The 60948-nt window shown below is 29.9% G+C and overlaps 1 protein-coding gene, 1 long non-coding RNA gene and 2 pseudogenes across 2 annotated transcripts; 3 read left to right on the top strand and 1 right to left on the bottom strand.

Annotated features, from left to right (window-relative positions):
* Positions 1–5220: 5220 nt before the first annotated feature.
* On the bottom strand, positions 5221–6975 carry LOC127249284 (cytosolic sulfotransferase 12-like; annotated as a pseudogene).
* A 3835-nt stretch (positions 6976–10810) lies between these two features.
* Positions 10811–11602, top strand: LOC127249050 (uncharacterized protein At5g39865-like; annotated as a pseudogene).
* A 6927-nt stretch (positions 11603–18529) lies between these two features.
* LOC127249385 (uncharacterized) lies at positions 18530–19437 on the top strand. The gene is made up of 3 exons (XR_007838306.1): positions 18530–18606; positions 18962–19117; positions 19308–19437. It is a non-coding gene; the product is annotated as an uncharacterized LOC127249385 (long non-coding RNA).
* Positions 19438–29265: 9828 nt separating this feature from the next.
* Positions 29266–31223, top strand: LOC127249238 (cytosolic sulfotransferase 12-like). The gene is made up of 2 exons (XM_051271953.1): positions 29266–30048; positions 30715–31223. The coding sequence occupies exons 1-2, from the start codon at positions 29333–29335 to the stop codon at positions 30992–30994; spliced, it is 996 nt and encodes a 331-aa protein (XP_051127910.1). The 5' UTR covers positions 29266–29332; the 3' UTR covers positions 30995–31223.
* The last annotated feature ends 29725 nt before the right edge of the window (positions 31224–60948 follow it).

The raw sequence follows: 60948 nt of genomic DNA, 5'->3' as shown, positions 1-60948 counted from the left end.
TAATGTTACATTAGCAATATTTTTGATTTAAAAATAAAAGTATAGCAACTTACTATTTATTATAATCAATAAGTTCTAAACACATCCAAAATATATTTATAATTTTTATATATTTTTTTAATTAATATTGTTCATAATAAACTAAATTGTTATTTTAGGATTATATTATTTTAGTTATACTATATATTTTATTCCAAGTATTAAAGGTAAATCATAATTTTTAAATGATATTGTATTTTATAGATTTGTAAAATGATTTTTTAATTTATTTTAAATGATAATATTTTTTTTAAATTATTTTTTATTTATTTAATTATTATTATTTCTCTAAAAATTTATTATTCTTAAACTTATTAAAATATTTAATAATAAACATAAAATTAATAAAAAAATTATAATAATGTATTTTGAAATAATAACAAACTTTCGTTGTTATGTGTGTAGCAAGGTCTTCCCGCTAATAATAATAATAATAAAACCTATTTCTGATATTTAGGGAGTAATATAAAGTTATTAACACCCATGTGGCATGTCTGAAAGCACACGTGTTTGATAAGGCGCCTCTCGACAAATACGTGAAAAAATTATTTTTTTAATATATATACTTTTAAATAAATTTATGTTTTCATTTATTTATTTTTTTTTAAAAATAAATTTTTATTACTATTATTTTTAAATAAATTTTCACGTATGCGTCAAGTGCCGTCTATCAGACAAACACGTGTGTTCCCGTGTACTACACGGGTACCATGTGTCTATCTCTAGCACCAGAGGACCAATTTTTGTCAAAAAACTCATATATATAATACTATTTTTATACATGATCCAATTACGAGACTAAAATGACTAGAAAAGAAAGTTATAATATTAAAAAATGTTTTCCCAAGAATATTTATTTGACATAGTTCATTCGTTTCAACTGAAAGTATAATTTTAAGCATTTTCGTCAATTCTACTAAAAAAATATGAATTTTTAATTATAATTAAAGTAATCACACACTATACTAAACACTATTAACTTTTACATAAATTATAAACATATCATTACATATATAATTAATTTATATATAATACTATGGGAAGAAAAATGTCAAAACTATTATATATATTTACACTATTAATAAAATATTATTATAGCTTAATATATTATAAAAACTCAAATAAATACTTTGACTAGGATTGAGAAAGTAATATTTAAAAAAAAAATAAAAATGACAAATAATAAATTAAAGATGTATATGTATGCGATCTTCGTCTACTTATAACGTTTGCATATTCTTATTTTTATCATTTCAATTTAACGGTTCATATTTTTCTTTTAGTAAGTTTAGATTTTACCATTAACTACTAATATTTTTTTACCCTCATTTTATTATATACTTATATCTAAAAGTAAGAGCAATTTTATTTTTACACTATTACATCTCCTTACTACTATTAAAATAAATAATATTTTTTAATCTATATACAAAAAATAAATGTAAACTTTATAGGTAGACGGATTTAGTAGTTATATATTTGTTAGTTAAAATTAAGCTAATTATATAAGCCAAAAGATAAAAAAAATACCTATAAACCTGAATATATATAGTGAAAAGACGAAGTGGGTGTGGCGTAGAGAAAATTATTGGAGTGCAAATTTAAGTTTCATATCGAAAAATTATATTACCCATATTTTATAAGTTTTTTATATAACTTCGTTAGTACGAGATATTTTCTCGGAAGTTCAAAACAATAATTTGTGCAAATTCAAACAATATCATACTATTGTTAATTGACTCCGTCCTAACAACTCGTATCAAAGCCTGAAACAGTTATGGTTAGACGTAGTGAAATACATTGGAATGAAAACCCATAGATTACATAGTCCTTAATATCAGATATTAAAAAATTTATAAGTACAAACACCTTATAAATCCTACACATAAATTCATTAGATAAATATTGAAAAGTAATTTAATTTAAGAATATATAATATTATACATGCAACACATAAATTATATTTCATCCCTCACAATTCTAAATACGATTTTTATCATTTCTATTTGTTTCATTCAAATAATGAGTAATTATCTAGGTTGTATCATAGAAGACTGAATTTTTGTCCGAATTTGCTCCTCAACTAAATTAGCAGGCATACGAAAAAATCTTTTCACCTCGACTCTCACCGTAGCGGTGGATACGACATTGATATGCTCGTTGGAAGATGGTGGATCATCTAGACCTCCATTTTCGCCTCTTTCTGTGCCTGCACCGGAATTCACTTTTCAAGATGGAATTGGAGAAGTTTTAGAATTTTGATTCAATAAATGCATGAAAACATGAGCCGCTTGATAGTTTCATCAGGCGTGCAAATTTTTTGTTGTTGAAAAACTTCTATTGGGAGCCTACAAAGATGTTTGGCTGGACGGATGAATTAAAAATAGGTTCCCAGGCCAATTTAAGCGAGTTTTGGATGAGCTCTCGTATATACTATTTTTGTCATTCAAATTTATTTATATTTTTTAGAGTAAATTATATAGCATCCTCTTGTATTTTAGTAAAAATGTATAAAATACATGTATTTTATAATGTAAAATTTGCACGAAACGTCTCCTCCTTGTCAAAAACTGATATTTAGTTTTAAATAAAGACCTAAATTACGCAGGTTTTATACAAATAAAAAACGCAAAATATCTTAAATAATTTTTATTTTCATAAAAATAAATAAATAAATAATTTATTAATCCTCCATTTTATAGTTTTTTGAGACAAATTATTGTCTGATTTTTATAAAAATTATAAAAATAAATGAATGACCAATTATTTATTTATTTATTTTATTAAAATAAATTATTCAAGATATTTTACGTTTTTTATTTGTATATAACATACTTAATTTAGGTTTTTATTTCGAATCAAACATCAGTTTTGGAGAAAAGGGTTAAGAGGGTTTCACGCAATAAATAAAACACAAGTGGGTGTTATATAATTTATTCTTTTTTTACTATCATCTAAATTTATTCTCGTTTTTTTTCGTAAAAAATATTATTTTTTCTACTTTCTTTTTTTTTTAACCCTAAAAAGTAAATATTTTTATTTTTTATTTTTTCTTAAAAATCTTATCGGATCAAATGAGCATACAATTAGATGATAAAAAGACTAATTTTTTTGTGATTAATTGAAAAGACAAAAATAAGAGAACAATAAAAACATGAAAAAAAAAAAAAGAGTGAATATTTATGATTATTATAAACTTATACACCAGTAGTGAATAAGATTGATATAAAGATACAATTGATTGATCTACTATATTATTTTCTATATTCAGTTTTAAAGATAATTTATATTCAGTTTTAAAGAAAATTTTAGAGCAGTTTTATTCATAAGTTTTCTATCCGTCATATCCGTGTGTGTATATATTTATTCTTATTTAAAAATGTGTCTTTTACTAATGCACCAAATGAGATTTTTTTTGGCCTTTTAGCCCTTCCACTTCAATTTTATTGTCTTTTCACAAATTTAAATATATATATATATATATATCTGGAAAATTATAAAAAAACATCCTTTATATATACATATTTATTATTTTTTATATTAATTTATTTTTTTTTTTACAAAATATATTCTACATGTTTACAAAAGTCGTCAGTCATGACCTCCAACCGCGCTAGAACAACCGTCATATGAACATGACGTGCGGCTAGAGAACATAAATGACGACTTTTACAAATATGTAGAACGGGGATGATCACGGTGCATGCTCATTTTTCACATCAGCACGCGTTATATATACAAACAGCACACATTAATATTACATGTAACACATGTTGTGTATAATAAATGTATGTACTGTTTTTATAATAATAACAACTGTGTTGTATACAAGTAGGTCATATGCTACAATCAACTGTTGTGTGTGATGTATGAGACTATAGGATTTGTTGTTAGTTCATGTGATTTATTTATACTATATTAACATATACAATGTGTTGTCTGTAATAATATGGTGTGTTGTCTGTAGTAATATTTTGTGCTGTTGAGACTATAACATATATTTTTTGTTCATGTTTGTGTTATATTAATATATATAGTGTGTTGTTTATAGTAATATTATGTATTGTTTAATATCATACAATGGTGACAATATTTGTAATAAGTCAGACAACATATCATGAATAAATAAACATCACAAAGTAATACTTCCTCTATCTTCTAAAAATGTGCCAAGTTTTGATTTTTTATTTTATCGTAAAATTATGATCATTTTTTTATCTAATAAAAAATTATACCACTTTTCATATTTTTTGGAAAAATTGTAAAAAATTAACTTTTTACGAAATTGTGCCAAATTCTCTAGATTTCCAAATTGCGTCAAACTTTTTCATGGTTTTATAAACTCTACGTTTACTCAACCGTTCTTATTTAACAGTTTTTGACTTAGGCTATCTCCAACCCATCAACTTCATTTATCCAGTTTTAACTCAAATATGCAGTTGTTACAGTAATTTTACTCTATCATAACTCTATTTTTCATTATTATTCTTCAAATATTCAATTTTTTCTGTTATTTTAAACAACTTTTTTTTAATAATTAAAAATAATTTTTTTAAAAAAAAATTAGAAAAATAAAAAATAAATTCACAAGTTAAAATTAAAAAAAATTTAAAATAAACAAAAAAGAAAGAAAGCGCTATAGCAACACAAAAAAATGGCGAGGGATTTGGCGTCCGTTGGAGGCAACCGACGCCAAATCCACCAAACCAGCACCATTAATAGCGCTGGGTTGGAGATGCTCTTACACGCGCCAAAACTGCAAATGAGTTTCAAAATATTTAATTTCTAAACCCTAAGATTATATTTAGTCTCAAAGAGTAAAAAGTATTTAAAACAAAAAAAAAAACAACTATTTTTAATATATTTATTATTTATTGATGCTAAATATAAGAAGAATAAGTATATTTGTAATTTTAATAGTTTAGAAATAAATATTCTAAAATGCATTCACAGTTTAAGCGTGTACATGTCAAATACCGTTAAATAAGAACGACCGAGGGAGTTAGACACAAAATTTCTGAAATCATAGCCGAGGGGGTTAGACACAAAATTTCTGAAATCACGAGAGAGTTTGACACAATTTTAAAAGAATGAAGATTCCACAAAATTTTATAAAATCACATGAGAATTTTGTACACTTTTACTAAAAAATAACAAAAAGTATAATCAAAACCCCATATATAAAAACTCGTGCTGAAAATTTTTGAATAAATTTAAGAGACAAAGAGTCCGTACATAACAATACATATTACAATTGATTTCATAATATGTATCTTAATACAATACATATATAAAATAAAATAGGCTAACGACGCATACTAACAATCTATACAACTTGTGTTGTATTAATTCAAATACTTGCTGTCAGCACTTTATTTATTTTTATGGTGATTAAGGTTAATGGTAATTAACCCTAATTATAGCACCTTAACCATTCTCGTTATAAATACATTTAATTAATTCCTTCATCAACATGGAATTTCGTTTTAATATTAACCCCTGAATCCTTAAACTTGACTTCTATTATCTTCTCCATATCTTCAGCCATTGTCGATGAAAGATAATTGCTCCAATCGCCAACTTTACCCTCTCTAAAGTATGTCGATATTTTAAATCTCCCACGGAGGTATCCTTCTTTGTTTGCCCCGACATTTTTTAGAGTCTCGAAACTACATAGCTTCGAGATTTCTTCAATCATGCCTTGTTTTTCTTCCTCACCAGTAATGGGACATCTACAATTCAAGATTAATTATGTTTAAATCAAAATGAACTTAATTCTAAATTTGATTAAGCATAAAAAGTAAAAATATATATATATATATATATTGCAATATTCCCTAAGGGCATCTGCTCCAACCCAGCGCAGCACCATTGATGGCGTTGTACTGTAGCAACGCCGAAGAGTAGACAACTCAAGCCAAATCAATTAAGCTATTGCCATTAATTTTAAATTTTTTATTATAATTTTTAAATTTATTTTTTATTTTTCTAAATTTAAAAAGAAAATTATTTTAAATTATAAAAATAAAAATTTATTAAAAAATAATATAAAAAATTGAATATTTGAAGAATAATATTAAAAAATAGACTTATGGTTAATGTAAAATTACTGTAGCAAATAGATAAATAAATTTGATGGATAGGAGATGCCTTAAGTATTGCATACCCCAGAAATTCAGCAATCTTCTTGACATGCTCCAGTGGATCTTCCTTCATCTCCTCGTAGTGTAAGAACAGCACCTTCCCCGGATTCTCCAAATGCTCCTTCCAATATCCGAGAATGTGATCCCAAAACGGTCCGTACACATCAATCCCCTGACAAAGCCTCGTCGACAGCGAGCGGCGGCGGCGCCTCCTCCTTCACCAACCGGTTCGCGAGCAAGATATGGCGAAGCGAAACGAACCGGTCGAGAGGGTTCCTGCAAATATAAATAATTCTGCAGTTATCTGATTCTCGGACAGAATCGGGAAGCATCACGTGCGGCGCGTGCGTGTAGAAGACTCTGGGGCTTGGGATTTCGTCGAGGTTAGGGTTGTCTTCGTTCCAGTTGAGATTTCGAACGATCTCTTGTGGGTGGGCAGTGAGGAGTGGACTCTGCTCCGGCGGGATAAGACCGCGTTTGGCTATGGAAAATGCTAAGGCAGCCAGCCATGTTGTCCCTGACTTGGGAAGTGACGTCAGTATTACGTCACCGTCTTTGGCTCCGAAGTTGGTCCGGGCCGACAGTATCGATGGGAGTGCGGATTCGGGATACCATATGCCTTCGTGTTTGACGAGGCTCTGGCCGTCCCAGTTTCTCTGTCGGTCGACCAAATCATCGGCGGTGGTTATGGAGGATAGAGTTTTGGGATTTTGTGTTTTCTCCATTTCTGGATACTGTAAGATTATGATTTATGAGTGCCTTAGCGGTGAATTTAGGGCTTATTTAAAGGGAATTCAATAATACCCCCCTCCGTATATTTTGTATATCGGTGAATATAATTAGTAGGTAATCAAGTATTAATAAAAATAATTATAGATTAATATTAAAAAATTAAATAATTTAATTAAAATTATAAAAATTATAAAATTTAAAATATAATTAAAATGGATAATCAAATATTCAAAAAAAAAAAAATTATGTAGAAGATATAAAAATAAAAAATAGAAATAATTACGAGGACGAAGGGAGTATTTGTTGGACATTTATTTATTTTTTATTTTTCATTGTAAATTGATTAAAATTGAGATGGGATGCAACATCTTTGACGTGACACATTATAATTTGTAAATAATTATTTTATTGAATTAATATGCAACATAGTGTGATAATGGATACTCCCACCCTCCCCAAGCTAAATTGTTTTTTTAGTCCATGATATTATTTATTATTTTAGTACTTAAAATGAATCATGGTCGAAAATAATTTTGTAAATAAAAAAAAAAGTAAATTTCAATTAAATGTTTATCCCAAGAAATGAATTAGAAGGGGATTAAGAATTTGATTATTGATTAAGATAATTTCGCTGATCAATTAATAAAGTGATTATAGTTCGTTAAATATGATCATGATGCTCAATTTTTCTTATCATGTTGGTGGTGTATTCTAATTTTATGAGAGTAGGTTTAGTAACCCGTATGTGAGAGTATTTATAGTTAAAAAACCGTCCATCAGGATTTTTCTGTCACTTCTCACGTATATTTTGAATGTGATAGACTTAATGAGAAACTTGGGCCACAATTTAAGGTTAGTTTATCTATATAAGATAATTAAAAAATAATCAAAATTTAAAAATAATTAATTAATTAATTAAACTAACATCCTCCCACTTGGCCCACTCAAACCATCACAACATAACGAGAAATCTTACATACGAATCATGGCGGTAGGTCTTCTGTAAACGAATATTATTTTCCATGTATCACGATATGTCAAGCATCTCAAACTAAATTAACAACTTAATGAATAAATCTTATATTTATTTCGGGTTAAACTTAAGCAAGTTTTCTCAATAATAAACAAATATGTGCACAATAACGCGAAAAAACATCAAACTGAATAAGAGTCTCAAATAACAATGTGCACAAATAAACTACATTGTGGAATCAAGTCCCATACTTGCTACCTGATCCCTCAAATTCTTTAGTGGTATGCCTTTAGTCAAGGAATCAGCAAGCATCAACTCTGTACTAACGTGTTCAATGACCACTTTATTTTCCTTGACACGTTATCTTAAGGTTAAAAACTTGATGTTGATGTGTTTACTTCGACTTCTACTCTTATTGCTTTTAGCCATAAGCACCACAACAGAGTTGTCACAGTACAACTTGATTGGTCTAGAAATAGAGTTAACGACTTTAAGCTCGGATATGAAACTCTTCAACCATACACCATGCGAGCTAGTCTCGAAACATGAAACAAAGTTAGACTGCTTTGCACTTCTCCAAGAGATAGCTCCACCAGCCAACATGAACACATAACCCGATGTGGATTTCCGAGTGTCAATGCAGCTAGCGTAGTCCGGAGCGGAGTAGCCAATCACTTCCAAGACATCAGTTTGTCTATACATGAGCATGCAATCCTTCATACCTTGAATGTACCTCATTTAACATCCCTTTATCATTAGTTGTAAGCAAAATATCATCCACGTACAACACAAGGAAGCAAATACGACTCCCACTAACCTTCTGGTATATACAGTGATCCATGACGTTTTCTTCAAAGCCGAATGAAGAGATAACATCATGAAATTTCTAATACTATTGGCGGAAGGCTAGCTTCAATCCATATATGGATTTATTAAGCTTACAGACTAAATTTTCTCACATTCCTCCATCAATAGTCTCTCATCCTCTTGAACACACATGGTCATCAATTCATTGATGGACCATTTATCTTTATGTGTGTTGTAGGATAATGTCCCGCATCCGCATTATGTGCTCGCGCACACCCCCCACACCCGTGAATCTCATGGTGGAGAACTGAATGACTGGCATAATCAATATCCATCTAGCCTAAATGAAGGAGTATTCTTTCCTTCCAGATTTCGTAATTATCACCAGTCAATTCGGGGACATCACACTTAATGTCAGAGAAATTCATAGGATTAAACGCTCCAAAATTAAATACACATGCTCATCAATAAACGAGACAAGTAAATTACATGGTCTACCAATCTAAACATGTTAAGACATGAATCTAAAGACATAAGATTTGCCTGTGGGCTAAAATTTTACTCAATTAGATTCAAACAAAACCTAACAATAAAACTATCAAATTATGTTCCTTTTCTTAAGTCCTGTGGGTGTATTAAGAAATACAATTTGAAATTTTATCCTAATTACTCATATAAATATAACAAGACTCCTGTCGGTAGATCTCTATCATATTGTACATGATAATTACAATTGATGTCTATTAATGTGATTTCAAATAAATCATGAACAAATGTTTAATTAATCGAGGATGCTGTGGCTATTCCCCAATAAATAAAATTTAAAATAAATCACAAACATCATGAACATAATCTGAAGTACACATGTCTATAAGCTATTGAGTCCTCCGTATGTGAATTTATAAAATAAATTAACAATCTTATTACAAGTTATCGAGCAGCATCAACAATTGTCTTTGGACAAATTACTGACTCGCCAGTGATAAATTTGTTTTGACAATCAAAAGTAGACAATAAAGTAGTATGTCGAACAATACTCCATCTTTGGACAAATCTATTGTTCACACACAAGTAACCAAATTATCATCACCAATTCAATGTCATTAAACATGCATGTAATTACTTAATCGCTGACTTGCCTTTGGGTCAATCAACAACCTTATAAATTACATACACAACCTTCTAACATATAAAATAAACCGATCTACGCCGCAGAGGCTGCTTTGGCAACATTACTGTTTCAAACAATTCATAAAATACATTATATTCTTTATTGCTAATTAAATTCACCTTAAAATAAACTATGTATGTCCAATACATATGAAAGCTATAACAACAACAATCAATTTATTGACTCATCAAAATAATCAAATAGTCCAGAAAATACCAAATGCAGCGGAATAACACAGGCAAAAATATATCACCCAAAGAGACTATAAATTTAATATAATGCTATATTTATAATCGAATTTGCATAAATGCATAATGTCGAAAACACATGCTATATTCCAAATTTAATTGGACCTTCAAACAGATCATAATGAATCTACAATTCTGATATTCACAAAATAAGCCAGGAATAAATAAATAGATTGTGCACATATTAAATCTAATTGCAGATACATTAACATACACACATTAATTAATAAATTCTGCAATCATCAAACGGATGCATATATATAAATTAAACGTCAATCTCAACTCAAATGATTGATTAAATAATAAATTAATCTAATCATAATGCCAAAATCAGTGCAGAAATTAAAAAATATTCATTGATTCCAATATAAATAAATAAAATTAAGCAAACGTCCAAAATGCTATTTTATGGGGGTATTCGCAATATCCGTCCCTATATTTAACCGTATTTTCAATTTGTGTCCCTATAACATTAATTTCGTAAAAAATGTCCCTCTTTTTTGCTAATCTGCGCAAAATCTAGTCTAAACGGTAATTAGAAGAATATTAAGGGTAATTGAAGAACGCGGTTGACGGAGTAGGCACGTGCCACCCACGTGACCGTGCATTAGATCGAACCGGTTTGGTTCTTCGGTTCGAACCACTCCATATCTTCTCCACACCGATCTCATTCCTCCATTTATCAGTCCAGTCGCCGATGGGCTGCGTTTCCTCCGCTCTGCTTAACCAGGATGACGACTTCTCCCAAATCGGCGCCTCCGCCGCTTTCAGCCACCACATTGTGTCCCTCACCTCCACCACTTATGGCCTGTTGACCCTCGACGCGCCGGAAACTGAAGCGCCGGCGAAGACAGTCCTCCCGCCGCCGTAGACCACTCTCGGCTCCCTCTTCCCCAGCCCACTTTCCGAGCCCCGGTCGCTCCGGCAGCAGCCATGCTTCGAGACCATCAATTCTTGGGACCTTATGTCCGGACTCGATTCCAACCATATTCCCAGCTTCCGATTCGCCCTTTCCAAGATTTCAAATAATCCTCCCGTCGCTGGCGGCAACGACGAGAATCTGAGCCCCAACGTCGGAAACCGGCAGCCGCCGCCATCGTCTTTCGCCAAGGATCTGAACTGGTTCCTGGAGGGATTCGAGCCGATCTGCCCGCCAAACGGGGAGAACAAAGTGGTACTGTACACCACCAATCTTCAAGGGGTCCGGAAGACCTTTGAGGACTGCAACGCCGTCCGATTTGCGATTCAGGGATTGGGGATTCCGGTGTGCGAGAGGGACATCTCCATGGACAGAGGGTTCAGGGAGGAACTGAGGGAGCCGATGAAGGGAAAGAACGGCGGCGAATCGGTGGTGCCTCCGAGGCTGTTCATTAAAGGGAGGTACGTTAGTGGCGCGGAGGAGGTAATGAAGACCGACTGGATTGAGATCCGTGTGGAGAAGATATGGAGTGGTTCGAACCGAACCGAGTTCGAACCGAACCAGGATTGAACCGAACCGGTTCGATGGAGAGCCGGACCTAATGAGAACTGGTTCGGTCTAATGCACGGTCACGTGGGTGGCACGTGCTTAGTCCGTCAACGGCGTTCTTCAATTACCCTTAATATTCTTCTAATTATCGTTTAGACTAGATTTTGTGCAGATTAGCAAAAAAATAGGGACATTTTTTACAAAATTAATGTTATAGGGACACAAATTGAAAAGACGGTTAAATATAAGGACGAAAATTGCGAATACTCCCTATTTTATGTAAATTGCACCTATATTTCCACTGGTTGCATCCATTCATTGAACCAATAAAATAAAATAAAAAAATTATAATATTGAGTATCAATCAAATAACTATGTATTAAACTTCAATTGATTGAGAAAAAAATATATATATATATATATTACACCCAACTGCATAAGTCAATTTTTCTGTGTCAACATTACAAATATGGCATACTGATTCCATAAATCATTAAAATAATGATTAAGTAGACAAACAACTCATGTCACACATACATATATAAATTCAGTTCTTATATAAATATGAGCAGGATGGCAAAATTGTAATTCAGTTCTTAAACAAACAAACAAACTCACTTATTTGTACGTTTGATTTCAGATTGACGTTCTTTCTCATTGCACATTAAATTCAGTTCCACTGATTATTTAATAATAATAATAATAATAATAATAATAAATAGTAAACACATTTGTGGATTTCATGATTCATAATGAATCAGATAAAATTGATCCTTCGAACACCAAATTCGTGCACGAATAAAAAAAAAAAGAAGAAGATCAATTTGTTCTTAAGGTTCGAATCAATCGAACCGATTTCAAGGTAATTAATTGCGCATACAAGATGACATGTATATGAAGCGCACAAAAAAAGACATTACAGAAGAATTTGAACACATACGAAGAAATTTAGAAATTTAATATTTTACATAAATTAATTTCAAAATAAAATTCAAAATTTTCCTAAAGAACAGAATGAAATTTTCTCAAACGTAGGATTGGATCTTGATCAACAAGAAATATAGCAAAGCAATTGTTGAAAATAAAAAATCAAAATATATCCAAATAAGAAATTAAAGCGAAATTTGATCAAGAATTTGACGAAAAGAAAATTCAAAATAAAGCAGAGGCAAAAACAAGGTCTGATACCAAATGTAAGAAAATAATTAAATCAAATATTAGCGGAAGCGAATATGTTAATTAACAAACCTACAGCCATTGCTAAAAATTAAATTTGTTCTTGAGATCTTCTTCTTTAAGCAAATAGTAGATTGAAACCGTGGAAGATGGTGTTGCCAAACCTTGATGTTGCCAAACTTTGGAACCCGGGGAAGATATTGCTAGATCATGTAACCCTAGGATGATGTTGCCAAACCCTGGCTCTCAAACAACGATGTATTCTAATTTTCTGAGAGTAGATTTAGTAACCGTGTGTAAGAGTATTTATTATTAAAAAAAAACCATCCATCACAATTTGAATGTGATAGTCCATAGTGGCCACAATTTAAGGTTAATTTAATTATATAAGATAATTAACAAATAATCAAAATTTAAATATGATTAATTAATTAATTAAACTAACATATATATATATATATATATATATTCCCTTGTCTATTTCTTGGGTGGTTTTATTTAATGTTCAATGTTTGGGAAACTAGCTGAGAGGTTCAAATATAACAATTGGTATCAGAGTTTGGTGTAGCTTGATATAATACGGTGCATGTCCAAATATCCTAAATTTAATAATATGTTGATTGTTCCAGAGGATGCGGGGATGAGAAACACCATTAGAGTGTCGTTTTTCTAGCCCCAGTTAATGTCATAAAATTATATGAATTAGGCGATCAAGGTCAAGGAAATCATGGAAGCCGAAGGAGTTTGAGATGCTATTGATGTGACACCTCAGCCCACAAGCCACGTAAAACCAAGCGTATCAGGATTGCAGATTGGCCCCAAAGGTCAACAAACGCGCTTCTGTCCTCACTCACGCGCACCCTGAGAGGCTTCCTAGGGGGTCACTCATTATCAAATTACTCTAAAGCAAGCATGCTTAATTCTAGAGTTCTTTCAATAGGACTCCCGAAAAGAAATGTGCACATTGTTGATATGAGTAGTCTAATCAATCCATTTAACCTCTAACAACTTTGGATGGCCTAATACCGGCTCATCCACTAACGGGAGTTGGCCAAGCAACGGCTCAACTTTGGAGGTATCACAATTGAACCAATGGAAGGGAAGACGATAGATACGAAAAAGGGAAAGGCAACAATGGTGCTCCTTTTCCGAATGCTCCTGTAGGACCTACTAATGAAAATTGCACCAAAGAAGACTGCAAGGGAGGTTTGAGACAACTTGAAAACTAGGTTCATTAGAGCAGATTGTTACAAAAACAGTGCATCTACAGACACTAAGAAATGAGTTCAAGACAATGTGTATAGGGGGAGAAACCCTAGAAGAATACACGGAAAATTTGAGCGGATGGCTGCAAAGTATTCCAGCCTCTAGGAGACTAAGGACGATGCAACACAGGTAAAGAAGGGAATGAGCAGGGGTTGAGCAATTTGTGACTTGGGGAATATTTTGTTTGAAGAAGCAGTTAGACGCTTGAAGGTGTACGAGGAACGTGCACAAATATGAAAACCCATTAGGCTTCATTACGAAAAAATAAAAATAAAAACATATTTGTAATAAAAGTTAAGGACGGCTGGCGTTAGCTATGTGAATTTTAGGAATAAAATTTAATTACAATTTCGTCTCTAATGTCAATAGTAACTGAAAAAATAAATTTAAAAACAAAAAAAAATTATTACAAAAATATTACTTTCTTATAGTACTTGGAGATAGTTAGTTGCTCCTTACCGAAGCACAGTGAATGGAGCGAGAAAGAAAATTCAAAGAAATTGTGACCGGTGTGGACGCATTTGGAGCAACGACCATAATAGAGGTGATAACAAGGAAGCCACAAAGGGAAGAGACAATAGAAATGACCGAAAAACCATATCATAATAGAGGTGATAACAAGAGCCACATTAAGTATTTTAAATGCAGAAAAATGAAAAACAATACATATGTATGCAAGAGTAAACCATACGAGGCAAAAAAGAACCTAACACTTTTGGAGGAAAAGACCAACTTGCTTGATGAAGAGCCTACATTATTGTTGTCCAAGAATAGAGACGATACTTGTTTAAAGTCGTATCAGGATTAAGGGGTCAAGTCTTTGTAGACTAAATATCCTGCATATGTTCAGTTATATTTTAAATATTTTCTTGCTATCTAAGTTTAGGTTTATTTTTTTCTATTATTAGATATAAAAAAAAAAAAAAAAAATTATCTACTCTTGTGTTCCTTATAAATACTTGAGTTTTGCAGCGGATTTGTATGAATTTTCAATAGAGAATAATACACAGTTTTCTTCCCTCTTTTACACCACTGTTCCATCGTCCTTTCCTCTTCAATTGTTAGGTGTGCTTCATTTACTGATTGTCCTTTCATGGCTTATATTTTAATAAACAAACACACAACCATGTGATTGTGTATGCCATCACATACATTTGACCCACCCTATTTCTCTCTAAATTTATCATTCTACTGCCTCTCATATGTATATATATATATACACACACTTTGTCCTCTTATGATCTCTCCATCAACCGTTTCCAAGGTGTGTGAGTGGGATTTGAATAGTAAAAATTTTGAATTTAAATAGTTGTATAATGTGATATAAATAGGTGTTGATGTGATGTTTTGAATGTGAAATTGATTTTTAGTATAATATAAAAATGAAAAATAGGTATTTGATTTGATATTTTTTGAAAAAAAAAATGGAATGAATAGTGAATTTAAAATCCAATGGCCCAAACAAACACACTCTTTTCGAATGATTGAAATATTTTTAAAAATCCAAATATTAATAAATATACTTTTGAGAATATTATTTGAGACCTACTTGTTTAAAAAGTAAATATAAAAATTTATGTATCTTATATGGTACCATGTCTGAAGGTTGGTAGCAACCTTAATACATAAATTTCTAGTAATTGACTCTTGTGCTGAATTTGAAGATTGATAGAAAAATTAATACATTGAGCCTATCCCAATCAGTCAAACAAACCCTTCTATTCAATCCCAATCGGCACAGGGGATCTCTCTATCCCAATCGGTCATAAAAACTCTTCATGAAATGTACCATTTTCTCTTCATAAAAAAACTTGAAACATTATTGATCTAGATCCAAAAAATAAAATAATATAAAATGTAGAAAGATATCCAACAAGTTCTGTTTGGAATCCAGACTCGCCATCCGCGTTGAGTTTGCCACTCGTACTCTTCAGGTTATTTTTTAAGCACATCTTTCTTTTGGTTTTTGCTATGTATTGCTGTAAAAAATTACCTCCAATGGTCAAATCGGAGAAGCCTATAATAATTAATTCATTTTTAGGGTTCCTCAGTTTCCTCAAAAAAGTATCCGACTATCTTGCAATGTTCGTATAATTAACATAGAAAGAGCGCGATAATTTGGATTGATAATGTAAAGAAAGTGCTAAAAAGTTGTATGGAGACATGGTGGGTGAGTGTGGGGAGGAGAAATATTCATTGTTTTCCCGATTGCATGATTGCTTTGCAAGCTGTAGACTTGTGTGTATTTCTTTTCAGCACGATATGTTTTTATTAGATGACTTACCAATGAAGTAGATGATAAATATCCTGAGTATGATATGTTTTGCACTATGTGAGATTTGAGCCTAATTGAGCATTCGTTTTAAATACTATATATTTTTTCTTGTGTGCGATAGTTGTTTTAAACTTAATTTTCTAGAACTTGCGTAGAGATTCATATTGAATTTGTTTCTTAGGAATCTGTGCAATTAATATGATAAGGACACGTTAGGGTAAACCGCTTGGCCTAACAAATCTCCTACCTATAAATTAATCAATTAGTGAGTCCATTTGAGTTCGAATGTCCTATTTTTTTTGTTAAATGAGTCGCATATTAACTTATGACATTTTTTTTCTAAAACCAATATATATATTTAAACCTATAGTCAAAGAAAAATGTTTCGAGCTCATGTCATTTTAAAGACTCGAAAGGAATGGTAAAGTTCAAAGTTGTATTTGTTGTTCTTGAGAGAGAAAAAAAAAGATTTAGAAAAAGCCAAAAAAAAAATGGCATGGAATTTTTTTGCATTGTGGCAAAAATGGACATTTTGATGTTAACTTGTTGGTTGATTTACATGTGCTATAGATTATCCTGCTAAGCATTTCTCTCTATGTAGTTTGCAAGAATAAATATGTAAGTATGCGAGTGGATGAAGGAATAAGTGAAAGACTGAGAAGTTCTATGTTAGTTATCTACCTCGCGATACATAGGGTCTATATACTACAAAATGAACTTACAATATTTTCTTTCTGACTTATTTAGCCGAATAATATCTCATATCCTATCCTAACCCAAAGCACCATTACAACCTTGTTTTGATACTCTTTGATTTTTTTTTTGCATTAGACTTCAAGAATTACGAGGCGTGATCAATGTACAAATTCTATGAGATAATCATTTCTATAATGCGAGTGACTTGTTAATCACTATATATATTTGAGTGTTGAGTGAATACACCTATCCCTAGTGAGATTATGTTGCACTCGGTTTGTTTTAAGTTTCATAGAGCTAATGATAATATGAATTTTTTCATGGATGATTGATTGCTTCAAGTTCTTGTGTAGACATTGCTCGGTTTATGCTTGAGGGCAAACATGGTTTGGATGTGGGGGAATTGATGAAGCATATATTGTCATATATTTTTGTAAATAAATTAAAGATAAAATTAATATTTTGGATAGATTTTTACTAATTTTGGTATAATCTTAATTCGTGGTAGGTTAGACTAACTTAAGATAATCATGTCTATTCTACGAGTCAAAGATTGAGGAAATCATGGGATTGATTGTTTGGGTCAAGAATTGATATTGGTAGGTTACACTCACATTTCATATTTTAAGTTGGAGGATTGAGATGGATGATTTGAGAAGAAGAGTCACCGGAAGATCATCACTATTTTATCGCTTTGTTTATTTTCAAGCGTGAATAGCTAATTTTCTTAATTATAGTCCGATGTAAGATGTAGATTCCAGATTGAATTTGTGAGATTAAGTTTTAATTTGATTTAAATCTTGTTTATTAAATTAGAATTTTTTTTATGTGATTCATGCCCATAATTGTTTTATTAAATCTTTTATCGCGGCCGAAAATTTGGTTTATTTTGTAATTGATTTACTATCACTACAAAAAAAATATATACATTAGCCAAGGATTTTTGTAAGGAATTTTATATCCCTCGAAAATACCGATGAATTTTGTTTTACAAAGAAATTTTGTAAGGGAATTAATTAATTCGTAATTAACGAACATAATTTGCAAGGAATTTAAAAATTCTTTGCTATTAGCGAAGAATTTTGCGAAAGATTTACAATTCCTCACAAAATTACAAATTAGTATTTTTATTAATAAATAATATTTTTTAAATTATTTTTAAAAAGGATCGAAAGTAAAAAAAAATAAATAATTTTCTTAATAAAATTTAGATTAATAAAAAAATAATTATTATAAAAAAATTTATAAAATATAATATAATTTTTTATTAAAAAATACAAATATTTTTAAATAAAAAATTAACATATTTTTATATAACAAATAATACTTATCTTATTATATTAGTATTATCATTTTTTTAATATAAAAAAATAATAATATAAAATAATTTTAATTACAAAAATATTATTAAAATTATTGTTACAAAAAACAACAGCTTCTAATCTAGCCGCCACCCTCACATTCTTCTTCTTCTTCTTCTTCTTCTCCTCTTTGTTTTTGTTTTTGTTTTCATTTTCTCCAATCCAAGGATTTAACGTAAAGGGACTTCTGAAAGCAGAAACTCCTACAGAAGAACCTCAGCCACACATAGACTGTACAAAGAGAGTTACAGGTGATGTGCAAATGCTCGTCAGGGTGTTTTCCTTTTGTAGTGTTTTTGAAATTCTTCTTCTTCTCCTTTTTCATTTTTCTTTGTGTTATGTTTATCTTACTAAAGATTCTCGAGAAAGAAGATTCACACATTCACATATAATTTCTGTCGAAGGAGATGCTGCAATAAAGTCTATTAAGTAGTCGAACAAAATCAAAATGTAAGATATAAAGCGGGGGGTGTTTTAGAAAGTCTCCCTCTGAGTAACTTGGTTGCTTATGACTTGTCCCTTGTGCTATAGAATCAGGCTTGTAATTGATTACAGGTTTTTCTTGCTCTTCTGCTGAATTTTCCTCTTGCTGGTCAATATGATTAGGTTTGGCGTGTGGATGGTCAACAGAAGACTCTTCTTACTGGTTCTGATCAATATAGATTCTACAGTGGCGATAGCTATATATTTCAATATTCATATCCTGGAGACTACAAGGATGAACACCTTATAGGGACATGGCTGGGAAAGCAAAGTGTTGAGGTAAACTCGTGTTTTTATATAAGCCTATATAATAGACTCATAGGTTTTCTCACTTCTGAAAAGTTTTAGGCAATTTTGAAGTTGTAGTAATGAATGATATATGAATATGCTGCCACGAAAAGAAAGGTATATTGCAATTACATCTCGTTTGACGTAAACACTGAATACTAAACTATATCTTCTCATGCAGATTCTAGACATGACGAACGGGTTTATGTACTAAGACAGTTAAAGGCATATAATTTCAAAAGTTAGGAGCTTGTATAAATTTAATCGCAAAAGAAACTTATATGATGCACTGGTTTGTACATAACTATGAGTCATAGGCAAACACTCTAAAGCAATTCGTCTGTGATTATGATATTGTTGTAGTGGTCATGTTCTTTTTTAGTGATAAAAGAGAAAACAGAAGATTTGAAAGTATAAAATATGTGCATTACTCTACATATTCATGACAATCCTTTATCAAGTACTCATAAGAAATCAATGAAATGAGGCCAGGTAAAAAACACAACATTATGTGATTTTGGTTTGGACAGGCCCGTTCCTGACTTTTTTGAGGCCCGGGGCGAAATTGAAATAGTGGGCCCTTAAATATATATTTTTATATTAGTATAATAATAAAAATAATTTTACATATTTTTAATGTAAATGTTAAAATAAAATTAATTTTTATATACTGAAACATCAAAATATGAATAAAATTAATGCGACAGTTTTTAGTATAATATAAAAAATCCAAAAAAATATATGATTTAATATTTTTTAAAGAAATTTTTTTATAAATAGTCAAAATCTTTAAAAGAAATTTTCAAACAAAGTATTATTTAGGGTGTTTTGTTTTGTATTTTGATTTGAAGAAATGTTTTTGATATAATGTATAACAAATTATGTAAATAGTAAAAAAATAATTGGCTCTGTTTACTTTAAAATTTTATTTCTGTTTTTACTATTTTAACTTTATTTTCTCTTCAAAAATATCAAATCAAACACTCAATTTTCATTTATTTTATTATACTAAAATCTAATTTTACATTCAAAAGATCACATCAATATATATTTATATCACATCAATTCCAAATTTTACTATTCAAAATCAAAACCTCTAAAGTAATATATTAGTTTTTTTGAAAAAAGGAATGAAAAATTTTTGGTAAAAAAATAAACTCATTATATAATACACAATTTTTAAAAAATATCACCAAAAAATATAATAGAATATACAAATTTAAATATATAACCATAAAATATAAATATAAATAACACACAAAATATTATTCTCTATCATATCTTCATAATTTTACATAATTTATAACAAAAATATATAAAAATTATAAACACTAAAACATATAAATACATAATTTAAAAATTAAAATAAACATCATTTATTTAAAAAATAATAGGAAATAAATTTTTTATTTAAAAATTAATTTTATTTATTCTTTAAAATATTTAACAACAATAATAATATATATTTATATATTAAGTATATAAAAGTATATATATAATTGGGGGCTCCTATGGCCCCTAGAAAAAATGGGCCCTGGGCAAGGGCCCTATGGCCCTGGCTTAGGGCTGGGCCTGATGAAAGTGTGTCTTTTTCCATTGAAGCTTTTAAATATTACTTATCTGGACTTTGAAAAAGATTCTCTCCAGATCAGCTATGGAGGTTCAGAAGCTGCCCGAGGGAGAAACTTATCGGTTAGAGCGGCGTTCCATGCCTTGGATACGGATCTTAATTTAGCTATATCGATTGTCCATAGCTTCTCCAATATTAGCTCTGCAATTTGGTTAGGAAGTCCATCAATGAGGATGACCATTAGGACAAGCTGCTTTGAATGACCAAGACAAAAATAGGCTCTGATACCATGTTAAAATATTTTGCGAAAATTCTAAAGCTTGAATTATTGATAATCAAAATAAGAGGTCTATATATAGGCAATCTAAATCAGACTTGATAGACTCAAATAAATCTAATGGGTATGAGCAAATTTAAATCAAAATCTAACAAATCTAAAACTAAATATCGAAAATCTCTCGACACCCCCTTTCAAACTCGAGTGGGATCGTAGAAACCAACTTGAGTTTGACAAGAAAGTTAAACAAAAATCAAAAGACGCAAACGCAGATAACAGTTGCTTGGTCCTTCGTCGGCGCCGCCGCTCTCGACTGAGCTCTTATTCTCGCACATAATATTTACTCGTCTGACATCGCCTTTGCCGCTCTCAACTAAGTTCTTGTTCTCAAACGCAAGACATGAATTCTAACGCAAATGCAAGCACTCACGATGGAGTAACAAGACTCTCGATGGAGTCGAAAATAACGGCACTCACAATGGAATAACAAGACTCTCGATGGAGTCGAAAATAACGGCACTCACGATGGAGTAACATGACTCTCGATGGAGTCGTCTACTAAATCTAAAACTGAATATCTAAAAAATATCTCAACAAGTATTGTATAATATATAGGTAATGATATTTGTATAATATATTGTAATTTGTAAGGATATTTGTAATGCGAGATAGATAGTATAATTACTAAAAAATGAATACTTTGTTATGAGACAAACAAAAATGAAAAAATAGATAGTTTATTAAAGGACAAATGGAGTATAAGTTATAAAAATATTTATTATGTTGGATAGGTAATAAAATTATTAAATTAGAAAATAATACCTTTATTTAAAATAAATATAATAAAAAAATAAAGGTAGAATATTTGTTAGTAATGTGATTTGTTTGTTGTTATGTTCACTTTAATATATTACAGTTCAATATTACCTACAAGTTCGATACAATAATATCAATTTAGAGGATAATTAATTCAATCATTCCTCCTAGTATTATTTAATACTCTCTCCTCTCCGTTTCATAGTTTTAATTGGGTTGGATACGAAATTTAATGAATATTAATATTATATTGGTAGTTGGTAAAAGGTATAGATAAAAGATTTTTTTGCCCTTGTGGGTATATTAGTGTAAAAAGTAGTAGCAAATTGTGTAATAAATATGAAAAAGTATGGGTAATTTTATGGTGATATTGTTATTTATGGAAATAAGACTATTGTTTTGGGACAGACAGAAATGATAAATAAGACTATTGTATTGGGACGGATGGAGTATTTCTTAATAAAATGTCTAAATTATCATTTCCTTAAGCGATAAGAATGAATAGTAATATATTTCTCAAAACTAATTTAGGTGTATTTATTTGTGGGATTTTGATTTTGGATTTAGATTTTACATAGTAAAATTTTGAATTGAAATAATTGTTTGATATGATATAAATATTTATTGATGTGATGTTTTGAATATAAATTAAATTTTAGTGTAATATAATATAAAAAATTAAATATTTTATTTGATATTTTGAGAGAAACAAAATTTTAGAACAGTGAAACCAAAACTAATATTGCAAAAATAAACACACCCAAAATTTTAAGATAAACTTAAATATATTGTAGAAATAATTAAAATATTACTCCCCAGTCAGTCAAAATTAGTTACAATTTCTTTATAAATTACATAATAGACGCATCTATGACATACTCAGGTTGCCTAGTGGACGAATCTACGAGAGATTTGCTCCGCATTTTTCCATCATAGTGTCTATCATAATCTCAAGCATGCGTTATTACTTGAAATCTTTTTAATACATTGTTGTGTTAGTCTTGTGATATATTTTAGAGTAGGGTTAGACAACTTGCAAACGCTGAACTTAGTAATTGTTCCCTTACCTTATTCAATAATGTAAATGTTGAGTTAAACCAAATACCCGTTGATATGACTTGTAAATGTTAGTGCCCCTTGGTTCTAATTTTTTCATACTCAGTAGGGCAAGCGAACTTCTGTCTATCGACTACGCTCAAACGAGATGACTTGAAAAAAAAAATCCTTAAATATGATTTAAGACACAATGCAGCGAAGCGGGGAGGATCTATTATTATTAAAGGGGACTGAAAAAGCCTAGGTGCGTGAAAATTAAATATGGTCATGAGCAAACACAATGTTTGTTTGTGACCCATCGTAAAATCTAATGAGCGATACAAAAAATAAAATAAAATTCTTCGCACCCTTCAGCTGAAGGTTCTCTTATTAAAAAATATAGTCCCCGCTAAGCGAGCAATGTAGACTATACCTGGATGACTTCGCTCATGTTAAACCAGCTGACAAGTTTTGAATGTTGAAGGATCAATTGTCTCTACTTGAGATTCATTTTATCCACAACCATGGCACTGATCTTGGGCAATACTTGACTGCCTGGAACGGAATAACTCTTATTTCACACGATTGAGTTTGTTCGAGGACGAACAAAGGTTTAGTGTGAGGAGGTTTGATAACTCCAAATATTAGCATATTCTCTGCCTGAAAAAACTATGTATTACTTGAATTTCGGTGTGAAAACCATCACAATATCTTATTTATGACATACTTTATTGATTTATTCCGCTTGGCATGATCCAAAATTGGTTTGTCGAGATCATTAACGATTTTGGCCTTTTTAAGTGATGATTCTAGTCCAGAAAAGCTAAGTCATGGAAGTTAAGCAACGGCCCTGTCCGCTTAACAAGCGACGGCACTTTCCCCTCATCAAGCGACGCCCTCCTCACTTTAGCCAGCGCCAGCAACCGGACATCCACCGCACCGAAACGAAAATGAATCAACCCTGGAAAATGCCTAAGTGTCCAACTTGCAGCGGTAAAGCCATTTTGTTACCAGCCAACAAGGATAGCTTCGCTTAGCTGTGCTGATGCCCTCCATCCATCTGGGCAAGCGAGGAAGATCTGCACCCCTACATGCCAAAGCAAGCGAAGTGAACGCCCTAGTAGTTATGGCCAGTGCAACTGCTCCAACAAAATAACCGCTGCCAATTGCCTAACTGCTCAACGGTTGAAACAACTTCCCAACTGCTCGCAACTACTGTCTCATCCAGTTATAAATAGGACCATATATCTCTTGTAAAAATATACTTCGATAAGAGTATACACTTGCATTTTATTTTCTCTGCTGCTTTCTTGCCTTTTGAGAGCTCCAACCCTGTAAGGGAGTTCTCAGTAGAAATGACCAGAGGAGTTGAGGTTCTCTCATCCTCTGGCCGCTAACTTACTGCTTCTTAGCTTAAATTTACAGTTTTAGTTTACAGCTTTTGTAGTGTCTCGTTATGTAGATTCTTTGTTATTTTCTTTAGTAAGTAATGAAATATCAATTTTTCTTCATTATCACTTCTTCCCCATTTTCTTAGTTGTACATGTTCGATTAATATAGAATCTTGAGTCGCTGAGAAAGAACAGAGAAAAATCGATTATCTAAGCCTAGTTTCGCGTCGTATTCATTAACAAATCCTGGATAGTTCAACATAGTTAAGTACGCGGAAACCTTGTCGACCTGCTTAATTACTAATCTGAATTCAATTTTGATTAAAGAGAGGTAACAGAAGAGTAAAACTACTAATGAGACAGAAAATAGAATGATTAAAGGGGCATAGACGTTTGTCTATCAGGTCACAAAAATGCCTAGTGACAATAACATTTCTTACTTATAATGTTCTAATTTTGGGCGTCATTGAAGTCTTTTTGAAAATCTCTTAAGGTCAACTATCAGCGGTTTAAGTCATGTATAATTTTTGCTTATATGATTACATTCACATCTTCTATCGCTTTCGTGTTATACATATAATCTCCGCTTATACACCATCATCATTTGCTCATATCATCCATGACAATCTAGCCATTAAGGAACTCACAGATCACATACAACATCTCCTGGGCGCCCTCTATTCAATATATATATATATATATATATCGCGCTCATCTCCTTTGCTCACCTTCGCTCATGAACCACCACCACAGCCTCCATCACTCACTAGCTTCACTTCGCTCACCCCACCGCTCACCTTTACCGCCTTCGTTACCGAGTTGGATGACTCATAAGGTGACTGGGCGTCCCAGGCAGGCAACACGGCCGTATTGATTACCATGCACTTCTAAACACGACCGTGTTCATGCTCGTGCTCTGAACACAACCATGTTCATGCCCATGTTCCTGCTCATGTTTTCAACACAACCATGTTCCGGGTCATGTTCACAATCTTGTTCTCAACACAACCATGTTTTATGCATGTTCACAACCATGTTCAATATAATCATATTGTAGGTCATGTTTATTATTATTTTTATTTATTTGTTAAAATTATTTGATATATATATTTATAATCTAACAAAAATATTTTTTATAATCATTTCATAATATAAAAAATAATCAATTTTTAATATTTTTAAAGAAATAATTGTAAAAAATATAAAAATAATAATATATTAGTATATTATTAAAAGTTTATGGTAAAAAATTTAAAATATTATTTTAAATTAATTATTTCTATAAATTAATTTATTATTCAAAATAAATTTTAAAATATTTAATATAATTTTTTAAAAATATATATAATAATGATTATTAAAAATATATATTAATATATTTTTATTTTTATTTTTTTAATTATTTTTTTAAAATATTAAAAATTAATTATCTTTTATATTATGAAATAATTATAAAAAATATTTTTGTTGAATTATAAATATATATCAAATAATTTTAACAAATAAGTAAAAATAATAATAAACATGACCTACAATATAATTATTTTGATAATGTGGTTGTGAAAATGGCCTAAAATATGGCTGTGTTGAGAACGGGGTCGTGAACATGGCCTGTAACATGGTTATGTTGGAAACATGGGCATGAAAATGGTTGTATTCAGAATACGAGTAGGAACCCGACCGTGTTCAGAAGTGCAGGGTAATCAACACGGCCGTCTTGGCTGCCTGGGACGCCCAGTCACCTTCTAAATCATCTAACACGGCCGTGTTCAGTTCCAGTCAAGTATCTTTGAACATAAATTGATAAATTTTTATTTGAGTGAAACTAAAATTGATAAAAAAAAAATTTGAATTGGACCAAAATTGATAATTATTGTTAGAAATTTTTGGGAAAAATAATGAGATTGCCTTATTGGTCATCAAAATAAGAAGCTTATATATATGCAATACAAAACAAACTTGATATACTCAAATCTAAATAATCTAATCTATGGATAAGATCATATCTAAATATAAATCTACTAAATTTAAAACCGAATATTTAAAATATCTCAACATCCTCCCTCAAACTCAAGTGTTATAGCAGAAACCAATTTGAGTTTGATAAGAAAGTTTAATATAAACGCAAAATAAATAAATAAATAAAAATAACAATTGACTCTCCACCGGAGCAGAAAATGGGATGACTTTCTACCCCGAAGCAAATAAAACGAGATGACTTTCCACCGGAGCCGAAAACGAGATGACTCTCCACCGGAGTTGAAAACAAGATGACTTTCCACCGGAACCGAAAACAAAATGACTCAACCGGAGCCGAAAACGAGATAACTCCACCGGAGCCTAAAATGATATGACTCCACAGGAGCCGAAAATGCATGACTTCACCGGAACCGAAAACGACATGACTCCACCGGAGCCGAAAACGAGATAACTCTCCACCGGAGTCGAAAATGAGATGACTCTCCACCGGAGCCGAAAACGAGATGACTACACCGGAACCAAAAACGATGACTCCACTGGAGCCGAAAACGACATGACTATGACTCCACCGGAGCTGAAAATGAGATGACTCCACCGGAGTCGAAAATGAGATGACTCTACCGGAGCCGAAAACGAGATGACTCCACCGGAGCCGAAAACGACATAACTCCACCATGGATGAAAACGAGATGACTCTCCACCAGAGTCGAATTTGAGATGACTCTCTACCATAATCGAAAACGAGATGACTCCATCGGAGCCGAAAACCACTTGACTCCACCGGAGCCGAAACCACATGACTCCACCAGAGTCGAAAATAAGATGACTCCACCGGAGCCGTAAACCACTTTACTCAACCGGAGCTGAAACCACATGACTCCACTAGAGCCGAAAACGAGATGACTCAACTAGAGCCGAAAAAACGATATGACTCCACCGGAGCCGAAAACCACATGACTCCACCGGAGCCTAAAACGAGATGACTCAACTAGAGCCGAAAAAATGAGATGACTCTCCACATGAGCCGAAGACAGATAGATCGCAACACCAAACAGATCACAAGCAGACAACAGACAAGCAACGGACATATGAAAGATCGTAGACAAAATTTCCGGCAACAAACAAGCAACAAAAGATGACAGATCACACGCAAGCAACAGATAGGCAGTGGACATATGGTAAATAGCGAACAAATCGCAGACAGATTTCAAATTGCAAGCAGGAACAGACAAGTGGCAGATAGCATGATCTCAAAATCACAAAACCTCTGGATACAATCCAGGTTGAATGTACCCGAAGAAACAAGGATTGGTAGGCTATATCTACGGCATGAGCAAAATAGACTCTGATACCATGTTAGAAATTTTGGGGGAAAATAATGAGATTGTCTTATTGGTCATCAAATCTAAATAACATAATCTATGGATAAGATCAAATCTGCATATAAATCTACTAAATCTAAAACTGAATATCTAAAATATCTCAATAATTATGATATTGAATTAGACAAAAAAATAATTTTTGTTCTAAAGAAAAACATAGGGGTGTCAATTCGTGTTTTTGGGTAGTGTTCGTGTCGGGTTGAACCATGGGGATAACAAAAAAACTGTCAACCCGAACCCAAAATCTGACCTGAAACCCTAGACCCGAACACGACACGAATTCTTTCAGGTCGGGTTCAGGTCGACCTGAATTAGTTTCAAGTCACCCGAAACCTGAACAAACCCGATACGAAACAGACCCGAAAATTTTTAAAAAAATTAAATTGACCTAAAAAATATCATTTTTATTTTAATTTTTATAGTATTATTTTATATTTAAAATAATATAAATATTATAAATTAAAATAATAATAATAATAAAAATTTCAGGTCAACCCGAAATACGAAACTCAAAATCTAACCTAATTTTTATATATCAGGTTATCAGGTCAACCCGAAATACGACCCGAACACGACATGAATTTTTTTCGTTTCGGATTCGGATCGACCCGATTTTTTTCCAACCTATTTTTTAATATGAATTGAATTTTTTTGTTTATTAATATTTGTGCAATTTCACCGATTTGTGTTTGTGATTGTTTTATTTAATTTTTTATTATGGTTGGATTCTACATTGATTTGGCAATTGAGTGCCAATCTAAATATACGTATCTATAATTGGGTACTTGTTTGATAAAGTGGTAAATAGATTGACCAGCTTGGCCTTGGAATCTCATCTTTTTGTAATTGATTAAGTATTCAAATTGAATTTATTTTTTCCAGTGCTATTTTCAATTGAATATATTATTCTATAGTCGTACATAATTTATTTTTTCGATTAGGGATGTGATTAATGGTCATCCCATTACCACCAACAAGATAAAAAAAATTGAGCATCATGATCATATTTAACTACCTATAACCACTTTATTAATTGATCAGCGAAATTATCTTAATTAATAATCAAATTCTTAATCCCCTTCTAATTCATTTCTTGGGATAAATATTTAATTGAAATTTACTTTTTTTTTTATTTATTTACAGAATTATTTTCGAACATGATTCATTTTAAGTACTAAAATAATAAATAATATCATGGATTAAAAAAACAATTTAGCTGGTGAGGGTGAGGGTATCCATTATCACACTATGTTGCATATTAATTCAATAAAATAATTATTTACAAATTACAATGTGTCAGGTCAAAGATGTTGCATCCCATCTCAATTTTAATCAATTTACAATGAAAAATAAGTAAAAAATAAATAAATGTCCAACTACTACCCTTTAGAAAATTTAATTCCAAAACCCCAACTCCTGAACAAATACTCCCTTCGTCCTCGTAATTTATTTCTATTTTTTATTTTTATATCTTCTACATAATTTGTCTTTTGTTTTTTTGGATATTTGATTATCCATTTTAATTATATTTTAAATTTTATAATTTTTTTAATTTTAATTAAATTATTTAATTTCTTAATATTAATCTATAATTATTTTTATTAAATAATAATTATTTCTAGTAATTATAGTCACCTATATACAAGAATATGCCTCAAATATATGGGAGGGAGGGAGTGTTATTGAATTCCCTTTAAATAAGCCCTAAATTCACCGCTAAGGCACTCATAAATCATAATCTTACAGTATCCAGAAATGGAGAAAACACAAAATCCCAAAACTCTATCCTCCATAACCACCGCCGATGATTTGGTCGACCGACAGAGAAACTGGGACGGCCAGAGCCTCGTCAAACACGAAGGCATATGGTATCCCGAATCCGCACTCCCATCGATACTGTCGGCCCGGACCAACTTCGGAGCCAAAGACGGTGACGTAATACTGACGTCACTTCCCAAGTCAGGGACAACATGGCTGGCTGCCTTAGCATTTTCCATAGCCAAACGCGGTCTTATCCCGCCGGAGCAGAGTCCACTCCTCACTGCCCACCCACAAGAGATCGTTCGAAATCTCAACTGGAACGAAGACAACCCTAACCTCGACGAAATCCCAAGCCCCAGAGTCTTCTACACGCACGCGCCGCACGTGATGCTTCCCGATTCTGTCCGAGAATCAGATAACTGCAGAATTATTTATATTTGCAGGAACCCTCTCGACCGGTTCATTTCGCTTCGCCATTTCTTGCTCGCGAACCGGGTGGCGAAGGAGGGGGCGCCGCCGCCGCCGCTCGCCGTCGACGAGGCTTTCGACAAGTTTTGTCAGGGGATTGACGTATTCGGACCGTTTTGGGATCACATTCTTGGATATTGGAAGGAGCATTTGGAGAATCCGAGGAAGTTGCTGTTCTTACACTACGAGGAGATGAAGGAGGACCCACTCGGGCATGTCAAGAAGATTGCTGAATTTCTAGGGTATGCAATAATTAGGGAAACATACGCTTAAAATGATATTTAGAGAAACAATAGTTTGACCTCTTTCAGAAATACACTACAATATATATATATATATAATTAGTTACAATATATTTAATTACGAAATATTTTTATAGTTAAAACATGTTATTTAGCAATGAATTTAATTTTATCGCAAAAAGTAAATTATATACTACAAAATTATTTTCATCGCTAAAATTTTTTTACTAAAAAATTTTATCTTCATAGTAAAATAGCTAAAATCATTTAGTAAAAAAAATCATAGATATTTTGTTGTTAAAACTCATTTATTATGAACTTTAATTTTATAACGAAAGAACTTTAGCTACGAAATATTTTGTACCTATACCTCTTTTCTTAACTTTTATTGCAAAAAAAAAAATTTTTTTTTTTGTTAAGAAAGTAATATTTGTCGTCAAACACCTTTAGTAATGTAGTATAGACGACGAAATGAGTTTCGTCACAAAAATATTTTACTTTGAATTAGTACCTTTTGCTACGAATTTTTTTTTTTTTTTTTTTTTTACGTTAGTTTTTAACTTTTTTGTAGTGATAGTTCATTTTTCTTTTAAAAAAAATGCTTAGTTAAATTTAAAGTTAAGTTCATTTCGATTAAAAACATATATAATTAATTTTGAATTGCAGCTGTCCCTTTACCGCTGAGGAAGAAAAACAAGGCATAATTGAAGAAATCTCAAGATTATGTAGTTTCGAGACTCTAAAAAATATCAAGGCAAACACCGAAGGATATGTACGCGGGACATTCAAAAAATCAACTTACTTTAGAGAAGGTAAAGTTGGCAATTGGAGTAATTATCTTTCGCCGACCACGGCCCAAAAAATGGAGAGGATGATAGAAGTCAAATTTAAAGACACAGGCCTTAATATAAAAACGAAATTCCATATCGATGAAGGAATGACTTAAATATGTTTATAGTGAGAATGGTTAGAATGCTAATAAGGGTTAATCACCATTAACCCTAATGAGTATTTGAAATAAAATTACATACATGAATGAACATTTCATGTGCTGTAAAAGTTGTTAGCATGTGTATGTCTTGTTCTCTTTTTTTTTTTTTTTGGTATTAACATGTCTATGTATGTTTTGAGATCAATTGGAAGATGTATTATGTGGAGTATTGTTATATTTTGTCAATTATATGATGTATTTAATTTATATTAAACTTTATTTTGTGATGCTCATTTATACCTCAAATCTGTTGATCCATATTTCAGTGTATTATCAACAATGAGCTTATTATAATTAGTTAGTTTAAGTGTATAATCTCTACATTCTTTTAAAAATATAAGAAAAAATAATTATTTTTAATTTAAACTTTTAGTTATGAAATTAATAACTAAGTATATAAAGATAGAATTGGATGTGATAACTTTTTGGGCCTATTTTTAGGCCCAAGCACGATTTTTTCGTGCTGGGTTCTAATTGAATTTTTTGGTTATCTCTATATTTGCCAGCTCTAAATAAAATACCATTGACCATTCCAAGATGCAGTAGAAAATAGACCAAAAATATAATGTGAAAAAGTTCAAGACTTCTTTAACTCTCTCAATCTTTATTAATTAATTAATTTTTTTGTTTGCTTCCCTTTGATGCACTGATACGAAGTGGAAACTTTGTTTGCTAAGGAATTAAAGATTCACTCGGACACAAGAATTAGTATTATCTGCTTAAAAATTTGACTAAAGCACTTGTGCCATATAATGACAGAATCCTCTAAAATTTTTCTTTTTGTACATTTTGATAAAGTTTGTAGTAAAGAATTATTGAAAGTTATTAAGCATATAAAGATTATCAATTAAAAAGTCATCACCAATAAGTTTAAAATTTTGAAAGAGACTAATTTTTTTTTTTTTCCAGACAACTAGGAAACTTATAATTTATCCGAAGTAGAAACTGAAACTAATTTCGGTCTGCCTGACAGTACTATAAAAGTCTCAAAAAGATCTACATAGGAACTGCTCTTTACATACAATCGAAAGGTTCCAATTGTCTTTTTGACAACTTTATTATTATCACCCACAAAGATGAATATTTCATCATTTTTTGACAATCAAGCTCCATAAACAATCCTGCAAAGACACACTTATGTGAGTAGTGACTCTTAATCTATCCATCAAATATTTTTAGGTACAAAGGATATATTAACATCAAAACAAATCAAAAATAAGCGATGTTGTATACTTGGAGAAATCTGTTTTTTTTGCGCCCCAACTTTTTAAAGAAGAAATATTTTGATTTCACTTATCTCTTCTTTTGCTTCTTCAAAGCATCAATCATGGTACTCTTAAGTCTATTTTTCAATTTGCCTTGAGCATTTAAGGTCAAATGAGCACTTTTAAATTTGTCTCTATGCATTTTATCTTCTTCTTGCATACAGTTATATATAAGTTTATTAAGAAACCATTTGTTCTTTTTGAGTATTATAACACACCTTGAATTGTCCAAAATCGATCTCCACACACAGTGATTGCGGAGGCAACGTGATGCTTCAATTGAAAAAAATTGATAAGTTACTAGACTAATTAAATAAAATATTATATTCAATTGAATGATATTAAAGTGTCTCCCCAATTCAAAATATTATTAGATTGAAGGGCCATGCTTCAAATCTCATAAATCAATTTATAATTATATATTTAGATATATACATAATTTACCCAAAAATTAACATAAAAAAATCTTATCAATTTATTCACATCATTAATATGGATTATAAAATTCTTTTATTATTATTTTTAATATAATAATAATAATAATGAAAAATTAATTAAATGAATCCATTTATTGTAGATAAACATCCCACAACAAGATTCAGTATCTACCACGCGCACTATAATTGAATCATCCAACCATTATGCCACAAAATTAATTTTCAATATATATATTTATTTATTTATAAGATAAACTGTTTTTTTTAGCCCCGTAACTTGACCCCTTATCATTTTAGTCTCGTAAGTGAAGCATATCGCAAATTAGTCCTATAAGTGGAAAATTTTCGTTGTTTTAGTCCTCCGGCGCCGGAGATGTCCGTGTGCCTCGCCGGAGGTGACGTGTCCGCCAGGTCAGCTACACCTGGTGGACATGTGGATTTATTTTATTTTTTTTCATTTTTTTAATTTTTAAAATTTTTTTAAAATTGGACTTAAAAAAAATAAAAAAATGCAAATAAAATTAAAAATAAATTAAAAATAAGTTTTTAAAAAAATGAAAAAAATAAAAAAAATCCAAGTGTCCGCCAGGTGTCGCTGACATGGCGGACACGTCACCTCCGGCGAGCCACGCGGACGTCTCTGGCGCCGGAGGATTAAAACAGCGAAAAGTTTTTACTTATGGGACTAGTTTGTGACAGGCTCCACTGACGGGACTAAAATGATAAAGGGGTCCAATTAGGGGACTAAAAAAATAGTTTACCCTTATTTATATTTATATATATATATATTCCTCTTACAAGATAAAAAAAATAAAACTATAAATAGATATAATGGTATATAGGTGACTCTCATACCACTTGTTGGAGTAATTTTATATATAATTCACTTCACACTTCGCTAATCTATATGTCCTATAGTGTTTTATATGATAAAAACTTAAATGAAAATATACCTGGATTTATGGCGAGTTTTAAGATGCAAAATTTTGAATTCTTAAAGGTTGGTATTATGATTTTTCTCAACTAAATCACCGAATGAGTCATTCATATTCTATTATGATGGAAAGAATATGAAATAATGATTTATTTAGTGTGTGAGTATCATAACTAAATGACATTTATATAAGAATTAATAGGTCAACAATAATCATTTAATTTATACACTATCTGCTATCTATCTAATTTACTCTATATTAATAAGGTAATAAATAAATTCTTTCATAATTAAATCATATAATTTAAATCAATCAAAAAAATTATTAACATTTTTCTATATTTAAATCATGCAATTCAAGTCAATTAAATAGATTGACTTATTTCTAAATTAAATTATATATAACTAATATAATTGTACACTATTATTTGCATATAAAAAAAAAGATTATATTTTCCTTAACAATTAACATATAAAAGATAGATAAAATTGTCGAGGAAGAGCAAAAAAACCCAAAAAATAATACACATCAAATGCACTAATATTTTTTAGATGAATGAATTTTTATATTAGGTATCAATAATTGTATTGGTAAAATAAAAAATAATATTTGTATTATATTATTGATTTTTCGCGAGTGTATAAAATTTATATTATATGTATTGTATTAATATTTGTGTATATTATAAATTTTTAAATAATATTTATAAAGAATCTGTACCCCATAAAAATACTAGGTGAGCTAATTCGTTCCCTCTCACTATTTCTATATATTATTTTACATAGAGATATATTATTACATTTATTAGTTATTTTTATATTTATTGTATATATATCTATATCTATATGTTATATCATACTCCATTCGTCAGACTTTAAAAATTATAATACTTTTTTGCGTCATTGTACTTAACATTAAAAATATTTTTATATTTATCTAATTTTTTTTTTTTACAAATGTCCTTCTATTAGTATTATAAGACACTAATGAAAATATTTTTGTACTTTTTTTCTAAATTTGTATTATATTTTAATATAATAATTAATATTCAAATATCATCAGGCAAAACGTAAATGAGACCTTTAGAGCCGGACAAATATAGTATTAAATATTATATAGTACGTTATCAGTACGAGATACAAATATTTTGTTCCCAAAAAATTCTCATACCCAAGTTCTATCCCAGATATGAAAAGAAGACTTCAAAGTACTGCATAAACTTTGCCAAATTTTTTTGCCTTCAAAAGTTTAGAAAAAAACAAATATGAATATTTATGTCCATAGACAGCGCATCAGTTAACACCATTTTGAAAAATAAGAAATATCTTTCTAACCTAAAGTATAGATGGTAACGCAAAATTGATTAAAAGTTTCGGAAGAACAATATTTATTCTTCCCGAATGACTAAAACTTGGTATTATAAATACACTATTTTCGAGCAAATATTAAAGAAATTTACTAAGTTTTAATGATATTCGCCAAAATAGATATCATATTGACACATCAAATGAATCAAATAATAAATTTTTAATTGTTAATTACAAAATTCATTGACAGAAAAAATATATATATTAGAGAAATTATCTTTATTGTCTTACCGCTTATATTACACAAGGTTGAGTGCAATTGAAATATATCTGATAGTTCAAAAGTCATAAAATTTTATTTCAGTCTTGTATGGAGATTTAAAGGTGAAAACCAACTTCGCATGAAATGAATTAGAAATTCTTAATAGTGATCCATGTGAAAGTAAATATGGGCTTTGAATTTAACATTTGTGAGAGTGGACGGCTGAGGAGCATTATACCAGTTGGCAAGCTTTGACCTGCGCCTATAAATAGAGGTCAAGCTGAGCTTATTTGTAACAATTCACTTTTGAAAAATAACGAACGATTCAGGAGAATTCAACCTGTAAGGGGTTCTAAAAATCTCTCTCGGGTGGTTGGCAACACTTGTAACAAGAATAGCATGCTTGCCACCATTCCATTTAATTTAGACACTTGCTAAATTTACTACTTCCATAGTATAATTACAATGTTCAATTCATAGTGTAAACGCAAAGTTCAATTTTTATTTAAAAAAATATCATGTTTTTGTATATCACCATCATTCTTGGATGGCACAAGCATAAGAATATTGTCTTGCGATGTGACACGCACGAACAAAAGTTAAAATGTGAATATAAGTCACTTAAGTAAATCCGGTTGGAAGGTTTTGAAAGAATTCCTCACTGCTAGTTAAATTTAGGACCTATCGCTAAAGCGATTCCTTGAGCATAATTTCACTTACAGTAAATGACAGTAGATAAAGAGCGATCTAATCACCTAAATAATCAGTTGCAAGTTTTGAGGAGAACGACTCATAAGATGTTTAAATAATAAATTCAAAAATAGAACATTAACACAATAATTAAGGATTCGATTTGTCTTTCTGCAATTATCTCTAGGCCTAAACAAACTGTTGTGAATGCAACGCGAAAAACATATAAGAACCTTATGTGATCACCTTGACGCAACACTCTCTCATATGAAGTGTATGCATATATCGGAAATATAGTTTCACTCCAATCATCCATCACTACTCTTTTACTACAATATATCATATTCATATATCCATGCAAATTAATAAGTATACCATCTCACGTCACATTCGCAATCTCATGAGAATTCATCCACATGATGCGACTATCCGTCACTTCATTCGTACCCTTCATATTTGTTTCGTGTTTTAATTCTTTACAACTTTAAGTTGTTACTTTCGAATGCATTTAAATCTCAACTTTCGATTCATAAACTCGCGACATTATTAAACTTAACGTTTTTTCTCACATTGATGCACTGAGTTCGACCTGGCACTCACCGGTTAACATGAAAACATTATATTATTTGATGAAAACATTTGAGCTACAATGTGATGTTCATTATATACTCATTCATCTCACATTTTGATTTAAATCAAATGTAAAAACAATTCTTTCAAAAATAACTCACCATGGAACATTTCAATATTTTCATAGTACTTATTGATGCTTCTACTCGATTTTCGCATGTATGCTTATTATCCATCAACAACTTAGCATTTCGAGGTTGAGAGGACTTGTGAGTGAAGTGAGATGATGTTTCCCCACCTTGGGAAGTGCGACGACAGTATATCTTATTGTGATTTTTGAGAAGGCCCATGGAGGACTGGCCTGAAAGAAAAAGCCCAAAGAAGAAATGGTAGCCTAGGCAGAGGAAAGACATCAGAATGGTGGACCAAGAAGCAGCCTAAGCGATTAGGGCCTGCGGAAGAAAAAGCCCAGGCAGTTACGAAAAAATCAACTGGTCAACGGGATAAAAATGGTTGCCGAAGGAACATGAGAAGGAAGAGGTAACTAAAAGCAGTTCAAGAGTTACTCATTGGAGAATTAATGCCAAATGATTAAGGTAAAAGTTACTTTTATTAAGAATTAAGAGCAAATACTTAAAAAAGGGAGTTATCGCCATTAATGGAGTGAAGGAGTTAAGTTGAATAAAGTGAAAGAAACCGGCCCTTAATAAAGTGAGTTGAATAGAAGAGTTACGTGAGGAAGAGTCTTAATCTTACACTGTAGAAATGACTATAAAAGGAGATGAATAACGACAAAAGAAGGGTTTTCAACCAATTCAATCTACCAGTTTTTTATCTTTACTTTTCAGTATTTTATATTTCAGTATTTTACTTTTTCGCATATTTATCAGCTTTCTTTACAATTTTTATTTCGATTCCACTTATATTTTTCTTTTTAATTTAATAAAATTTTATTTTAAGCTTTTTTCTTTTGATTTCCGTTGTGAGACTTGATGTATATGAATTTCCGTATACAACAATATTTATTGCCAAAAATATTGTTTGCATTCACTTAGAAGAACACAACCTAAAAGAACATAGTTAAACTGTATAGATAAATTTATTTATAATTTGGTTTGAAAAAAATTACACTAGGCGTTTGTTTGTTTTGTGAAAAATATAATATATGTTTTTTAAAAAATTTAATATATTACATATATTTATTATTTTTATATTATCTACATAATTTTCTGTATCTCACATAAAAGAAAATATATATCTTCAAAACAAAAAATACAAAACAAACAAACTAATTTTATAATACAAGAGAGAATGAGAACATATTTGAATGACAAATAAAATATTTCTGTATGATTTAAAAATCGGATACGGACTCCTTTGTATTTTAAAAAATATTATACAAAATATCTTAAAAATTACATAAAACTTCCTCACTATCCAACCAATTTTTTACTATTCGATGCAGATAATAAAAATATATATACTTTTTTTCTCCTAAAGTTAATAAAACGACAAAATTCGCATCCTATCAAATAACATTGAAATAACCAAATAATAAATAGATGTAATCAAAACATGGCCCCATTTCATTATATTATTTTACCAAACATATCAATCACAATGGTCCACACAATTTATTGAATTTGCACTCATGAACCACATAATCGCATAGAAGCATAAACTTTCTTACACCAGACGGTCGGTTAACAGGAACGGAACTACACTAGTGCTGTCCAAATTTTTATGAATTTTTTTTATATTAAAAATATTAATTTTTATGTATTTATATATAATTTGATCCCCAAAATTATCTAAATTTATATATAATTCTGTAATTATTTTTATTTAAATTTATTAGTTAAATATTAAATAAATTATAATATTTTATCCCCCGAAATTTAGATGCTAGTTTTGTCACTGTCGGTTAATATATATTATAGTATTAATTTCCTCAATTCTTCTTGTTGTTTTCGTTTCAAACAGTGCGAGCTAACACACTAAAATGTTTTATTTAAATTGACGAAAAAAGCATGTAATTGATTTATTCGTATCTATATTATAGCCTTATCTTATTAGCAAAAAAAAAATAAAAATAATCATGTAAAAAACTTCATATAAATGTACAGTTATAAATTTATATTGAATTATTAAAATTAATTATTGTTATTAAATATATAACTTTTTAATATAAAATTCATTTGAATAAATTAAAATATTTTACACGAATAATTTTTAATGTTCTAAATATTGAATATTAATAAATTTTATGCAAATATAAAATTTCATAATAATAAAAAAAAATATATACCTTCGTATATATAATAGCATTTCCCACATACTCCTATATAAAATTTTGTTTCTTTTTTGGTGTATATATATATCTATCTTAAATAGAAAAATATATTAAGAATACGTATAAAAAAGATAGTAACCTCTAAATTAGTTAATGTTAAAAATAATACTCCATACGTTCGGCCAGAAAGTAAATATTTTTTACTTTTGATGCGGAATTTACAAATAATAATATTTTAATTGCGGTGGATAGTTAAAAGTAATGTAAAAATAATTTTTTTTACTTTATGAAGTAAAAGTAATGCTGTGATAATAAAGTAGAGATATTTATAGAAAAAAAATTGGACCCGTGGTTACTAAAAAAAAAATAATTACTTTGAAAAATTCAAAAAAAAAATATGCATATTTTGTTAATGAACGGAGAGAGCAACATTCAAATATAGAAGTTGTACATATATTATTCCTTTGCAATTATATTATGATAATCAAATATAAGTTATTTATATTTGTAAGTCAATAGCATATAATTGTAATCTATCTAAATTTGATTGCATATAAATTTTAGATTGTTTTACAATTTATATTTAAAAAAAAAAAATTATAATAAGGCTTTTATTTTTTTTTCTTCTAAACTCCTAAGTAAATGATAGAAATAAGTAACAAATATCAAAATTATATTTGTTTATTTTATTTTCAACAATATATTTTTATTGTTCATTTAAGTTAACTTATATTCCTCTAATTAGTTTGAAAGCTAACAATTTTACAATTGTTTCAATATTCAAATATAAAATATCAAATTGTTGTGTTTGTTTGCGAGTTTGAATTTTGAATTGAGATTTGAATAGTAAAAATTTGAATTTGAATAGTTGTATGAAGTTATATAAATAGATGTTTATGTGATGTTTTGAATGTAAAAGTGATTTTAAGAATCTTTTGATTTTTCTAAAATTCTAGCTAAGCTTGTAATTACTGTAACTCCCAAAAACAGTATAATATAAAAAATGAAAAATAGGTATTTGATTTGATGTTTTTTTGGAAAAAATGGAATAAATAGTGTATTTGGGGAAGAATCCCCAAACAAATATATAAACTTTATTACATATCACAAATATAGATTAAAATATGATAACAATTCTGATAAAAATATTTTATTTAATTTTAATTAAATTAATTAATTATCTTAATCTATATTTATTTATATATATTGTAATTAATTTTATTAATACATCCTTAATTATTTACAAATCATAATAATTCTAAATTTTTATATATCATAAGGATATATTCAGAACAAGTATTAAAATATAATAAAATTTTCCACAAAAAAATACTAGTATTTATTTTTATATAATATATTAGATTTTTCTTCATTTAAAAATATCACGTTAATTTTATTTATATAGAATTAAATAATTATTTTAATTTAAAATTTGACATATAAGAAATATCAAACAAATAATAATATTTATAACAAAATACTCCATTTGTCCACCAAAATTATGTTATTATTCTTTTTTTGTTGTCCGTTAAATTTGTATATAATTTATTTATAGTAAATAATTTTATTCTTCTATAATTTTATTACCCTTATTTAACAAATAATAACCAAATTATCATTTTTTTTTACTTATTCCACTAGTTTTTATCAATTATTTTAATACATTTATAATAATACTATTACTTTAATATTAAAATATAATTATTTTTTAGTTTAAATGACCAAACAAACTACCATTCCACTGAATGAAACGAGTATAATGTATAATTAACAATATGCCCCCACAACCAATATGAATTTTTATAATATAATATTTTATACTGAAATATTAAAATGAAAAATAAATTTATAGTTTTCTTTTTTTTTTTTTTATCTTTTTTAACAAAGAATAAATAAATTCAAAATTAAATTTTACTGTTAGCTAATTTTGCAATATATAATACCAAATTAAATGCTAATTTTTTTTAATATTATATTAAAAACTAATTTAAGATTTTTAAAATAACTTAAAGTTAGAAATTTCATTATTAAATATTTATTTAATTTTTATTATTTAAAATTCTACGCCAACTTGCAAAATTACAATTAAAAAATAATAAAATTAAAAATATTAGTAATTTAATTGAATATATAGTAAAAATTATAATTTTAATTATTATCTACTAGTCATTACTCCATCCGTCCCACATAATTTGTCTCTATTTTCTATTTTCGTCCGTCTCATATAATTTGTCCATTCATTTTTTGGAAATATAATTATACATTTTAATCTTATTTTAAATTTTAAATTTTATAATTTTTTTAATCTTAATTAAACTATTTAGTTATCTTAATCTTAATCCACAATTATTTTTATTATACGATAATTATTTTTACTAATACACTTTTTAATTACTTACTAATCACACTTTACCTAAATTCCCGTATCTATAGTAATAGACCCATAATACATGGGACGAAGGGAGTACTATATTAAGAAAATGAACTAATTTCGCATGACATGGGGAGGGAGAGAGTAATTTATTTGGTAAATATAATTAGATTAATTAATGTTTTAATTTTATTTATGTTTGTTAAGTGTTATTAAATACAAAAAAGAAAATGCATTAATTTGGTGGAAGAACTAAAAATGGAAAAGTAATTTCGTGGAACGGATGGACTAATTATTAGCGTTAAACGTACGATAATAACGTAATACTCCCTCAGTCTTTTAACAACGTATTAATTTATTTTTTGCGTCATTGTTTTTAAATTAAAAATATTGTTTGTCACATGTACATTATACAATACTAATATAGTTTTTTTTTTTTTTTTTTCTTGTAATTACTATGCATGAATATAATGTTAATATTTAAAATTCAACGCGCAAAAAAATAAATAGATACTTACTCAAGGATGAATGTCGTATCATTTTTATATATTTTATTTGTTTCTATATGCATAATGTTGTATGTAATTGAAAGGCTGTTTTTTTTTTCTTTTTTTATCGATGTTTTACGATATTTTTAGTATTTAATAATTATTTTATACTTTCTATATTAGTACTCATTTATAATAAATTGAAAAACACACACACATATATATATATATATATATGCATGTTCAATTTGTTGTATTTTATTGTATTGAAGAAATAAAACGTTCCTTTGTGTTGGTCTGAGAAGATTTAGTTTGGTTTGTATTGAATTTAATTTTTTTTTTTTTTTAGTTTTGAAAAGTTGCTATTCTTTTACTTAGTAAATTTTGTTTGAATTTGAGGCTTTGATGAATAATGATTTGATAGGTATGGTGTGAATTACAAATTTAATACCTGCAAACCAGGCCCGGCAAACCATGTGTGGCAAGTGACCTGAGACGTGGGGTTTGAATCCATGACCTAATGGTCAGAAGTTCAACCTCTACACCGCTAGGTCATCCCTTTCGGGACCGCTGTGATATCACCACATTGATTAGTCTTTAGGTCGTATGCCTTCAACCATGACAACCAATAATGCAATGTAGTAGTACAAATGTAATTGCTACTAAGTTTATTACTTTGATCAATGTATTTTTCGTCTTCTAAATTTGCGGTATGATGTTTCTACTGCAGTATATACGTTCATCGAATTATTTCATACTCTTTTTAATGGCCTTGAATCGATTCGTTAAGCGTATATGATTATATAATACCTCTCATTGCTCGCCTATCATTATATATCTATAATCCACACTCTTTTCACGCTCGCCTTCGCTCATGACCGCTCTTGCTGTATCCATCGCTCGCGCGCCATCCTCACTACATCTTTCCCCAACCGCTTGCTTTACTCGCTTTATTTTAATATTGTCTTAGTTAAATTTCCATCTCCGGCTCGCTTGTGAGCCAGCCAGCCAGCCTTTTCGCTTTTCCGTTGCGTTTAGCTTGTATGAAATTCTTGATTTGATTTCATGATTTAAAATATCTGTGTTCGACTTAGAAACTTACCAGTAAAAAGAGTATAAATAATTGTGATAATGCGATTTAGAGTCTACAACTTCATTTGCATCATATATATATATATATATATATGACCATACTCAATAACTCTCAATGCATTTGATTAATTCCCTGTATTCACGCACATTTTTCGCTTATCAGCTGCGGATTCCACTTGCCATACATGATTCGCCTAGTGTGACTTGCCTAATCGGGTCTAGTTTGCAGGATATTAGATTCGGTGGAATTTTACCCAACGCGCACTTTCGAATAGCGACTGCGGATTCCCATATTATATATATATATATATATATATATATAAACTTTGTGGCCAAAGAAATACTACTTCTCATACTATCTTAAAACTCAATTTTAAACCAAATATAAATCAAATCTTTCCAAACTTTTCTAATAACACACACCCCAAAATGTCAGTACAGAAAATGAAAGCGCCATCAGTCACATACCCAATAATAAATGTGAAATGTTAGCTGTCGTCCAAATATCACATGGCTAATAATAAATGTGGAACGTTAGCTGGCGTAAAAAAATCACGTGGCTAATAATAAATGTTCAATGCTTGTCTAAAAATCAACAAATACTTTCGAAAATTTATATGTTTGGAATTTTAAAAATGATAAAAAATAGTATTTTATGTGATATTTTATGGGGAAATAAAAATATTTTTTATGTTATATTTTTCTAAAAATTAAATACTATCAAAACTCTAAAAATATTTTTTAAACAACGCGATGGTGTGACCATAATAAATGTTAATTGTCACATTATTCCAATTTTAAAAAACATTAGTGCCTTTTTTATTCATGAAAATTAAAAGTTATAAATTAAAATAATTATTTAAGGCACAAATAAATAATTTATATAAAGATAATAAAAATAAATATATACTTCGTCTCTTATCGAAACTTAGGTTCATTTTATGGACATGAATTTTTTAAAAAAAAAAAGTGGATAAAAGATCATTTTTTTTTTCTTTTATAGTAAAGAAAAGTAGTATTTTTTTCTAAAAAAGAAATTTTGAATACTTTTTTATAACAACTAAAAACGGAAAGTAAATATAAATTTAAAGGACAAAAGAAGTATTATAAACTAATCATGCAAAGATAAAAATAAAGCACAAGTAAATAATACAACATGTGTTTATTTGTGTGTATGTTTTATGTTATTTTTTAATGTAAAAATAGTTATTGAGATAATATTTTTTTGAAAAAAATATTAGTTTATTACTCCTTCCGTCCCTGTATTATATTATGATTTTTTTTGTCCGTTTCATATTTTATGTCAATTGTTTTTTAAAAAAAAATAATTAAACACTTTAATCACATTTAAAATTTTTAAATTTACAATTTTATTATTTTAATTATATTAATTAGTTACGTTAATTTAATCTATAATTATTTTTACTATATTCTAATTACTTTTATTAATATATTTTTAATTATTTACCAATCGTACTTCTATATTTTTTTTCGTGTCTACTGTAGTTATCACATTATAAGTGGGACGGAGGATGTAAATAGTAATAGTAAATGTACACACTTGTCATAGTGTTTTTAAACTCATACTATTATCATTCAATTATAGTAAAAACATATATATTCAATCATATTTTATATAAACTAAAATATTAAATCAAATAATTATTTTTATATCGAGAATATTAATATAAAAACAAAATTACATCCGTCTATTATTGTGTTTGTTTTGTAAGATCTTTTTTCACATGTTTTATTTATTTGTTTAATTAGGGTTTTGTGTGAATTGTATTGAAAGTAAAAGAATGAATAGTAAAAAATGGGAAAAAATGTCGGTCATCCTAAAAAGAATAAAATAAATATTATATTTTAAAAGATATTAATTTAAATAAATATTAAAATATAAATTTAAAAAAATATTTTTTTATTTATAGAAAAACATATTTTGTACATTCTTTAATTTATATTCTTTGTCACATATAAAGTAGACATAATGGGTATAATTTTTAAATAATTAAAAATTGTAGTATATACAAATAATTATATATTAAGATTAAAATAATTAGATAATTTAATTAATTTTAAAATAAATTATAAATTATAAAATTTAAAATGTAATTAAAATGTATAATTATTTTTCCAATAAAAAAAACAAATGATATGTGACAAATCAAAATAAAAAAGGTCACCATTTTAAGATGAAATATTCTTTAATATTAAACTCATTTACAAATATACTATCTCCGTCTACAAACTAATGTCCTATTTTTCTATTTAGGACTTCCAATAATTATTGTCCTATTTTTTTTTAAACACAAATTTTACTTTTTACCTTCATTTATTTATTACTTTTAATATTTATTTTATTATAAATGATAAATTTGTTAATTCATATAAAAAAAAAATAATTACCTAAAAAACTGTGAAAATATACTTTAAGACAATTATAAATTGACAGAGGGAGTATTAATTTAGACATTCAATTTATCCAAAATTTTATATTAGTTTATTATTTTACTTATTTACTTATACAATATTTTTATTTTATGTTGTTATGAATTAATATGTCATCATATTTTTTTATCCAAATAATGTATAGATATACATTTTTGCCTAAATTATGGAAACCACAGTTCCTCTTCACATTCAAATTTATACAATCAATTTATATATTCCTCACTCTTTATTTTGAGGCTATGGATCAGGAGGTGACTAAAATATTTAGCATTTGTACCGAATGCTTTTAAAAATTACTATGATTTAACTTGTATGTGTTTTTTTTATCCAAAATTTTCAAATTTTATTATTTTGACTAAAAAATATACATGTATTAAATATTATTTTAATATCAATTTCAAACCAAAATTTCTTAAACCAAATCAAAAGAAACTCACTATTTATTAATAAACCTTCATTATTTTGAGAGTTCATCTTATTGCAATAGGGACGAAATATGAATCATTATCAATTAATGTTAGACAAAGGGCCGACAAAATTTTAAAAAAGTGGTGGCACGTGCCACCTACCACTAAAGTATTGTAGGGGTTAGGGTTAGGTGTTGTACTATAAAGGTCAGCTTGATTCTGATTCAATATTAGCCTGATTCTGATTCAATATTAATTATTGGATTACAATTTTCAATTCTAAGGCTTGTATTAATTTAGGGTTTTTATAATAATTTTTAAATTTTTATAACTTTTATAATTAACTTAGACCTATATTCTCCTTCGTCTCCTCACGTATAAAACTGACTAAGACTTTTCCAACAAAATTAATGGATGAAATTGGTGGAGACAAACAAAAAGAATTATCCATTATTCAAAAACGATTCGCATTAAATACAATATTTCTATAGTCATCATTTCATCTTCCATTATTCAATATTTCATCTTTTATAAATCAGCATCTTGATACAATGTACACAACATCTCGTAAGTTGTTTTCATATATTGGATTGTAACAACACTGCAACATTAGGTGTTTTCGTGTGATTTAATAATCATTCGCAAACATCTATATTTGGGGCAACATTGTTGTACGAAGAAACAAAGATTCATTAAAGTGGGTTTTCAATATATTTTTTAAGTACATGGGTGGTGTGCACAAAAAATTATTTTTACGAATCAAAGATTCGACTATTGCTCCAACACTAAAGGAAACAATGTCAACAATATATCAAATTTTGTGCACATGATTTAATTACAAAATATTATGAACACCGTATAATAAACATTTACATATAGTAAACGAAGCATTTTACTGAATACCAATAAACATATTTGTTTATTGTATTTAACATGTTACTGTATTATCAAATACTATAAATTTTATCCAGAAAATGCCACAAAAAATAAATTCTGAACATACTTTCCAAAACCTATTAACACAAATAGAAAAAAGATGAATAAGCATTTAGATATTCTATACCCAACATTTTATTTAATACAAACAAGCATCTCCATAATTGTGTTTAGCATGTTACTGTACTATAAAACATTATGAGTATTACCGAAATTGCCACAAAAAAACATTATAAACATGTTTTCGTATACACTATTAATTTAAACTAATATCCAAACAGAAAAGAAACATAAAAATACCAAATTATAAAATGCCGAAATAAACTTGGGTTCGCGGCGGGTCAATTGGGCGACGGTGGTGGTTCGCGGCGGGTCTTGGGTTGGTGGAAGAACGATGGTTTTCGGCAGCGATCTGGACGACTGGTGATCAATTGTTCGGAGGAAAAAGAAAAAGGGAGGAAAAGATAGAAGAAGAAGAAGAAGAAGAGAAAGAAAGAGAAGATGGCGGCTGCTAGGGCTGGGGAGGCGCGCCCGTGAGAGAGAAAAGGAAAGGAAAGAGAGAAAGAGTGAGCAGAGAGAACGAGATATTTACATACATACAAACCCACCATTTAACTTTTTTAACTTAAAAAGATAATCCTACCAATTTTCAATCTAAACCATCTCAATTTATTTTAGTGTCTCACTTAGAATTTAAAATGTTACAATTATCTAAAATATTTAGTAGCCTATTTAAAATTTGAAATTTATAGAATCATTGCTATCCAAAATAATTGAAATCTAATTCAATTAAAATAAAAAATTTATATTTTAAAAATATAAATATATAAAAATAATATTTTATTACTAATATTTTTATTTTATCAATAATAAACTTTTTTAATATTAATATTAATACTCCCTCCGTCCCGTAAGAAAGTTGTCATTTTGTTTTTTCGGTCATTGTACTTAATATTAAAAATATCCTTATATTTGAATAATTTACTAAACAAATATTAGTGTATATATATTATAAGAGAGTAATAAACATATTTTTTTTTTCTTTTCTTGAATTGTTCTACGTATTGATATCATAATTAATATACATACATGGAGATTTTATGTCATTTATGTGCATGGAATCTATCTATGCATTTCCATGGATGAGAATATTATCATGTATTTTTACATGCATGAAAATACTATTGTGCATTTGCATGAAATACATATACAAATTCTGATTGTCGAATTTATTTTGTAAATTATTTTAATATCGAATTTATTTTAATAATTATATTTTTACATCATATTTATATATATTTTAATATAATACTATTTACTTACAAATTACATATTTAATTTATGAAAAAAAAAAATCACTTTATTAACTGCTCATATATTTTCAAATTTTTCTTCTACTTTTATATCAAAATCAACCAATATAATATTATATCTATTAAAACTCGTGTTTAGCTCAAATAAATATAAATTGCATGAATGAAAAAGTATTATCTTCGTTCCACTTACGATGTCCATATTGTCGTTTCTATATGTTCCATATCTCATGTCATTTTCCTTTTTCTGGAAAACAATTACACATCTTAATCTCATTTTAAATTTTTTAATTTATTTTTTTATTTTAATTAAACTAATTAGTTATCTTAATCTTAATCATAGATAATTATTTTTACTAATACATTTGTAATTATCTACTAATTATACTTCTCCTAAATTACTGTGTCTACGGTAACTCGGAAATGCAATGTAGGACGGAAGGAGTATTATATTATAAATTAATACTCCCTCCATCAACTTAATAAGTTTATATTTAACTTTTGCGTCATTGTACTCAACATTAAAAATATTCTTATATTTGTATAATTTTGTGTATAAACGTCATCCTATTGGTATTATAAGACACTAATAGAAGTATTTTTATTTTTCCTTTTTTAATATGTACTATGTTTTGATATAATAGTTAATATTCAAAGAGCAACACACAAAAAATAAATATAAACTTTACAAGTGGACGAAGGAAGTCCTAATTAAATATTTTCTTTTCAATCTAATTTTTAATTTAAATTTTAACCGATAACAAAGACAAATTGTTCTTATGTCAATCTAATTTTCTTTGTTAGTATGCAATATGTTTCTTATCATATAATACTCCCTCACCAAATCTATACCTTCTATTTTTATCCACAAAAAAATACGCAACTTTTATTCATAGCAAATAAATTTTTATTCACTTTTTTATTTATACATGCCAATACTACATTTATTTACAATAATATTACAATTACTTACACAATAATCTATCGAAAATTTCCTTTTATTTTATTAACTCACTTATATATTTATCAAAATATCTTTATTTTATAAATTTTTATTAAAATCGATATCCAATCCAAATGAACATATATTTGGTGGATGAAATGAGTATAAGTTAGGGTGTATTTGGTTGCCACCAGATAAATTTTTTAGTTGGAAGTTGGATTATGAAGGATTTATTTAATTAATGTATGATTTATGATTTATAATATATAAGATTAAAAAATTAAAATATATATTTAATTATTTTAATAACTATATTTTACTCACTCATTTCCACAACAATTGACACATTATGTTTAATCAATCTATTGATATGTTTCTATTATTAATAAAATATACTTATTTAAAATATATTTTACATATAAAAATCAATTTAATTAATTTTATAATATAGAATATTATATATTATAATGAACACTCAAACTTTTTTTATTTTTATCTCTATCATAAATATATAAATATTTTTATGTAGATTTAAAACTTATTGTTCTTTTACAAAAATTAGTTTATATTAATTATAAATAAATAAAATAATTTTTATTTTATTTATATTATATAAAAAAAAAAATTTGTACAAAATTTATATCCATATGGCATAGAAATATCTTTTATTGACATATAGTTTATAAAATATTATAACATATATTCTAAAGTTTTTTAATCAAATATATTAATCTTATTTTAAAATTACCAACAACACCATATATATATATATAAAATAAAATAATATCATAATTTATTATCATCAATTTTGTTGGGGAAGTGATTTATCGAACAAAACACATTCGAACACTTTAAAGGGCCAACTCCCGAAGCGTGGACGGTTCACAGTTATAACTACGTCTCAACAACGAAAAACAATGCAAAACATAAAACAACAATAAGACAAGGTCTTTGTTGACCCGGTTCGATTATCAACCAATCTACATCCGTGGGATTCCAATCCATGAGACATTCTACTAATCAGTGCTGATTACAGAGTATAAACAATCACAATTCTTTCAACTCAAACTCCTATCATGGTCTACCTTGGAAAATACCTCCACAGGTTCACGTTGTCACAAGCGCGTACTGACAACGACCATATAGCAAAGCCGCTCAGAGTTTGATCATCCTCTCCGGTTGGAACTCCTTTAACTCCGATCACGTCGACCTCTCCGACGAATTTTTTTGTCAAACACTCATTCAAACTAAGGAGAATCGATATGGATAGAGCGTTAGAACTTCACTCCATATTCTTCTTTCTAAAGTATGATCTCCAAATCACTCATCACCAATCTTCAACCATATTCGGTTGAGTAAATCACTCACATTCCTGGAATAAAAGATTCCACATTCCATGTTTTGTCTTTTGGAAAGTCTTTGTTGTATAAATTAAGACACCTTTAGTTCATATGCCAAAATAACTTAGGGGAATTTCCATTCACATTCTCCCCATTTTTGGCATATGAAACCACGAATAAAAGTACAGGAATTAACCTACTCACGCACTCAATCATCCAAGAGTGAGTCCAACTATTACATGCCAACAAACATAAAAAGGCTACAGACAGCCTTCACATTGATATGGTTGTAATCACTTCGGACTTCCAACGAAAATAGTAACAACAGATAAAATCAACAATCAGCAAAGCAGACAGCATCAGAACTTGGGCAACTCCCCCTGAAAATATGATCTCTCATTTTCCTGCATTACTCCCCATTCGTGGGAGCATTTGATAAAAAGAACATAGACCTTAAAAAACATCCTCACTTTGCTGAGAAATGGTTGCATCAGCAACTTTATCACTGTTACCAGAAACTATTCCAACAATATCATCAAGAATTTCAGTTGCTTCACAAACAATTTCACTTGTTCCATTTTCACGATTTCCTTCTCATTTGGTCCGCTGAAAAATGTTTGCAGCAGCAACATCAACATCAACATCAGTAGCAGTACCAACATGAACAACAACAACAAATTCGGTTGTTCGATATCAGATTTGTTGTAGCAGCAACTTTGCAATATCAACAATGATTTGTGCAACATCACATGGCCTGAAAATTCTTCAAAATCCAGTGTAGGACTGAAATGTCCTCCACGTCGAATTAATCCATAACCAAAACATCAACTATGACATCAAATCTGACTCTTGCCATTGCTCAATAAAAGTCTCTTCGCAACACTTCTTCTTTTTGAATTTTTCAAAAAAAATCTTTTCAAATTATTTTTATTCTTCAATATTCACCAAGAATATCCCAATCAACACAAATATATTGGAGAATTTATTAAGCACCAATGCATGAAAAACCAAGTAGGGTACGAATGCATACCCAATTGACGTCCAAACTTTTCAAACCGATTTGCATCCAACGCCTTTGTAAGAATGTTTGCCTTTTGATTTTTCTTAGGCATCCACACCAATTTGACTTTAATATTTTGTCTGAGTTCTTCAGTAGGCCACTGAATATTTCTGCCATTCATAATGTCCTTCGCCAACCTGAAACATTTTTCAGCTGTATGTCCAAGACATCTGCAGTATCCGCAGTCATTACGTCGTGATGATATTTGTCTAACACCCTGTGTCCTGCGATTTTCATTCCAATCTCAGTTTTTGTTCTTCTTCAAATTCTGCTTCACCATCGGAACTGATTTGTTCTCTAGAATTTCAACATCAGCAAGAAGTCCACCCCGGACAAATGTAGTAGGTTTTTTGTGTAAGGACTCACAAAAACCTATTCCCTTGTGATCACCAAAAGGTTTCTCCTTTCCCTTTCGAAGTCTATCATTCTCTTGCTTCAGCTGCATATTTTCAGCCTTTAATCTATCAGCTTCAGTTGACTTCTCATGAACATCCTTCTTCAAAATTTCAATTTCATCATCCAACTTTTCCTTTAAAGTTTCCAGCCGGTAAATGGTGTCGAAAAGTTCTTTATTTTTGACCAGTGATTTCTTTTGTTCTGCCACCACCTCCTCATAGGCTTCAATCAATTCATCAGCATCAAGTTCTATGGATTCCTCTGAAGCTTTATCAGTAGAAGCACTATAATCTTTAATAGCTTCAGGTTCATCGGTCATGAAAGCAACGAATTCATCATTTTTTGAGTTTTCTTCGCCTCCAACAGACCTTTCATCATCATTGTCACTCTATGTGGCTTGGTATGCTTTCTTCTCTCTTTTCTTCACCGTTGGACATTCAGATTTAATGTGACCAACTCCTCCACATCCATACCAAGTAGGCTCTTTGACAGATTCAGGTTTAGGGGACACAGTGAACTTCTTCTTGAATCCACCATCAAACTTCTCTTTTGGCTTGTTGTAATTTGGTGCTTTCTATTCAGAGTATTTTAGTTGTGAGCTGGAAGTACTCACACCCTGATAACCACCACGGTTTTGAAGCTTTCCATATTTCATCTTTGCTGCACATTTCTCACTAATCATCCTTGAAAGTTTTCGACTAAGAAATGTCATTTCCTCATCAGATTTGATCAGCTCCATGTCCTCTACACTTAAGGCCATGCTTTTTGGAGTTTCATCTTCGAGATAATTCATTTCATAGCTCACCAAAGTGCCATATAATTCATCCAACGTCATATTTTTCAGCTTTGGTGGTTCATCGAGCATAATCACCTTTGGCCTGAAATTTTTTGTGAGACTTTTAAGCATCTTCCTCACCAGCCTCTTTTCTTCAAAGTGCATTCCAAGAGCTTCTGCTTGATTGACAACATCCATAAAGCGATTATAGCAAACAACGATTGTTTCGTCTTAATTCATCTTCATTCCTTCGAACAATGTCTCCACATGATCTAGTTTAGATTCTCGGACTTGCGCTGAACTTTCGAATGCATTTTCCAAAATGTCCCAAGCTTCCTTGGCAATTTTGCAGTTTGATATAAACGTCGTCTGAGTTTCATCCACAGCATTAAAAATCGAAAATAGGGCCTTCGAGTTTGCTATTCCAGCAGCTTTTTCATTCAACGTCCATTATCTCTTTGGTTTCTTCACAAGAGTAGTAACACCATCTTCATCTTGGATGATTTTCATAGGATGAGACCATACACATTCAACAACATCAGAAATGTCTTCACCTTGAAGCATCAGAAAGGCTTCCATTTTGTTCTTCCAACTTTGGTAATTTGTCCCATCGAAGAATGGAGGTCTTGATGTTGAACGTCCTTCCTTACTCATGTCTGCAACTGTGACCAGATCTACTCAATGAATTAGAGACCACCGGTCTAATACCATATTTTGGGGAAGTGATTTATCGAACAAAACACATTCGAACACTTTAAAGGGCCAACTCCAAAAGCGTGGGCGGTTCACAGTTATAACTACGTTTCAACAACGAAAAACAATGCAGAACATAAAACAACAATAAAACAAGGTGTTTGTTGACCCGGTTTGATTATCAACCAATCTACATCCGGGGGATTCCAATCCAGGAGATATTATACTAATCAGTGCTGATTACAGAGTATAAACAATCACAATTCCTTCAACTCAAACTCCTATCATGGTCTACCTTTGAAAATACTTCCGCAGGTTCACGTTGTCACAAACGCATACCGACAACAACCATGTAGCAGAGCTGCTCAGAGTTTGATCATCCTCTCCGGTTGGAATTCCTTTAACTCCGATCACGTCGACCACTCCGGCGAATTTTTCTGTCAAACACTCATTCAAACTAAGGAGAATCGATATGGATAGAGCGTTAGAACTTCACTCCATATTCTTTTTTCTAAAGTATGATCTCCAAATCACTCATCACCAATCTTCAACCCTATTCGGTTGAGTAAATCACTCACATTCGTGGAATGAAAGATTCCACATTAATTTCCCTTTTCACCGTAATGGAAGGAGTAAGTTTCCATGTTTTGATCTTTTCTCAAATATGTTTTTTGTCTTTTGGAAAGTCTTTGTTGCATAAATTAAGACACTATTAGTTCATATGCCAAAATAACTTAGGGGAATTTTCATTCACAAACTTACTAAACTTCACATCTCTAAATAATGTGTCACTAATCAAACTTATGGGAATGAAGAAGTAGATAATACCGACAAATAAAAAAATATAAAGATATATTTGTGATTATATAAATTAATTTTATAAATAAATATAAAATTTTCAATGTATATAAATATATATATTTATTTATTTATTAAAAAAATATCAAAATAGAAAATTTTTTGAATGAATTATGGTGGAATGACGAATGGTTGGATCCATATCATTCCAGTTCTCCATAGTTCCGAGGAAATAATATTAAAGTATTTCTTTCTGAAATATCTTATTCTCCAGCGAACTGTACGACCAACTTGTCCTCAAATGAATGGAGAGGCTTGAAAAGCCACATTGTATATGATTCGGCTTTCTCAAACAGATAAACTCTCGTTGGTCATCCCGCTGATGCACCATATTCATATTGCGGTTGATTTTTCATAGGAACGGAATGATGCTTTGAATTTGATGAAAATGAAAGGGAGACACAAAACAATTGTGGTCTCACTGGATGTGTCAAGTTGTTGTATACGAAAATTCAAATACTCTCCGTCCCACTAAAAAAGTGACGTTAACTTTTTGTACGTAGATTTTTTAATATTAGTATTATATTGGGTTGAGGCAAAAAAGACAAAAAATATTTCTATTAGTATTGTGAAATATAAAAATAATAACAATTGTGTAATATATTGTAAATTAAAAGGGTATTGATTTGTTAGGTATATAGTACAATTACTACATTAGGAAATAATAATCTTGTTTCGGGACGAATGTAAATAGAAAATAGAAATGGATAGAGTATTTAATTTTTTTTTTCAAAGATTTGAGAAAATCGGTCAAAAAATAGGTGAAAGGGTTCTCTAGACACTTCATAAAGCTTCTAGAAAGATTATTTTATTCCTGTAAAAAATGAAATTAGTGAAAAATCCACCGGGTAAAATAATTTCGAACTCGACTTTAAAAATTAAAATTTTATTGAAACTGATAAATAAATCAGAAAGCACATATAAAATTAAATAAGGTTGGAAAAAAATATAAAAGAACAAGGAAACAAAAATGCAAAATAATAAAGAAAAATAAAGATAAAATTTTGAGAATTGTGTTGTTGAATTGATCGAGGTCCTCTTCCATCTATTTGCTTCTACTTGTATACTTTCATTAACCTTCTAACTCCAATCCGCTTTAATTGTTCAATAATTTTTACCACTATTATTGATAAAATATATCTAAAACATGAGACAATTGAAAAAAAACAATTAAATATATATATATATATATATATATATATATATAACAAAGTGCACCTACATATATACACCCTCAGTTCGGTACAATTATATAACTTTTTTTATTTATGAATAATTTATATATAATACTCCCTCCGTACCAAATACCATGTCACGTTGTGATTTCTATCCGTCCCACATACCATGTTATTTTCTTTTTTTGGAAAATGATTACACACTTTAATCTCATTTTAAATTTTTTAATTTTATTTTTTTAATTTTAATTAAACTAATTAGTTATCTTAATCTTAATTTATAATTATTTATATTATAAAATAATTATTTTCACTAATATATTTTTAATTATCTACTAATTACACTCCTCCTAAAATACCGTGTTTACGGCGTAGCAGACAGACAATAATTGGGGACGGAGGGAGTAAACAATTGTGCTCACTTTCACAATTTTATTATTTTTATTTTAGCAAATAGTAACTTGTTTTTCACCACTATTTCTATTTACAGCACTATTTTTTTTATGTATTTTTTAATAATTTTTTATGTAATATATCCACTTTAATTTTTATCTACTTTATTTTAAAATTAAAATATTATTATTTTTTAGTTTTCATATTCAACTAAATCTACATCACGCAGGAGAGTACTATATAAATATTTATTTATAATATTTCGTTTGTTTCATAGCAAATTATACTATTTTTATTTTAATTTGTCACATAACAAGTTACATAATTTTATATTTAGTAAAATTTACTAATTTAATATATGCTTAACCAATATAAAATCAACTTGATTAACTTTATAAAATATAATATCATACATCTATTGAAAACCCTTTTATTTCCATATTTTTCTTCAATAAATAAATGATTTTATATACATTTAAAATTCATTTTTTATAAAATTAGTTATATAAATCATAAATAAATAAATTTATTTTTTTAATATTTTTATATATAAAATTTAATTACTTACAAAATAATATCCATAGTATATTTTTTTATTTAAATACTATAAATTTTAAAATATTTAAGTGTATATTAAAAAATTTTAATTATATATATTTATTCTTATTTTAAAATTAGTGACAATATCCTTTATATAAAAAATAATATAATAACTTACTATAATTAACAAATTAAACATCTTTAATACCGTATATAAAATAAAATTGTTATGGGACACAAGCTTTGTTATTTCTATTATTTTTTTCGCACGATTTTCCAAAAAAAATTAATATACCATACACAGTCATTATTTTTATATTTTCTACACAATTTTTTATAACTCACATAATTTTTTTTTTCTTTTCAGCAATCTTACGAAACAAGCACATCAAAAAAATATTTTGTATTCCTTCCGTCCCACCACAATTGATACCATTTCCATTTTTGTCTGTCGCATAACAATTGACATACCCCCTCCGTCCCATTGAAAGGTTAACATTTTTCATTTTCGTCCGTCCCAAAAAAAGGTTACTATTTCCTAATTTAGTAATTGTACTACCTACTTAACATAATAAATATATTTTCAACTTACAATATATTACACAAATGTTATTACTTTTATATTACACCATAGGGGTATTTTTGTCTTTTTTTTACTACTGTAGACACTAAAAATATATGTCTAAAATCAATTAAATATCATGTATTTTGGAAGAAAATAAAATTCCAATAAAATAAATATATGGTATTTAATTATGCCTATATGTTAATTTTTGTACAATAAATATCAACCATTAATGCAAAAATATGCTTAAAATGGAAGATATCGTACAAATATTACGTGCATAAATAGAGCCATAATAAATTTGGCAGCAAAATAAATTAATCTTGTCAATAAAGAAAGTATATAAATTAATATCTTCAAAAAAAGGCAATGACATAAAGATCTTGTCAATAAAGGAAGTATATAAATTAATATCTTTCAAAAAAAAAAAAACAATGATATGAAGATTTTGGCGAGAAAGGAAAGTGCACAATTAAATCCGTCAAGAATGGAAAACAACATCTGATGGAAAATGAAAGATTATAAAATCTTTCCATCCACGTGGCACCATCCGAAAAGGAAGCCAAGGCCACCCATCCCCTATAAATAGGAGCCTTGGCCAATTCATTTACACACCGAAGTTGCATCGAGGATTCAAGCAAAGGGGTAAGTCTCTAGACTCTCTCTGTATTGTTCTTCATGTTCTTCGTGTCCTTCGAAGCGTTCTTCGTCGAAAGTCACTAATTTGAACAAATGATCCAATATTGGTTGACGAATCGATGAAGTTAACGTTCTTCGTCGTATGTCCAAGCCGGATGAAGGATCAAAGCTCTCAAAGCCGTCGAGGAATTCTTCAAGGGAAGGTCTTCAAAGTTTCTCTCAAAGCTTCGAGGTGTTCATCGCGTTCTTCATAAAAGGGGCAAACTCGGCCCTCTTCGATCCAAAATTCAAAGGGACATGCCGCCAAAAGCATTATGGAGCACCAAATCCACTTTCTCAAAGATCAAAGCTGCGGATCCTTTAAAGAGGACATCAAATCCAAAGCTTAGGATCAAATCACCCGCACGGAGACCAAAGCCCTTCAAAAGCGGCAAAGACAAATCAAAGATCAAAGCTGCGGATCGTCCAAAGAAGACATCAAATCCAAAGCTGAGGATCAAATCGCCAACACGGAGACCGAAGCTCTCCAAAAGGTGGAAAAGGCAAAGTAAAGATCAAAGTTGCGGATCGTCTAAAGAAGACATCAAATCCAAAGCCGACGATCGAATCACCCACGCGGAGACCAAAGTTCTTCAAAAGTGGCAAAGTCAAAGCAAAGGTCAAAGTCGCGGATCGTCTAAAGAAGACAAAAAATCCAAAGACGATGATCAAATCGCCAACGCGGAGACCAAAGTCCTCCAAAAGCGGCAAAGCGAAAACAAAGGTCAAAGTCGCGGATCGTCTAAAGAAGACAAAAAATCCAAAGACGATGATCAAATCGCCAACGCGGAGACCAAAGTCCTCCAAAAGCGGCAAAGCAAAAACAAAGGTCAAAGTCGCAGATCGTCTAAAGAAGAAAACAAATCCAAAGACGATGATCAAATCGCCAACGCGGAGACCAAAGTCCTCCAAAAGCGGCAAAGCCAAAACAAATGTCAAAGTCGCGGATCGTCCAAAGAAGACAACAAATCCAAATACGATGATCAAATCACCAACACGGAGCAAAGTCCTCCAAAAGCGGCAAAGCCAAATCAAAGATCAAGCCTCGGATCGTCTAAAAAAAGACATCAAATCCAAAGCTGACGATCAAATCGCCCGCACGGAGACCAAAACCCTCCAAAAGCCGGCAAAGTCAAACTGAAGACCAAATCTCTTCGGATCAAAGAAGCCATCGAAAACCAAGTTGGAAAATAAATCGACTCGGAAGGAAAATCAAAGGACCCATTTAGAGAATAAGACCCGCTTTAAATTCAAATCAAATATTACCAAGTTGGAAAATAAATCGACCCGGAAGATATTTGATTTGAATTTAAAGCGGGTCCTATTCTCTAAATGGGTCCTTTGATTTTCTTTCCGGGTCGATTTATTTTCCAACTTGGTTTTCGATGGCTTCTTTGATCCGAAGAGATTTGGTCTTCAGTTTGACTTTGTCGGCTTTTGGAGGGTTTTGGTTTCCGTGCGGGCGATTTGATCGTCAGCTTTGGACTTGATATCTTTTTTTAGACGATCCGAGGCTTTGATCTTTGATTTGGCTTTGTTGCTTTTGAAGGACTTTGGTCTCCGTGTTGGCGATTTGATCGTCTTTGAATTTGTTGTCTTCTTTGGACGATCCGCGACTTTGACATTTGTTTTGGCTTTGCCGCTTTTGGAGGACTTTGGTCTCCGTATTGGCGATTTGATCATCGTCTTTGAATTTTTTGTCTTCTTTAGACGATCTGCGACTTTGACCTTTGCTTTGGCTTTGCCGCTTTTGGAGGACTTTGGTCTCCGCATTGGCGATTTAATCATCGTCTTTGGATTTGTTGTCTTCTTTAAACGATCCGCGACTTTGACCTTTGCTTTGGCTTTGCCGCTTTTGGAGGACTTTGGTCTCCGCGTGGGCGATTCGATCGTCGGCTTTGGATTTGTTGTCTTCTTTAGGCGATCCACAACTTTGATCTTTAGTTTGTCTTTTCCGCCTTTTGGAGAGCTTCGGTCTCCGTGTGGGCGATTTGATCATCAGCTTTAGATTTGATGTCTTCTTTGGACGATCCGCAGCTTTGATCTTTGATTTGTCTTTGCCGCTTTTGGAGGGCTTTGGTCTCCGTGCGGGTGATTTGATCCTAAGCTTTGGATTTGATGTCCTCTTTAAACGATCCGCAACTCTGATCTTTGAGAAGGTGGATTTGGTGCTCCATAACGCTTTTGGCGGCGTGTCCCTTTGACTTTTGGATCGAAGAGGGCCGAGTTTGCACCTTTTATGAAGAACGCGATGAACTCCTCGAAGCTTTGAGAGAAACTTTGAAGACCTTCCCTTGGCTTTGACGAATTCCTCGACAGCTTTGAGAGCCTTGATCCTTCCTCCGGCTTGGACATACGACGAAGAACGTTAACTCCATCGATTCGCCAACCAATATCGGATCATTTGTCCAAATTGGTGACTTGTCGACGAAGAACGCTTCGAAGGACACGAAGAACAATGAAGAACATTGCAGAGAGTCTAGAGAGACTTACCCTTGCGCGAGTCTTCAAATGAACTTCGGTGTCCCAAATGAATTGGCCATGGCTCCTATTTATAGGGGATGGGTGGCCTTGGCTTCCTTTTCGGATGGTGCCACGTGTATGAAAAGATTTTATAATCTTTTCTTTTCCATCGGATGCAGTTTTCCATTCTTGACGGATTTGATTGTGCACTTTCCTTTCTCGCCAAAATCTTTATATCATTGCCTTTTTTTGGAAGATAATAATTTATATACTTCCTTTATTGACAAGATCAATTCCTTTATTGACAAGATTAATTTATTTTGCTGCCAAATTTATTATGGCTCTATTTATGCACGTAATATTTGTACGATATCTTCCATTTTAAGCATATTTTTGCATTAATGGTTGATATTTATTGTACAAAAATTAACATATGTGCATAATTAAATAGCATATATTTATTTTATTGGAATTTTATTTTCTTCCAAAATACATGATATTTAATTGATTTTACACATATATTTTTAGTGTCTACAAAATGACCCATTGAGACTCTTTTAAGCCGACACAAAGCGTTTAAGGCGTGAATGAGTCTCGAAACATAAGTCAATTTTTCTTTTTGACTGATTTTTTTTTATGGCTATTTTTTTTTTTAGCCAATATTTTGTTTTTCAAATGGCTTTTTCTTTTTTTTTTCTTTCTTTTTTTTTTTCGGGATGAGATTTTTTTTATCTAATTGATTTTTTTAAGCTCGATTTTTTTTTGGACTTTTTTTTTTGCCCGATTTATTTTTTAGTGCTTGTCTTTTCTTTTTTTTTTTTGGCATAATTGACTGAACTCGGAGTTATATTCCAAGTTGCCTACGTATCCGGTTAAGGAATCAAGTCATAACGTAGTTCAAAACAAATTGAATTTGTTTGTTTTTGTTAACAGTTTATTCTCGTGTTAAGGAGTATTGTTAGAAAGTTTATCATCATTTTCAGGAGATTGCAGAAAGTTTATCCTCGTTTCTAGGAGAGTGAAGAAAGTTTATCCTCATTTCCAGGAGATTGCAGAAAGTTTATCCTCATTTCCAGGAGTGGTGAAGGTATGACTGCCACCACTGTTTGGAGTGTTGTATTTTTCGTCTTCTGAGAAATCTTCAGTAGACGGTCCATACATTCCACTAGACATCATGCTCAATTCCATATCATGAGCGCGAGTGGCGAGT

Source organism: Andrographis paniculata, unplaced genomic scaffold (assembly GCF_009805555.1).
Source record: "Andrographis paniculata isolate CXL003 unplaced genomic scaffold, ASM980555v1 Contig35END, whole genome shotgun sequence".
Taxonomy (NCBI): Eukaryota; Viridiplantae; Streptophyta; class Magnoliopsida; order Lamiales; family Acanthaceae; genus Andrographis; species Andrographis paniculata.
This window is presented reverse-complemented; position numbering and strand designations above follow the sequence as displayed.

Coding starts and splice junctions, on each gene's coding strand:
- LOC127249238 (XM_051271953.1), top strand. CDS start 29,333: ATGGAGAAAACACAAAATCCCAAAACTCTATCCTCCATAACCACCGCC. Junction 30,049..30,714: donor AAGATTGCTGAATTTCTAGG/GTATGCAATAAT, acceptor TTTGAATTGCAG/CTGTCCCTTTACCGCTGAGG.